The sequence below is a fragment of the Salvia hispanica genome, chromosome 3 (assembly GCF_023119035.1).
Source record: "Salvia hispanica cultivar TCC Black 2014 chromosome 3, UniMelb_Shisp_WGS_1.0, whole genome shotgun sequence".
In the NCBI taxonomy this organism is placed as follows: Eukaryota; Viridiplantae; Streptophyta; class Magnoliopsida; order Lamiales; family Lamiaceae; genus Salvia; species Salvia hispanica.
The window spans coordinates 15,423,191-15,481,604 of NC_062967.1; the positions used below are offsets into that span (position 1 = coordinate 15,423,191).

The window sequence follows — 58,414 nt, forward strand, 5'->3', positions numbered from 1 at the left end:
GCTTATAAGCAGCCGCCTCACCAAGCTCAAACCTCCGATGAACCTTGCAAGAAGAAAGCAGAGACAGCCAAATGCCTCTCTCAGGCGCCATGGCCATCCCTTCCACAAACTCCCAAGCCTCTTCCACGCGCCCACCCCGGCCCAAAAGGTCCACCACGGTGACATAATGTGCCATCTTAGGCTCCACTCCGCTCTCCCTCATCGACCTAAACAGACTCAGCCCTTTATCGACCAGACCACTATGATTGCATGAGGAGATGAGGGACAAGAACGTTACCCCATCAGGTGATTCTCCTGAATCCCTCATCTCCTCCAGCATACCAATGGCCCTATGGCACTCACCATGTGATCCGTAGCCTCCAATCATTGAGTTCCATGCCACGATGTCTCTCTTCTCCATGTTCCTGAACACCCGTTCAGCATAAACTAAGCTTCCACACTTTGCATACATATCAACCAACGTGTTCTCTACTTGATTTTCTTTAAATAGAAGGGATCTTATGATATAACCATGTATCGCCTTTCCCACAAGCAATGCTGCGAGCTCTGCAGCTGCAGCAAGAGCTAGGGTGACCGAAACAGAGTCAGGGCAGAGGCCGTCTTGCAGAACACGAGGCAGGAGGCTGATCGAGATGTTTGGGAAGCCGTTCAATGAGTTACACAAGATGAAAGCATTCCACACCGCCAAATTCTTCACCAACACACTGGAAAAAGCTTCCTCTGCCATCTCAACCTTTTTGAATTTGGAGTAGAACTCAATTAGAGCTCTACCTGTGCAAGAATCCAAATCAAGGCCTTCCTTAATCGACATTCCATGAAGACAACAACCTAGTTTCTCATCACCATATGCTAAACAAGCAACAATCGAGCTTGCAACAACACTAGCATCCGGCTTCACACCTTCGGATATCATCCCCTTGAACAAAACCAAAACCTCCTCGAATTTCCTATTCTCTAAACTCCCTGATATCATAGATCCCCAAGATACAACGTCCCTCCCCCTCATCTCTTTGAAGACCTTACAGGACTCCTTGAAACGCCCAAGCTTTGAGTACATTGTCAGCAGAGCACTCTGCAGAGCAAGACTCTGCTTCACTGGCCTTTTGATTAGCTCTCCATGTGTCCTTTCTCCAAGTTGGTGCGATCCAATCATACCACATGCTATCAGTACATTAGACACGGTGAAGAAATCGGGCTCTACTTGTTCGGAACGCATCTTGGTGTAAACATCCAAAGCATTATTAGCATTGCCACAGTTAACATAAGCTGATACCATGCTATTCCAAATCCCAACAGTTCTGTCTCTGACTAAATTGAAAACACACTCTGCATCTTCAACAACTCCACATTTGGCATAAAAGGTCAGTAGTGAAGTGCTAGCATAGGAATCTTGCTCGAAACCCATCTTGACCAAATCAGAGTGTACCTGACAACCAAAATCCACAGCTTCACCCAGTGAGCAAGCTGTGAGAACACTTGAAAATGTGGTGGAGCCAAGCTCAAGAGCCTCATTTTTCGCCGACGAATATAACTGCAAGCTGTTTCTCCAAACACCATTTTCACAGAAGCCATTGATCATTGCATTCCAAACTGCAATGCTGTGTTTATTCTCCAACATTACGAAAGCATTCCAAGCGTCCATCGGCCTACCATAGCTCGAGTAGATATCAATCATTGCGGTGACTACAAATGCGTCGTGAAGAAACATATTCCTGATTGCATAGCTATGGATTTCTCTCCCAAATGATACACCTAAACAAGCATTGGACTTTCCAAGAAGAATACAGAGAGTATACCCATCTGGCTTGACATTCATCGCAACCATTTGCCGGATCTGTGCTATGCCTTGATCAATAAAATCATTCTTGAAATAGCCATCAATGATAGAATTCCAAAGAGCGACGTCGGAAGTCAAAATTTCGCGTTCAGGCAAAAAGTCGAACACTTGGAGTGCAGTAGCGAGCGAGCCACATTTTACATACATCTGGACGAGCGAGGTGACGATGTAAGGATCGAACAGAAGGCCCAATTTGATGATAGTGGAGTGAAGCGTGCTTCCATAGATGGAATTAGAGAGGGAAGCACAGGATTTGAGTAGAGAAGGGAAAATGAATCTTGAGGTGATGTTATTTGGGAAGTTGAGATGCTCCGAGTAAAACTGTAGTGCTTGTCGATAATTGCCCTGCTGAACTAAGGATTTGATTTCGGAGTTGAAGTGATGATATGAAGAGTGGTGATTTCTGATTATAGTCGAAAAAGTCCGAGAGATGAAGACGCCATTTGCGCGCATATTTCATGCTAGTCTGGAAATTCTTGAAATAACTGTGTTTCATTGTGGAGCTAGTGCACTTCCTTAATTAACTTTATAAATTAAAATAATTATTAATTATTACTCCTTATGATATCAAATACTATATTTATGTCTTCTTTTTGGTTTAATAGTATTTTATATTTGTTTTGTACTTTTTCTTTTTGTTTAATATTCCCTCCGTTCCAACTAAGGTGAGTAGTATTCCATTTTGGGATGTCATAACTAAGTTGAGTCATTTTCTATTTTGACAAAAAACAAAACATTAAATCACTTCTACTTTATTTCATTACCTACTTTAATCTCTCTTTATCTTTCTTACTTTATTCCTCTCTCCTACTTTTCAACAAAATTTCTTAATCCCTGTACCCAAAAGTTGTGACCCAACTTAGTTGAGACGGAGGAGTACTACTTTCTATATTTCCTAAAAATATAATTTCTATTTTTTGGTCCATTTCCTAAAAATAGACTCTCCATTTTAGAAAATAAAATCCACAATCCACTAATTCCACTACCTTTTCTACTCATCGATGTTACTTTATTCAATTTTACTCGCCATCTCTCTTACTATACAAATTTTAAATTAAAACTAGTGCAATTTGCAAAATTCTTATTTTAGGAAATGGATGCAATATTATTTTTAATAACATTTTATTCTTTAAATAGTCGAAGCTAATTATTTTATTTTAAAAATAATCTTTGATATTATTACTACACTGTGTTAGACATTAAAATCTTAAAATTTTACACTGTGTTAACATTTTGTTGATGTTGTGTTGAAAAGTTTAGAATTCATACAATATATGAGTTTGCATTTTATCACTACCATTAATTAGAATACATAAATATTTGAATTTATATATTTGATTAAAAGTTATACTTTATTTTTTAGTGTTTAAATAAAATATAGTACGGTACTGAAAAATATTGTAAACGAGAAAGAAGAGTGTAGCAAATTTGTATAACAAATATTACCTTCGTCTCTGAAAATTTGTCCTATTTTTCTATTTCCATCCGTCTCCCAAAATTTATCGCATTTCACTTTTTACCATTTTTTGTGGTGGACCCCACATTCCACTAATTAATTCCTACTCACATTTTATTATAAAACTAATATATAAAAGTAGAACCTATAATCCATTAATTTTTTAACTCACTTTCTATTACATTTCTTAAAATTCGTGCTGAGTCAAAGTGGAATAAATTTTAAGAGACGAAGGTAGTAGTATAGTTCTATAACAACTTTAAGAAAATAAAAGATTTCACATAGCTAGCCACCAATCTACAACATTATATTACAAACTCCACAAACTTTTTATCAACATAAAAGGCGAAAGTACTCCTCCTACTCCCACCATAAAACAAATTCTTTTACACAGCAGCCCATTTTTGAAAATGACTAATTTAATGTACCGAAAATTTTGAGAGCGCAAAGCATTTCTTCTTTATTTAAAAGGTGTTGGAAATATAGTAGTTTTTATACGGGCAAACTCTTGCTATTATAAAACAATCAAAATTAGAAGGTAAATAAAACAAAGTAAATACAATAAAAGGAACAAGATGTAAACTATTGTCTTCTTCAAGTCGAGTCGAGGTATACCTCTCTCCGCAAGAAGAGATACTCCCCGACTAGTGCTCACGGATTGGCACAACGTCCCCAAAGATGAAACTACTTTCCTCCTATCGAGTTGAAGCACCTCAAACTCGTTGGCTCTGGCGAATTTGAATTGGAAGCGAGAACCGAGCTATGCAATGCTCCTAAGATGCGAACTAGAATACTTGAGAGCTTAGAGAAAAGAGAGAAGATTGTTGGTGTGTTCTCATCTCCTAAAACTCCATTTATTTATAGGATAGGGGAGGCCACCTCAAAGGTCTAAGTATTAAGACAACCCATAATGCATTTGGAGGTTACACAAGATGAAAGGCCAAAGGCTAGACTTTTCAAATCCACACGTGTTCTAACAATCCCCTACATTGGTTAGAGCGCTGCAAGCTCAAATCAACACCAGAAACAAATGCATGTATGCAGACTCTTAGCTCAGTTATCGAGAAACGATATTGTCTTTGGAGAGGTAACTTGTGGTTTTGAACCTTCCATAGTCAACACTATCGGACATACCGGCGGGCTAGTGGACGCGATGCCTTGAACTATTCCTCCCTGGTGTATGCCTAGTCAATAGCATCAACACAATATTGTCTCAACTCCATCAGTTCTCACGTTTGTGTCCGTTTCGGCGTGGAACACCTCTTTGGAATTCACAAGTGACTCACACCCACAAAGCGGCCCCACTTCTCACTTACATAGGTGATTCTTTCATGAGTATCCTGCCATACTGCATCTCGTTGAGATTTCAAGAATCATTAAAAGTCAAAAGACTTAACCTCTTACCACGTGCAGGTTACAACACTCAATGTTTTCTAAAGAATGGGTGAAGATTAAAATCTTCTGAGTGTTACAACTAGATTTGTATAGCTTTGTTTCCTATTGAACCATTCCCATGGGATCTCCAATCGTATGGTTGGGTTACCACTATACTCATGTTTTAAGATGTGTTTTTCAGCCTCATTCCTTTCAGCAATTTATGCATTTGATCACGATTTAAACCTTTTGTTAATGGATCCGCTATGTTATTCATTGATTTAACATAGTCAACTGCGATAACACCACTTGTGATCAACTGCCTTACGGCATTATGTCGTCGACGAATGTGTCGAGACTTACCATTATAGAAGACACTGTGTGCTCTACCTATAGCTGCTTTGCTATCACAGTGTATCACTACTATGGGCATTGGCTTCTTCCAACATGGAATACATTCTAGGAAATTTCTGAGCCACTCGGCTTCTTCCCCTGCTTTATCTAAAGCGATAAACTTAGATTACATGGTGGAGCGAGCAATACACGTCTGTTTCATTGATTTCCACGAAACAACACCACCCCCCCCCAATGAACACATACCCACTCGTCGAAATGAGTCTCTTGAATCAGATATCCAATTTGCGTCACAGTACCCTTCAAGTACTTGGAGATATCTTGTGTAGTGTAGTCCAAAGTCAATAGTATACTTCAAGTATCTCAAAACTCTGCACAGAGCTCTCCAATGTTCCTTGCTTGGATTGCTCGTGAATCGGCTCAACTTGTTCACCGTACAAGCAAGATTTGGTCGAGTAAAGTTCGTGATAAACATCAAACTTCCTATAACCTTTGCATACTCTTCTTGAGCAACAGGCTCACCCATATTCTTGCTTAGATGATCATTGAGCTCCAAAGGAGTCTTTGCTGTCTTACAATCAAACGAATTGAATTTCTTAAGCATTTTCTCAACATAATGAGATTGTGTTAAGATAATTCCCTCATTAGTCCTCAAAATTTTGATTCCGAGAATCACATTAGCTAGACCCATATCTTTCATATCGAAATTTCTTTTCAACATGTTTTTTGTCTCGTTAATAATGGCATTATTGTTTCCCATTATCAACATATTATCAACATAAAGACACACAATAACAAACTCGTTATCTATGTTCTTAATGTAAACACACTTATCACACCCGTTGATAGTGAATCTATTTGTCAACATCACATTGTCAAACTTCAAGTGCCATTGCAATGACACTTGCTTTAATCCATAAAGAGACTTTACCAATTTGCATACCTTGCGCTCTTTCCCGGGCACAACGAACCTTCAGGCTGCTCCATGTATATCTCTTCTTCCAAATCACCATTTAGAAACACAGTTTTCACATCCATTCGGTGAATCTCAAGATTTTGCAACGTAACAATCGCAAGAAGCACCCAGATGGAAGCTATTCTCGTAACAGGTAAGTTAGTATCAAAGAAGTCATGCCCTTTTTTTTCTGTTTAAAGCCTTGGACTACTAGGCGGGCTTTGTACTTATCTACAGTACCATCGGGTTTATATTTCTTTTTCAGAATCCACTTGCATCCTAAGGCCTTACAGCCTTCCGGCAAGTCTACTAACACCCATGTGTTATTTAGCATGATGGATTCCATTTCACTGTTGATAGCTTCTAGCCACCATACCGCGTCTGGGCCAGACAGTGCTTCTGATAGTTACTTTGGTTCACCATCCAACATAAAAGTTATGAAGTCTGGACCAAAAATCTTAGCAAATCTAACTCTTTTACCACGTCTTGGTTCTACATCCTCAGGACTTGGCCTCGTCACTTTTGGATAATTAGAACTAGTGGTTTCATCCACCATTCTTTCACTAGAACGATCATCTTGCTTCTTGCAAGGAAATACATTATCAAAGAATCAACATTCCTTGACTCAATTATTGTTCCTTCAACTACATTGGGAATAGCTGACTTATGAACTAAGAAGCGACATGCGCTGCTGTTCAATGCATATCCAATAAAGATACAATCGACTGTTTTAGGGTCAATTGCAACTTGTTTTGGAGGCGGCACTTGTACCTTTGCTAAACACCCCCACACTTTGAGGTATGTATATGAATGTTTCTTTCCCTTCCACAATGCATAAGGAGTCACATCCATATTTTTTAGTGGAATCTTGTTCAAGATGTAATTTGCTGTTACCAAAGCTTCCCTCCACATGTTCTTGGGTAATTTTGAATTAATCAACAGAGCATTCATCATCTCTTTCAGTGTTCGCCTTTTGCGTTCAACAACACCATTCTACTGAGGAGAATATGGAGCCATGGTTTGGTGAATTATACCACTTGCATGACATAATTTCTGCAAACGGCGCCACATATTCACCACCTCTATCACTTTGAACACTCTTAATTCGAAAATTAAGTTGATTTTCGGCTTCATTTTTAAAGTCTTTAAACGCTTCAATTGTCTCTTCTTTACTTCTTAATTAAGTTAATGTAACAATACCTTATGCAATCATCAATGAATGTGATGAAATACGTTTTACCACCTCTAGTTTGCACAAATTTTAAATCACATATATCTGTATGGATCAACTCTAGAGGTTTGGTGCTCCGTTCTACCAAGCGGAACGACAGCTTGGTCATTTTTGCTTCAACACATACTTCACATTTCTTTTGTGAATTAAACGCATCAACATAGCATTTAGATTTACATGTCCCAATCTATTATGCCATAAATCAGAGCTCTCAAGCAAATAAGTGGATGTGTCATCTTCCTTATTGCTTATTCCTTTTCCACGGTGAAAAACCGTAACATTCAGCTCATAAAGGCCATTCACTAGGTGACCTTCACCTATGAACTTTCAATACTTGGTCAATATAACCTTTTCACACTCAAATTCTAGTGAAAATCCATGATTTACTAGAAGTGAGCCTGACACCAAATTATTTCGGATGTCTGGGACATGCAGCACATCCTAAAGGGTAAGAATCTTTCCAAATCCTAATTTTAGGAACACGTTACCCACACCAACCATCTCAAAAGAGGCTTGGTTTCCCATGCGTACTTTTCTACCTCCAACAGATTTGTAAGTAAAAAACCGCTTCTCTCGGAGCACACATGACATGTGGCACCCGTATCAACAAACCATTCATTTAGATTATTACCATGGTTCACGTCGGAGACCATTGCGACCACTGTGTGATGTTTGTTGTTTATAACAACATGTTCAAATAATTTGCACAATATTGGCTCCAACAATAAGTACACAATTATATTGAACCATATGTGCATTTGTATCAACAACCCATGCATCCCAATTACTACTACCAAGTCTAAATTGGTCTTGTTTGTCAAATAAAAAACGATAAACACTATTCTTAAGAGAATAGATCTCAAGGAATTAATCATTCCGTAGCCCATGAACATTGCAACTGTTCGTTTCTTCATTCCAGCTTCGGTTGACATGATGATGGTAAGAGTACAGTATCTCGTCTTGCGATTGTTGGAAATAGTGTAACCTTTACACGGGCAAACTCTTGCTATTACAAAAGAACCAAAACTAGAAGGTAAATAAAACAAAGTATATACAATAAAAGGAACAAGATGCAAACTATTGTCTTCTTCAAGTCGAGTTGAGGTATCCCTCTCTTTGCAAGACGAGATACGCCCCGGCTAGTGCTCACGAATTGGCGCAACGCCCCCAAAGATGAAACGACTTTCCTCCTATCGAGTTGAAGCACCTCAAACTCGTAGGCTCCGGCAAACTTGAATTGGAGGCGAGAACCGAGCTATGCAATGCTCCTAAGATGCGAACTAGAATGCTTGATAGCTTAGAGAAAAGAGAAAGATTGTTGGTGTGTTCTCATCTCCCAAAACTCCATCTATTTATAGGATATGGGAGGACACCTCAAAGGTCTAAGCATTAAGACAACTCATAATGCATTTGGAGGTTACACAAGATGAAAGACCAAAGGCCTAGCCTTTTCAAATCCACATGTGTTCTAACAAAAGGTTACTATATAGTACTACAAAATAGCAACAAAATTCTAGTATCTCACAAGTGCAATCATAATGCCATGTTTATGCACTATTTGATTTTGAGGAGCGTGAGGCAAAATCACCATAGATAAAAGCACAGTTCATTTTATGCACCATTATAATGTTTCATATTCTTGCATGTATATATCATTGATCCTACATTTCTTGATTAGATCATATTCCCTCCGTCCCGCTTAAGATGACACGTTTTCCTTTTTAGTTTGTTCCAACTAAGATGACACATTTCCTTTTTTGGAAACTTTCTCTCTCCAATTAATACACCCAACCACTTTTTTCCACCCCTATTAAAATATTCATCTTTCTTTCTTTCTCTATTTTAATACTTCCACCCACTTTTTCTCTCTCCAATTAAACACATTAACCAATTACTCCTAAAATCCCGTGCCGGCTAAGGAATGTGTCATCTTAGCCGGGACGGAGGAAGTAGTTCTATTAAAATGATATGTCATGACCAATTGAATTAAGTACACTTAATTAAATTGAACAAATCCCCCCTTATTTTAATGTATAAAAAATTCAAATTAGTTAACTTGATTAGCAGTCCCTACTCATACAAGAACTACATAACTCATTAAATATAGTTTGCATAATTGAATACAAATATAAATATGCAAGCTAAAATAGCTAGCTAGGTTAGAATGTAGGGATAAACTCAGTTATTTCTCTATATGAAGATAGAGTAGCGAAGAATGTATGAAACACAACACAACAATGAGTTTGAAAGTTGCATATTTGTGGATTCTGATGACGGTTGCTTCGTTGGCATTGGAAGCAAATGGTGGTGCTACAAAATACACAGCAATGTACGTATTTGGAGAGTCAATGTCGGATGTAGGAAACAACAAGTATTTCATCGACACTTTAGCAAAAGCCGATTACCTTCCTTTTGGTATAGATTTTAGTGGAGGGCCCACTGGTAGACTCTGCAATGGCAAAATCCTCGTTGACATCATTGGTAAAGAAATATCAGTCCAATTCTTTCTTTACAACGATGTCTGATTCAGATATATAAATAAGTCAATAACTAACAAACATCGCATGTATACATGCAGCGGAGATGGTGGGACTTCCTCTTCTTCCATCATATGCTGATGTTATTGTCAAAGGAGACAACACTCTATTTGGAGTAAATTATGCCTCAGCAGGTGCAGGAATTCTTCGCGACACGGGATATCTATTAGTACTTTACCTTCATCACTACATGCTTATATTTTTATTGCCTAAACACTTGGATAACGTATAAGGTCTTGAGGCATTGCTGTAAGGTCTATACTTCAGCCAAGATTACAAGTAATACAACCAAGAAACTGATCTAGCTGTTAAACTACTAGATCTATAGTCTTCAACTCCTTCTATTGTACCTGAAACACTTAACACATGGATCAAAAACGTTCACCTCAACAATAGACAATAGAAGAACTAAGAAACAACCAAAGAAGATAAACTAGATCAAGAACAATTTATAGGCTCAAGTTGCACCAGGTACAACTGCACAGGTCTACAAATCCGACCCTCAATTCCTTAGTCACGAATTGATTTGCCCCTCAATGGAGAAACCCTAGCAGATAACCAATCTACTCCACCGTATCCACTGAAACCCTAGATCCAGCAATCACCTCGTTGCAGAGACAATCGAAGGTAAAGCCACAGCCAAACACCAGTCACCCAATCCTCTGGAACCATAAGAAACCGCTTCACACACAGACAGATTTGTCTGACCAGAGAAACCAGAGGTTTCCCCAACACTCAACTTACTCACTCACCAGTGTATACACACATAGAGGAGGAAGAAGAGAGATCACACTCTCAAGCCTACAGCATAGAGAGAACACCGGAGGAGAAGGGAACAGAAAACCCTAGTTTTTCCACACTCACAACCGAGAGAGAAAAGAGAGAGGCAGAGTCAAAAGTGAGGCGGAAGAGAGAAGGTTCTAGTGTATAAAAGACACAGCCCCAACTCACCACCACATTCTGCCACATGTAGGGCATCACTGGAGATTGGGCTCAAACCCAACAAAGTATGGGCCGGTTACTGGTGGAGCAGATTGGGCCTATAAGGGCCATACTATTACAATTGCATTTTGTAAGTTCTTGAAATATCGTAGTATAAGTTATCTGAAGTAGTAACATGACGAACAGGGAACGTCATCCCTTTAAGAACAGATTAACAACCTGAGGAAAACGGTGGGTCAGCTGAGAGGGCAACTGCATGGGAATGAAGTTAGCGAGTATTTGGCAAATGCATTGGTGTTTGTGGATATTGAGCAAATGACTACCTCAACAACTACTTCCGACGTAAATATTACCCAAGTAGCCACATCTACAATCTTGAGCAATTCAATGATCTCCTTATAAACCTCTATAGAAAGCATATATTGGTAACCAGATTTGAATATGTTTAACGATTTGTCTTACTAATTAGTTATGGATACCAATTGGAAATTGTTAGTGAATGCAGGAAATCCACGGATTAGGGCTAAAGAAGTTCTTGATATTAGAGGCACCACCTATAGGTTGTGGCCCTATAAGAGTTCGCAACATGAAGTGTAACGCCACATTAAATCACGCGGTAGTAATGTTCAATACGCGGTTAAAATCTGTTGTGCATGACCTCGGGTCGAACTACCCTGGATCTGCATTCACTTATGCCCCATCGTCTCAACTGTTTCAAAGCTTGTTCGACACTGCTGAGGCCTACGGTAATTCTAGATTGATGGCTTGGTTTAATTTTTTTTTTTTATTGTGGCATTAATTAACATATGATGCAGGATTCAAGGTGAAGGACAAAGCTTGTTGTGGGGTCGGTGATGGTTGAAAAGAACAAAGTCTTATGTGTTTTAGAAATACAATACCATGTCCGTATAGAAATGAGTATTTGTACTGGGATGGTGCTTATCCTACTGAGGCTGCCACTCGAATTCTTGCTGCCTACATTCACAACGCTACCTACTTCTAATAATAGAGTGGTCGATCGAAATAAAATGTTACCAAGTTGGTTAATTGGTTTAGTTATGTTTTTGTTACCAAGTTGGAGTGTTATTGGGAGTGAATGCGTTGGGTCCATCGCACGTGTCTATGTTGACGTAGTGCATAATAATTAAGTGAGTATTCCATAAGATGAAAAATGTGAATTATCAACTCTGATGTTGTTTTACTTTGATTAATATATTTCTGTAACTTATTTGAATATGATTGTCATGACATTATTTATATTAATTAGATCATATCCTATATAAGAACTAGGGACTTTTATACATTATAACTTGTTAGTAATTAAAATTTGTTATTGGTATTTACACAATATAACATGGTAATTTATTCGGTTTATTGTGGTCAATTTTGTCAAACTATCAGTTAATCTTAATTACAAACTATTTTATCAAACAAATACTAACTTAACAAGTTTTTTTTATCTCTCACACAAAAAATGTAGCTATGATATTCATTGGGGCTAACCAAGAAACCAGAATAAATAAACCAAATTACTACGTAACATGGTATTTTTTCAACAAGGCTAAGCATACTTCTAAAGTTTTACGAGTACTACTATTTACTTTTAGTTGCTAGACTCTCTCTGCTCATATGAAATAGGAGAATCATTGTCAGCCATGGATGATTCAACCTCAGCCAAAATCAGACCACAACCTGATCTCAAATATCCCGATCTTTCTACTATATCTTGGCTTGAAGCAACCACTGTAATTAATACAAACGTGACACATAAATGATTGAATGATAAAGAACAATGCATATAGATTTTAATACAATAATCGAGAGATAAGTAGTTTTATTGGATAGAAGTAATTTTAAATTAAAAATATGCATTCAAATTTAGAAGAATTAATATTTTATTAGAAATTCATAAATAAGTGATCACGGATATGGAGAAACACTCCTTTAAATTAAAAACTATTTCTATTTTATTATGTCCCTTAAAATTATGAAATTTCTGTTTTTAAAAACTTTTTTTAATATCTAATGATGTTGTAGTGTGACATATTCTCCACTAAACAAAGCTTCAATCATTTTTTCTTTCTCTCTTCTTTTATTAATTGTGCAACAAAACTCGTACCCATTTAAAAAAATTATGTTTAAGAGACGAAGAGAGTAAAATATTAAGTTAAATGATGTATTAGAATAAAAAACTAATTGAGGATTAGATCGATGGAGATTATGTGCAAACTAATTACAATGTTGTACTTAGAAATTTTATCCTAAAGGTGAGGAGATTGAAATTATAGTGGGTGCAAACTTTATACTCTTACAAAAATTAAAATTTGGACAATTTGGTGACAATTAAGCGTTCCGCCATTGATTGAAAAATGGAAAGCAAAAAAGGTAAATTAAAAGAAGAATGCAAAATTGATGAAAAAGAATTTCACATCGGTTGCCTGGCATGTGGGGTTTAGTTTTTTAAACTTGACTTATTTTAGTATCATAAAGAATTAGATAAAATTCTTATTATAATATACAAAAAGAGTAGAATTAGATAAGAGTAGCAGACCCTACTCATAACTACCAAGCGGCGTACGAGGCAGCGAACTACAATGCATTTAACACAGTTTGAATAATTGAATACAACTACAATTATGCAAACTTTACGCTGTATATTCTCATTTTATAGTAGCTATATTATTCTAGGTTAAAAAGTCGAGGAAAAGTTAGTTAACACTTAACACTATATAAAGACACACTTGCTAGGAATGGATGAAACACACACAACAATGATGATGAGAATTGCATTTTTGTGGATTTTGATCATTGCTGCTTCTTTGGCATTGGAAGCAAATGGTGATGCTACAAAAAAGTATACGGCAATGTACGTATTTGGAGATTCACTAACGGACGCAGGAAACAACAAGTATTTCATCGACAGTAAAGCAAAAGCCGACTACCTTCCTTATGGTATAGATTTTAGTGGAGGGCCTACTGGAAGATTCTCCAATGGCAAAATCCTTGTAGACTTCATTGGTATGGACACATCAATCTAGTACTATGATTTATTTCTCATTTTCATATATACATAATTGTATGGTATTGTAATGCAAGTATGCATGCATGCAGCGGAGATGGTGGGACTTCCTCTTCTTCCATCATATGCAGATGTTGTTGCAAAAGGAGACAGCATTCTATTTGGAGTAAATTATGCCTCAGCTGGTTCAGGAATTCTTCGCGACACAGGATATCTATTTGTACTTTCTTTTCATCACTATGTGCTTATAATTACGCTCTTGAGGCGTTGCATTTTTTAAGCTCTTGAAATATCGAATAAGTTATCTAAGGTAGTAACATGACGAACAGGTCCGCGTCATCCCTTTCGAAGAACAGATTAACAATCTGAGGAAAACGGTGGGTCAGCTGAGAGTGCAACTGCATGGAAATGAAGTGAGCAGGTATTTGGCAAATGCATTGGTTTTTGTGGATATGGGAGCGAATGACTACCTCAACAACTACTTCCGAGCTAAATATTACTTAAGCAGCCACATCTACAATCTTGAGCAATTCGCTGATCTCCTGGCAAATCTCTATAGAAAGCATATATTGGTAACCGCATTTGATATGTTGAATGGTTTATATTACTAATTAGTTCCAGTTACCAATTGCAAACTTTTTGGTAAATGCAGGAAATCCAAAGATTAGGGCTGAGGAAGTTCTTGATATTAGAGGCTTCACCTATTGGTTGCAATCCTATAAGAGTTCACAACATGAAGTGTAACGCCACCTTGAATCACGCGATAGCAATGTTCAATACGCGGCTGAAATCTGTTGTGCATGACCTCAGGTCAAACCACCCTGGATCTGCATTCACTTACGTCCCAACGTCTCAACTATTTCAAAGCTTGTTTGACAATGCTGAGGCCTACGGTAATTCAAGATTAATGGTTTGGTTTAAATAATTTTTTTTTTTATTGTGGGAATTAATTAACTCATGATGGATGGTGCAGGGTTCAAGGTGAAGGACTCAGGCTGTTGTGGGGGGCGAGAGGGTTCAAATGGAACAAAGCCTATGTGTTTTAAAAATACAGTACCATGTCGGAATAGAAATGAGTACTTGTTCTGGGATGGTGCTCATCCTACTGAGGCTGGCAACCGAATTCTTGCTGCCCTCATTCACAACACTACCTCCTTCTATTTATAAATGTCTGCATAATATTTACATTCATCGTTGCTCATCTCTCACACTTCGACAATAAGAAATTGTGTAGCCCATTGAATGAAATGTAACAATTTAATTTGGGTTCAAATGAATAAGCTTTTCCTACCTAATGTGTTGGATACTGTCACTGTTTGGTTGACTTCGAGTCGATCCCATAACTTATAAAAATAGTTAATCAAATCACAACTTTTAATTGCAAATTGTAGTTTTATTGGGTTTGTTATTTTCTAACAATCTCTATTACTTTCGAAGATATAATTTGCTATTATCATAAATATTAGGGTTATTGGCACATAATATCACGAAACTTTCAAAAAGTTGGATTTTGCCCATAAACTTTGAAATTGACAAATAATATCACGAACATTAACCGGACTTTGTTATTTCACATCAAGAAAAACTATTCTTAATGATTGAAAAACTTGAAGCTCTTGAAGTTGTTGTCGAGAAATTACGAAAAATAATTCGTATCATGATATTATATTCCGGAATTTTTTCATTGGTGGGAAATAACAAACTCAGGGTAAAATTCTGATATTATTTGTTAATTTCAAAGTTCGTTGGAAAAATCCAACTTTTTGAAGATTTCATGATATTAGAAGTCACTATCCCTAGATATTATTGCAAACTAAATAGAAAGAAATGGTTTCAAAACTGATTATGTTCACTATGAAATTTTCTCTGCAAAAATCCATTTAAAAAAAAATTGAAATCCGTCTTTATATTTGAATTTTACAAATTTTAGAAACCATGTGTAGAAACTCAATTGGTAAGAAAAATTAGTTGCAAAAACCCATTGATAATGAGCGAAATTATTAATTCTGCAAGAATAGTAAGAATAGTTAGGCATTCATTAAATTGTGGGAAGTGGTAATCTTATGGTGGTAAAATTCATTGATTAGGTTAATATTAGGACTGGGGAAAAATATTAAAAAAATGATATATCGCTCGCATCGTATTGAAAAATATTAAAAAATTATCGAATTTTCAATATATCGTAATTTTCGATACGATACGATACCATATCGTAAGTTTTCGATACGATAACGATATGAATTTCCTTATATCGTGATATATCGTTTTATATCGAATATACGATATATATATCGATATTTTCGATATATCGTTTTACATCAAATACACGATATATTGTATATATCGAAACATATTGAAGTTTAAAATTAAAATATATAAAAATCCATTTAATTTTTGTGTTATTTTTCAATTTTGAAATTATATTTTTTGATATACAGGTATTCGATACGGTAACGATATTTCGATATACCGTTGTTAACGATATATCGAAATATCGATACGATAATGATATCGATATTATCCATATCGAAAGTTCGATATATCAAAATTTTTGATACGATAACGATATGAAATTCTTTCATATCGATATTTTCGATACGATACACGATACAAAGTTTTCGATACGATATATCGTATCGACCCACCCCTAGTTAATATATTCACTGAGGAGGAAAAATTTTACAGGTGAGAGAAATTAAAGGTTTGGTGCAAATAACCAGCCGCGGGAATTTGATAATGAAAGAAATAAAAATAAAATCGACAATATGATATGGGTGGATTGAGATGTAGGTTGAAAAAACTAAAAATGGAGAGAGAAAAATTACAAAAGGAAAAAGAAAAAAAATAATTGTAAGATTGCCACATCAACATATTCGCTCACAAATCGCTCATATAAAGTCCCGCGACATATCATCTCTCTGAACATGAATATAATTTACATTTGTACTAACTTTTTAAGTTAAAAAAAAAAAAATTCTCTGTATGTGTCAAAGTTCATGCTACTACTGCTACTCCTACTAATTTAATAACACAAAACTTGTGTCAGTAGCTGGTAGTGAAAAAATGAAAATATATTTAAATAAAATATATCGGCTTATATTAAGCGATCAACTTTCTATTTTGAGTTGTTCCACTTAAGTGATTGACTGATTTAAATTTTTTAGCAAAAATAAAACTTCACTCTCTCTTATTTTATTCTCTCTCGTATTTTATTCTAATTTCTAACCATTTAACTCAATAAGTATCATTTTCTAAAATCTCATGGCGAAAAGAAGTTGACCACTTCAGCAGGAACGAGAGAAGTAACATTTTTTTGTGATCAAACCTAGCAGTTGCAAAGATGGTAATTGTTCTTAATAAAAGAAATTATATTAATGTACTCTCTCCGTCTATAAAAAAATTTCATTTGTGGACTATAGAGGTTTTAATGAGAAATTGATAAATAAAGTGAGAAGATGAGATAAAGTAGGTAAAGTAAGAGAGATAGTAGAAAAAGTGAGAAAACTATGAAAGAAAAACTTTTCATTTTAAGAAATGAGACTATTTTTTGTGGACATCCCAAAATGGCAAAATGAGACTATTTTTCATGGACGGAGGAAGTTATCATATTATTAGGTGTACCTTGTTTTTCATGGATGGTTTTCGATACTCCCTTTGTCCCAGAGAAGATGACCCTTCCTTGGACGGCAGGGGATTTTATGCAACTTTATTTGCTGTAATAAGTGGAGAAAGTAAAGTAAGAGAGAGAATAAAGTATAGATAAAAGATGTTTCCATATTTAGAAATAATTTATCTTGATTAGGACAAACTAAAAGGAATGTGAGTCATCTTCAATGGGACGGAGGGAGTACGTCTTATACGATGTCTTCATCATCTCCTTCGTCAATGTTGTTGTAGTCCTGTGATGCATGTTGAACTCTCCAAATGTTGCATCACCAGTTTTCCCTTTGACATTCTAAAATTAAGCAATCGTCTTATAAAGTGTAACTTGTTTGTCATGAATGGTTTCTATACATCTCTTCTAATGTCTTCATGATCTCCTTTGTCGATGTTGTTGTAGTCGTGTGATACACCATATTCTTGGATAACTCATGATCTCCTTTGTTGACGTTGTTGTAGTCGTGTGATACACTATATATATCCTTGGATAGCAACAATCGAATTATGCTAATCATTGTTTTCTGTCCAACAACGGTCACTTCTCTTATTCTATCTTTTCAGATTTGAAATTTAGGGGATGATAAAGATCTTTATCGTACAAGTAATCCTCGATTTACATTTTCCAAATCCCAAAATCAGATTCGTCGAACTTTTCTTGCAATAATCGTGGTGCCGAACCCTATCGTAATTTCTCTTCCCAAACTCTATGCTCTTGAGTCTTGATATCAGTTGTTGGGGAAAGATTCACATGTACAAAATTGACATCCACGTCCACTATTTTTTCACCCATTTTCTTTTATAATTAAAACTAGTATCAAATTCAATCGTAAATCTTAATTACTGACGGGAAGAAAATATTAGAATGAAATAAACCAATAATATAATAGAAATTATATCAACCCTTGTTTACTCCTGTGTACTTAATTAATTTTAACTTATAATCAAATTCCTAGAATCTATCTCCTCCTCTAATTATTTTTATAGCAGACCCTACTCATAACTACCAAGCGGCGTACTACAATGCATTAAACACAGTTTGAATAATTGAATACAAATACACTTATGCAAACTTTATACTCCTATATTATTCTAGGTTTAAAAGTCGAGGAAAAAGTTAGTTAGCACTTAACACTATATAAAGACACAAAAGCTAAGAATAATGTATGAAGTAACACACAAAAATGATGATGAAAGTTGCATATTTGTGGATTTCGATCATTGTTGCTTCTTTGGCATTGGAAGCAAATGGTGATATTGCTACAAAATATACAGCAATGTACGTATTTGGAGATTCACTAACGGATGCTGGAAACAACAAGTATTTCATTGACAGTACAGCGAAAGCCGACTTCCTGCCTTATGGTATGGATTTTAGTGGAGGGCCCACTGGTAGAGTCTGCAATGGCAAAATCCTCGTAGACTTCATTGGTACGGACATATTAATCTAGTACTATGATTTATTTCTCATTTTCATATACCTATATATAAGAGAACAACACATTTTACTGTATTGTTGTATTGTATTATAATGTATGTATGCATGCATGCAGCGGAGATGGTGGGACTTCCTCTTCTTCCATCATATGCAGATGTTGTAGCAAAAGGAGAGAGCATTCTATTTGGAGTAAATTATGCATCGGCTGGTGCAGGAATTCTTCGCGAAACAGGATATCGATTTGTACTTTCTCTTCATCACTATGTGCTTAAAAGCTCTTAACGGCATTGCATTTTTTTAAGCTCTTGAAATATGGTATAGTTATCTAAAGTAGTAACATGATGAACAGGGCCGCGTCATCCCTTTCGAAGAACAGATTAACAATTTGAGGAAAACGGTGGCTCAGCTGAAAGGGCAACTGCATGGGAAAGACGTGAGCGAGTATTTGGCAAATGCATTGGTTTTTGTGGATATGGGAGCAAATGACTACCTCAACAACTACTTCCAAGCTGAATATTACCCAAGCAGCCACATCTACAATCTTGAGCAATTCGCTGATCTCCTTACAAATCTCTACAGAAAGCACATATTGGTAACCGCATTTGATATGTTGAATGGTTAATCTTACTAATTAGTTCCAATTACCAATTGGAAACTTTTTGGTAAATGCAGGAAATCCAAAGATTAGGGCTGAGGAAGTTCTTGATAGTAGACGCTTCACCTATTGGTTGCGGCCCTATAAGAAGTCAAAACATGAAGTGTAACACCACATTAAATCACATGGTAGCAATGTTTAACACACGGCTGAAATCTGTTGTGCACGACCTCAAGTCGAACTACCCTGGATCTGCATTCAGTTATGCACCGTTGTTTCAAGTCTTTATAAGCTTGTTCGACAATGCTGAGGCCTACGGTAATTGAAGATTAATGGTTCGGTTTAAATAAAAACCTTTTTTTTTATTGGGGGAATGAATTAACTCATGATGGATGGTGCAGGGTTCAAGGTGAAGGACTCAGCTTGTTGCGGGGGCCGAGATGGTTCAAATGGAACAAAGCCGAGGTGTTTCAAAAATACAGTACCATGTCGGAATAGAAACGAGTACTTGTTCTGGGATGGTGCTCATCCTACTGAGGCTGGAAACCGAATTCTTGCTGCCCTCATTAACAACACTACATCCTTCTATTTATAAATGTCTGCATAATAATCACATTCATTCTTGCTCATCTCTCACATTTCACCAATAAGAAATTGTGTGGCCGATTGAATTAAAATGTAGTAACAATTTAATTTGGGTTCGAATGAATAAGCTTTTCCTAGCTAATGTGTTGGATACTGTCAATGTTTGGCTAACTTATGAGTCAATTCCATAACTTATAAAAATCGTTAATTAAATCACAACTTTGGTACATTTCTTATTATCTCATGCAATCAAATTTTTGACAAAATCTGTTGTAGCTTTTGTAGTTTTCATCATTATATCTTCATCAATTAATTAATAATATATCATCTAAAACCGACCATCATAACATAGAACAATGCTAAATTTATCCAAAAAATAAACAAAAATTATGATTTAAATAACAAATTTCTTCAAAATTTCAATTGTACGAGACAATTAAGAAAGGTGCAAAAGTTTTGATTTAGTTAGCTATTACTATAAGCTACGGGATTGACCAAATCTCAATCAAATTTGTGATTTAAATGACAATTTGTTGTTATAAATAACTGTTGTACTTATTTATGTTGATCGATTATTTAACCAACGTGGCCAGAAGCTGGATTGTCAATACCAATTTCTGTTTTTTTTTTTAATAATGGTTTCTACTTTCTAGCTTGAAATTTACACAAACTGTAATTTACGTTAACTTTAGGTGGCCTGAAAATTTGATGCCCGTTATTGATTGAGTCATTGAATATGAATATTATTTGCATTTGTACTAACTTTTTTAAGTTAAAAAAAAAGTCACTATGTCTGTATATGTGTCAAAGTTCATACTACTGCTACTATTCCTACTCCTACTCCTACTCCTACTCCTAATTTAATATTCTCTCTGTTCCCCTAATTTTGACACAATTTGACCGGATACGGGTTTTAAGAAATGTAATGGAAAATGAGTTGAAAAAGTTGGTAGGATATGGATCCTACATTTAAAGTATTAGTTTTATTATAAAATGTGAGTGAGTATAAGTTAGTGTAATGTGTGGTTCACTACCAAAAATGGTGAAATGTGACAAAATTTGTGGAACGGACGGAAATGGAAAAATGTGACAAAACTCCAGGGACAGAGAGAGTAACACAAAACTTGTTTCAGTAGCTGGTAGCGAAAAAATGAAAATATAAATAAAATAATCGTCTTATATTAAGCGATCAACTTTCTATTTTGAGTTGTTCCACTTAAGTGATTGACTTATTTAAATTTTCTTAGCAAAAAATAAAACTTTACTCTCTCTTGCTTTATTCTTTCTTATACTCCCTCCGTCCCTTTCAAACCATTTAACTCAATAAATATCATTTTTTAAAATCTCATGCCAAACAAAAGTTGATCACTTCAGCAGGGACGAGAGAAGTAACATTTTTTGTGATCAAACCTAGCAGTTGCAAAGATGATAATTGTTCTTAATAAAGAAATTATATTAATGTATTCACTCTATCCCTATGTAGTTGGGTCGTATTCCATTACGGATTGTCTAACTGTAGTTAAACAATTTCGTTCAAAGTCCTGAATATTCATTATAATTTATGGGTATAATTTACAATGAGAACAACTCTATATATTGGCAATATAGAGAATCATAATTCCGGTCAATTTCTAAAGAAAATTTCGGTCCATTTGCAATTAGAAGTCTCTGACATTCTATAATTAAATGCTCTCCCATGCACAAAAAATTTCTCATTCGTGGACGGCGAGGGTTTAATGAGAAATTGGTAAAGTAGGTGAGAAGATGAGATAAAGTAGGTAAAGCAAGAGAGATAGGAAGAAAAAAGTAAGTAAAGTATGAGAGAGAGTGAAAAAAATGAGAAAAGTATGAAAGATAAACTTTCCATTTTAAGAAACGAGACTATTTTTGTGAACATCCCAAAAATGACAAAATGAGACTATTTTTCGTGGACGAAAGGAGTAATCATATTATTAGGTGTAATCAGTAATGCCCGCAGGGCATAGCGCAGTTGGCAACGGAGGGGCAGATCTTGCTGCAATGAGCCTGGGTTCAAATCTCACTGTTGTCGTGTAGTTGCTTCCATCTCTGGCACAAGTGTGAGGCCTTGGGAGATGGGCTTCTGACAGTCAGTGGGATAAGGCCTCCCCCTTAACGGGCTACTGCGGATTTAACCCCCCTCACATGATGTCGGGCCGGAGTGTGGGGGCTGCCAAGGCGACGGAATCGTCTTTTTTGCTGCAATATTATTAGGTGTACCTTGTTTTCATGGATGGTTTTTGATACTCCTTCCATCCCAAGTAAGATGACCCTTCCTTGGCCGGCATGAGATTTTATGTAGCTTTATTTGTTGTGATAAGTGGAGAGAGTAAAGTAAGAGAGAGAGAGAATAAAGTATAGATAAAAGGTGTTTCCATTTTTAGTAATGGGACATCTTTATTAAGACAAACTAAAAATGAAAGTGGGTTATCTCCAATGGGACGGATGGAGTACGTCTTATGCGATGTCTTCATCATCTCCTTCGTCAATGTTGTTGTAGTCATGTGATGCATGTTGAACTCTCCATATGTTGCATCACCAGTTTTCCCTCCGACATTCTAAAACTAAGCGATCGTCTTATTAAGTGTAACTTGTTTGTCATGAATGATTTCTATACATCTCTTCTAATGTCTTCATGATCTGTTGATGTTGTTGTAGTCGTGTGATACACCATATTCTTGGATAACTTATGATCTCCTTTGCTGACGCTGTTGTAGTCGTGTGATACACTATATATATATCCTTGGATAGCAACAATCGAATTATGCTAATCATTGTTTTCTGTCCAACAACGGTCACTTCTCTTGTTCTATCTTTTTTTATTTGAAATTTAGGGGTTGATAAAGATCGTTATGGTTTAAGTAATCCTCAATTTACATTTTCCGAATCCCGAAATCAGATTCGTTTACAACAATCTTGGTGTCGAACACTATCGTAATTTCTCTTCCTAAACTCTAAGCTCATGATATTCGGTTATTGGGAAAATATTCATATGTGTAAAAGAGACGAACACAATAATTATTTACCCAGTTGTTGGAAAAATATTCATGTGTAAAAGAGATGAACACAATAATTATTTAACCAGTTGTTGGGAAATATTCACATATATAAAAATGACATCCATATCCACTATTTTTTTCACCAATTTTCTTTTGTAATTAAAACGTGTATCAAATTCAATAGTAACTCTTGATTATAGAGAAAGAGTAGACTATAAAGAAATAAATCAATAATATAGTAGAAATTATATCAACCCTTGGTGTACTCAAACTGTGTAACTGAACGTAATTAATTTAACTTATAATCAAATTCCTAGAATCTATCTCCTCCTCTTATTTTTATATACAAAATGAGAGTTCTTATTATTCTATACAAAAAGAAGTAGAATTAGATAAGAGTAGCAGACCCTACTCATAACTACCAAGCGGCGTACTACAATGTATTAAACACAGTTTAAATAATTGAATACAAATACACTTATGCAAACTTTACGCTGCATATTGTCATTTTATAGTTGCTATATTATTCTAGGTTAAAAAGTCGAGGAAAGTGTTTGTTAACACTTAACAATATATAAAGACACTTGCTAAGAATGGATGAAACACACACAACAATGATGATGAAAGTTGCATTTTTGTGGATTTTGATCATTGCTGCTTCTTTGGCATTGGAAGCAAATGGTGATGCTACAAAATATACAGCAATGTACGTATTTGGAGATTCACTAACGGATGCTGGAAACAACAAGTATTTCATTGACAGTATAGCAAAAGCCGACCACCTTCCTTATGGTATAGATTTTAGTGGAGGGCCTACCGGAAGATTCTCCAATGGAAAAATCCTTGTAGACTTCATTGGTATGGACACATCAATCTAGTACTATGATTTATTTCTCATTTTCATATACCTATATATAAGTGAACAACACATTTTATTGTATTGTTGTATTGTATTGTAATGTTATGTATGTATATATGCATGCATGCAGCGGAGATGGTGGGACTTCCTCTTCTTCCATCATATGCAGATGTTGTTGCCAAAGGAGATAGCATTCTATTTGGAGTAAATTATGCCTCAGCTGCTGCAGGAATTCTTCGCGACACAGGATATCAATTTGTATTTTCTCTTCATCACTACATGCTTATAATTAAGCTTTTGAGGCGTTGCATTTTTTAAGCTCTTGAAATATCGTACTATAAGTTATCTAAAGTAGTAACATGACGAACAGGGCCGCGTCATCCCTTTCGAAGAACAAATTAACAACCTGAGGAAAACGCTGGGTCAGCTGAGAGGGCAACTGCATGAGAATGAAGTGAGCAAGTATTTGGCAAATGCATTGGTTTTTGTGGATATTGGAGCGAATGACTACTTCAACAACTACTTGCAAGCTGAATACTACCCAAGCAGCCATATCTACAATCTTGAGCAATTTGCTGATCTCCTTATGACCCTATATAGAAAGCATATATTGGTAACACTAGTTGATTATGTTTAACATATTATCCTATTGGTCACTTCTAGACACCAATTGGAAGTTTTTTGTCGACGCAGGAAATTCAAGGTTTAGGGCTGAGGAAGTTCTTGATATTAGAGGCCTCACCTATAGGTTGCGCCCCTATAACAATTCACAACATGAAGTGTAACGCCACATTAAATCACATAGTGGCAATGTTTAATACACGGCTGAAATCTGTTGTGCACGACCTCAAGTCGAACCACCCTGGATCTACATTCAGTTATGCACCATCGTTTCAAATCTTTACAAGCTTGTTCGACAATGCTGAGGCCTACGGTAATTGAAGATTAATGGTTTGGTTTAAATAGAAGCTTTTTTTTATTGTGGAAATGAATTAACTCATGATGGATGGTGCAGGGTTCAAGGTGAAGGACTCAGCTTGTTGTGGGGGGAGAGATGGCTCAAATGGAACAAAGCCGAGGTGTTCCAAAGATACAGTAATATGTCCGAATAGAAATGAGTACTTGTTTTGGGATGCTGCTCATGCTACCGAGGCTGGCAACCGAATCCTTGCTGCCCTCCTTCGCAACACTACCTCCTTCTAATGATGAATATCTGCATAATAATTTCTTTCATTGTTGCTCATCTCTCACACTTCACCAATAAGAAATTGCGTGGCCACTTAAATTAAAATGTAACTATTTGATAAATATCTGAATAATAATAGTTTTATTCTTGTTACTACATTGTTGTTGGATATACTTACTGTCCATCAAACGCTTTATCGGTATATAAATCAGATATGCACATGAACACATAACTATAACACTGAACTGCAGTTAGGCCTCTTAATTAAATCAACAGCAGCACACTGTCAATAGGTATACTTTTCGAATGAAAACCAAGATTCAATAGAATAGTTCAAAAATAACGAAACATCTGCCCCAAAGATTGTGCACGAAACGCCTTCAACACAGAAACAATAGTTGCAGTTGTATATCGAAAACTGAAAAATGTTCAAGATCAACGGTAACGGCGAAGGGAAAGGGTCTGGTTTCTCTTCCATGTGGCCCTTCTTGAAGGACGTGCTTTGTGGTGCAAGTGGCCCCTGCCTCTGAGACCCCTGTACTTCTTTCCAGCTGATGTAAGTCCTCGGAGCTCTCTGTGTTTGTGGACCGGGTTGCAAATCCAGTTGATCCGTGGATCATTGCGGATAGTAGTATGCGCTGGATCAATCAATATTACTTCAAAGTACTTGTAAGTAGAGTCCTGCAATAATCAAATTAAGTTCCATGTAACCAGATAAGAATATGTAGGTTCATAAAATACTGCAAATACATAAGAGTACCAAAAGGTATAACAATTCAATTTGTAAAAATGCACTTGATCATGCATGCTGAACAGCAGTAATTGTTTATTGAAGCCAACAAGACAATCAAATCATATTTTGGTGTTTTGACATAATCATTGGAAGAGAACACAAATAATGCAGTCGTTAAATATATGAGCAAGTCTAAATACAAACCTCATTTATCCAGTAAGAACTCATTAAATATATGAGCAAGTCTAAATACAAACCTCATTTATCCAGTAAGAACTCATTAAATATATGAGCAAGTCTAAATACAAACCTCATTTATCCAGTAAGAACTCAGAACCCTTAGGCCGCCCAATTTACGGCCAGCACGTTCCTCAGCAACAGACCTTTTGCTGCGTTGGAATTTCAACTGAGTAACTCCCTGATTTGTGGGCTTACCATACACAATACCCTTGGAGACAGGCCTCTTTCGTCCACCACGTCTAATACGAACTCGGTAAATAACATACCCCTGCAACAGGTAACCAAAAAATGATTGAGAAAAAAGGATAATGGTTTTACAAATTCAAATAGAAAAAACAAAACAAAAATCTATTGCATGATCTCATATAACTTGAGCTAAATTTCAAACCTAAACTGATAACCACACTTCACATTCTTTACAACACCAACTGACATTTACACAAAACAGCAACTCACTGAAACATCTCCTGAAATATAAATTTTGAGAATATACATTAGTCACTAAGATTCTAATTCACGAATCTAACACCTATTGGCAGCACCATTTCTTACTCTTAAGCATCTAGCAACACAGTACTACATTATGATGGAGGCATAGTTAGATTATTCAAGCTAAGTTAATATCAAATGCAATTCTCAAGCTAGATACACAATCTAGGGACAAGGGGGAAAATGTAGTAATTCATTACCCTAAAAATAATTACATTATTTAAACCTACATAAATTCAATTAGATATATAGCAAATGAATAACAGAGAACACATAAATCAAAAAATTAACATTGAAGAAATGCCACTATGTCTAATAAGAAGGTACTAAATTACCTGCTTAGCCTTGTATCCAAGGCGTCGGGCCTTATCGGGGCGGGTGGGGCGGGTGACGCGCACAACAGCAGGAAGCTGCCGGTACTCCCAGCAGCGAACCCTAAGCAGAAACCGCATCACATCGGACTGCTTCTTCTTCCATAGCTCCGATAAATAAGTGTAGGCGCCTGAAAATCCGAAGAAAAATCAGTCAGAATCCGAACGACGAAGGAATACACGGCGGAGGGATGGGGATAGTGTGGCACTCACCCATGGCTGTGTCGTCGCCGCTGCGATCTGCGAAGTTATTTGGCGGAGTGAGATTATATGTCAGTGAGCAGCTAGGGTTTTAGATTTAGGGATTTTTGAAATCACAGATTTGGGCTGACGCTATCAGCTTGCATCTTATTTCTTTGGGCCGAACTTACAAATGAATTGGCCTAAAATTCTTTATTATGCAATCTCGCTAGTAATTACGAAATTTATAAGCCAAATTACTTTTTCATATTTTTCAATTATTTTGCAATTATTTTTTTTTTTTGTAAAAGTGCGTAATTCATGTTCATGTAAAATCTATTCATATATTCTCCTTCCGTTCTTTAAAAATGATCTCACATATAAATAATACAGATATTAATGTAGAATAATAAAATTACAAAAAAAAAATCATAAATAATTAGGGGATGAATTTTAGTGTAACGATAACAAAAAATAAAATTATTATTTTTATAGACGGGAAAAAATATAAAAATAAAATCTAGCGATCCACTATTGGTAATGTCGTTCATTATCTCTCGTTGTTAAATCAAATAATACTACCACATCAACAACATCATCACTAGGAATGTCACTAGTTAAATAAATAATTTAATAATAGAACATGACTGAAATACAAAAAGTTGTGAAACACCTGAACCGGTAATTTAAATATATCAAGCTATCAACATTAAATGAACCTTAAAAAGTTCATGATAACAATATTTTAAATTGAAAGATGACAAACTTGACGATTGTGAATAATTTACTCCAATATATGAATGGATTGAAGTCAAACATGACGCTCTTAGTCAATTTTCTGAAATGCAGATAGTGGAAGATAACCTAATACTTCACGTACTTGTTTGTTATTGGTCCTGCAAAGATAAATCATGTAAACTTTTCTAACTATAATGTGAACCGTTATGTTTACAATTAATTATGATAGTTGAAAAAAAAAGCATAATCCAATATATCCAAACAAGACAAATTTAGTTGTTCTTGTAGGAACAAGAGAAATACAAGCATCATAAAGACCATTAAATTAATCATTGGTCAATTTACTCTCGCTAATTTAACATTTCTTTGACTATTGTACTCACAACACAATATTTTGTTTTATCTTTATAGTTACAAGTATTCACATTTTTTCCATTAAATAACCAAATTTTGTGATTTCGGAGTGAGTATTGATGAGTTATAATCGTAAATAATCAAAAAAAATATATAGTTGTAAAATTTTAGTAAAAACAATTGAATTTAGATTTTTAAAACATTTGTTGCTTTTGGCGTCACATGAGTGACGTACGTCCTTAAAGAAGACCAAACAGAAAAGTGATCAAAGGTTTTCACACTTGAAATTCCAAGACCATCAAATGTAGAGTAAGAAAAAAGTCTAAAAGGAAAATTGATTAAGGTTTTCTTTTCACACTACAAGATGACTAATAAAGAATAAGACACACACTTCAAACCTTATTCTCCTTATTTCGTCAATACATCATTGTATTGTAATACAACTAGCCTTTACCTTTTCGTCATTGCCACGACGCTTCTATCTACTTTTCAAAAAGGCCATTATCTTCTCTATAAATAGTTAGAATCCAATTAGACCCTAAACCCTAAATCCAATAACTTCAATTCAAACCTAATTTACACCCATATTACTCGCCATGGATGAAGCGTTCGACCTCGACTTAGCTTTAACGATGCCTGAATTAGAAGATTCAACAACAGAGCGGAATAAGAGTGACCTTGATGAAGCTCAATCAAGGGCGGCCGCTGCCCGGCTCACGGTGGAGAAGATGCCTACGACGGGTGGAGGCGGTGGAGAATGCGCGGTCTGCGTAGAGGGCTTTGGGTCAGGCGGCGGCAAGCAAGTGCATTGCGGACATGTTTTCCATGAAAACTGCATTTTAGAGTGGCTGTCCATTCATAACTCGTGCCCCTTGTGTCGCTGCAATGTGCCCCACGCCTCTTGAAAACGTACTCATAATTTTATGTATATGCTTGTCTTAATTCTCAGTCTTAATGAAGATTTTTGTCCAAACAAATTTTTACTCCATCTAGTACTATAACCAATTTAAATTGGTGATAGCTATGAACACCTCCGCCATCGATTCTTCAACTAATGAATTATATTACGAAATTTAATAAATTAATAGTTCAACTAATATTAATAATTAAATTGCATAATAAGGAAACTCTAAAAATTAAAAAAAATACTTAAAAAAATAAAAAAACAAATAACTAAAAGGAAAGACACTTGATTTTAAGTGTACTTAATACGAGATGACATGATAAGAAATGAAAATATCAATCTCATTTGTGGAAAATATATACAAATTTTGAGTTTTGAATTTTAGCTAGTATGTATGTCTACGTTGTGGTATGATATCAATTAGAAATGTTACGCTGGGCGATTGATTTGAGCGCTACATGAGCGTCTTCCATTCCACGTCAGATAATTATTTACTTCTTTTTTTTCAAATATTAAATTATCTCACATCTTTGCTTCGTCAACACCGCTCCACTTCGTTTTGTTTTTTCAATTGAGAAAGAAACTCATCTTCATAATCTCTCTCCACCATTCTTTTACATAACCGAGAACTCTACATAATTTTATCCTTCCATTGTATTGACTATATTTTCAAGAATTTTTGCATAAAAGTCCAGTAGAGATAGGTGTACAAAAAAGTTCACCAAATTTCAAAGTCTCAGGCTTCTATTTCAATTGAAATTTTATCTCAGAAGGTAAAAAAAGTGGCAAATTGACAAACTTTGGTTGAATTTAACTTCCGCTAAATGAGATGCAAAAATCTCTCTTCATTCTTGCGGAATTCCAACCTTTCTTATCAATTCTTAAACCATGATTCATCCATCATTCCTTCTAAAAAGTCACAAACTACTAAGAAATTTTCCTTCCCTAAACACAATAATCATCACCAACCACTACTCTTATTTCTTCACAAATCACAAGAGTCAACGATGCTTCTACATTCCAACTCTCCCAAATTTTGAATTCCACCGCCGACCACTAAACTTATCCCCAAATATCTGAATCTTCGAATTTCGAATCTATGAACATAGGAACTATGATGTTAAAAAAAATTTAAGAGAAAGGAAAGAGGTAGAAGTTTGTCGTCAAAACAAAAAAAGATCAGAATGTGGGGAGATGGAGGAATGGTACTAAAGGGTTAAAGTAGAAAAGCTTAAAATTTGCAGAGAGCATCCACAATGATGAAGAAAATTAAAACATTATTAGAGAGTGAAAAATGGGTGGTCGAACAATTGCTTGAAAGAGATCTAAAATAAAGCTATATTGAAATTAATTGAGATGATAAAATTTTTCAATGAAATTATTAAATTGGGGTAGCAAATATCGAGAAGTTGGAGAAGGAATAGATACATTATTGAAGGAAAGGAATACAGGTGTTGGGAATTCATATTTCACAGTGAAGAAAACAAGTGTCAATTGCCAAGTTATATATGTGAAAATAGTGTAGAGAAAAGGACGAAGAACGAGATCTGGAGCTTCATTTTGTAAAAAAAGAAATGGTGGAGAGAGATTAAGAATTTCAGTTTATCTTTACTAATCTAAAATGACAGTTTATTGAAAAGACGATTTTGCCCTTTTTGGAGGGAAAATGTAGAGCTATTTTATTTATCCTTTTAGTCATTTTAAGGAATGATAACCATTGGACCGATGAGGCCGGCAGCTCCTATTGAACAATAGTGGTTTCTCAAATAAGATTAAACAATTATAGATTAAACAGTTATATATAACCACACCATTAATTGAATCTATATTTTAGTGGACTAATTATCTGATTTTTTGATTGCAGTTGGCGACAGCTCCAAGCCTCCACCGATGGATGACGAGGGCAGCAGGCTGAGGTTGTTGGGCGGTGACGGTCCGATCCGACATCGTTTGTTGTGGTGAATCGCCGACGGGAGGGAGGTGACGACGGCTCTTATTGCCGGAGAATTGAAAGGGAGAGATAAATATGAGTTAGACAGTGTGATGTTCAGTCTTCAGAGTTTTATTTGGAAAGAAAGAAAGGTAGTGGCACCGATTGCCGCGGAGTAGATAGAGAAGGCAGACGGACAGGGGAAGAAGCTGAACCGTCGAGCTCAACTACGAACAGAGAGAGATGGAAGGTGGTGAATCAAGTGCACAAAAGACAGAGGCTGACGACGAGGCTGAACCACAACAACCATACGCCGGCGACGACCAGCAATCAGCGCATTTCGGCATGAGGCGACGACGGCTGGCCGGGGTAGGTGGGCGTGAAGTATGGGGGCTGGCAGGAGGGCGTAATGTATGGCGAAAGAACTGACGATGGCACGAGGCGGGGCGGTGGAGCGGCGAGTGGGGCGGGAGGAACGGCGGCGAGGCAGAAGGGGCGGTGGGGGAAATGGCGGCGTCGATTAGGAGAGAGAGATTGTGGTGCCAATATGGTGTAGGCCTGTAGGGTTTGACCGTTTGAAAATAACAGGGTTTCAAAGCAGTAATTAATTTATGTGTAATATTTGGCCTTTTGTTTGTGCATTTAATATATTTTCTATTTTAAAAACATTGAATAATAGAACTCCGTATACTCCTCTTTTCCAAATAAATAGTGTTTAATTTGAGTATTTGGCTTGAACTTTGTTTGTACAATAGCATCTTCTCCGTCCCTCAAAAGATGGCATATTTGTGAGACGGCATCAGATTTTATGAAGTTTTATTTTATATGTTAAATAAATAGAGAGAGAAAATATAATTTTTATATTTATGTAAGAGAGAATTTTTTTCAAAAAATGGAAATATGATATTTTTGGTAGAACTAAAAAAATGACATTTATTGTAGGACGGAGAGAGTAATATATAATACTTCTAAAATTAAATTCTTTAAATAAATTTATAGTAATTGAACAATTAGTGCGATTAAAATCTGATAAGCATAGAATTTGACTAATTTATGTACTCTATTATTATATTCATGCTAAGTTTTAATTTGAAATTTTAATTTATTGGACTTTATATTTTTTGAATTATTTTTTTGAATTAAGTAATTATATTTAAGTGTTGTATAGATTGAATTGTTTTTTATTTACTCATATTTCTATTCTTTTTACTTCTCAAAATTTTAAAATATGTTTATATTGAATTCAAATGTGGCTAAATCAAGTAATTATAAAACACCAATAAATAATGATATAAAGTGAAACTAAATTAATACCATTATCAAACAAAGAACAATATTGCATAACATTAATTATTGTTGTGTATAGTAATAATATACAATTTATAGTATGTAATATATTAGTTTAATTAAATATGTTGAAATTACTTATGAATATATATTTATATTCAAGATATATAATTTATAAATATATTTATATTTAAATTACTAAAAGTACACATAATTATATTCAAATAGTTTGCTTTTTTTTATTCTTTAGTAAATATAGTATTACATTTTTCTTTATTTGTATGTCTTATTCTATTTTATCCACACATCTCCACTTTTGTTATTTCTTTAATTTTATACTACACTCATATCAAATATTAAAATAGTATACAATCTCTGCTAAAATATAAAATGTTTCATTGAGAGTGGATTGAGAGAAGTACAATTGTACAAATATTTTTTTTTATTGTTTATAATATTATAAATACTTATTTTTAATTAGTTCCTTATCTGTAAATACATTTTTATACTTATTTAGTCTATATTCTTTATTTTAAGTTAATATACCTTCATTATTTAAAAATCTTTGGTGGAGAGAGATTAAGAATTTCAGTTTATCAATTGTAAAAAGCAAGTGGAGCGGTGTGCAAGGAGGGAGGGAGAGAGGTTGATGAGAGAGCAATTCGTAGATAAAAAAAAAAAAAGAATCTTCGCACGTGGAATGGAAGCCCTCATCTGTCGCCCAAATTGAATCGCGCCGCATATCATTTCTCTGATATCAATACCTTCAAATGTATTTTAATTTTAATTTAAACGTTACCATAGTACTACTACTTTTAATGTATTTGAACTTTTAAGTTGTGTAACAGTAGAATATATTGGTACAATTAAAAAAGTAGTAAGTGAAATCACAATTAATTAATGTGACATTTTTAAACATAAAATGGGATTTTGTAACTACCCGATTCTCATATTGACGGATGTCTCCACAAATCAACACAAGTCTTTTCAGCGAAATTTGTCTTCATACACACGCTTCATGAGAATCTTACCAGGGGTCACCCATCCTAGAATTGCCACAAGCTAACCACGCTTAATTATGGAGTTCTTATGAGATAGACACTAGAAAAGATGTGACATCTTGTTGGTATGACTAGCCCATATCAAATTTGTTAAGCTCTCATTGAATATGTAGTCTCATATCTATGTATTCTTGGAATTTTTATCTTTCTGGTATGTTTCGGTTCAATCATGCTCCCTCCATTTTAGACGTTGGGGTAGCTCATTGTGTGTACTTTGGCATTGACATTCAACCTATTCTCTCTTGGGCATTACATATTTGGTGTAACTAGTTAGATATATATATGCACCAAAATTCCTCACCATCAAATAATAATAAGTATGAAATGATTGAATTTATATCAAATTTATCGGTATACCAACAATCTTTGCGTTGTACAGTATGGAGTATAAATTATAAATACTAAACTATTTCAGATCTAGAAAATATTAAATATCAAATGCGAATTTACATGATAAATTCCGCCGCCGGGACCAGTGGCCATTTCCAACTGACTTCGAAATGGCTTAAACTAAATGGTAGAGAAACATGAAATATGATTTAGATGGAGATATGAAGTTTCTGAAACGGTCGAGTGCCGAGTGGGGCAACTATACTTTTGCACGAAAGAACCCATTAATTTTCCTTCTTCATATCTTTAAAAATCAAATAAAATTAATGGGCCACATTCAATGCTACTACTATAATTTGTCTATGTAAAATGATACTATCTATAATTCACTCTGCTTTTCCAAATTACCAAAACAAACTAGAATACAATTAACCTCAAATTATCAATACAGACCATTTTATTAATTTATTAATTTACGCTAGTGGGTACCGACTTCCGGAAAGTAAATCCAAAATAAAAAATACTAAGCTTGTGACATCTATAATTTCCCCAAGTGGCATAAAACTTGCTGTACATAAATAAACATTACTTTTTCAAAAAAATATAATTTCTTGAACTTTTGGCTCTTGCGTGGACGTTTCTATGTTTACACTGTTACAGATTGCCATCAACAACTCTATAAATAGGGAGAAACCATAATCTAGAGGGAACTCTCACCACTGTTTAATCATTTTTGCCTCTTTCATCATATATCTATATATATATACTATACACGCATATATAAATATTAATTGGAATTAATGGATGAAATGTTCGACCTCGACTTTGCTTTAACAGTGGCCGAAGAAGATTCAGCGGTGGAATGGAACAAGTACAACCTTGAAGCTGAATTCAGGATGGCCGCTGCCCGGCTCGCGGTGGAGGAGATGGCGACGACTGCTGCAGGCGGCCGCGAATGCGCAGTCTGCATAGAGGGCTTCGGGTCATGCGGCGCCAAGCAAGTGCGTTGCGGCCATGTCTTCCATGAGAGCTGCATTTTTGAGTGGCTTTCCATCAATAACTCGTGCCCCTTGTGCCGCTGCAATGTGTCCGATGACACCACTTGAAAATGTAGATATTAATTGTTTTTTCATTTGTTGTAATGTTGAGCACGAGGTTAAGAAATTGATGTTTAAAAATGAATTGCAGTGAGATAAAGTATAAGACAGACGGAAGTATGTGAGAGAAGAGAGAATAAAAAAAATCATTAAAAAAAGAAATGAATAATATAACTTGGGACAACCTCCAATAAAATATAACTCAAGTAACTTAGAACAGATACGTAAGTTCTTATTGTTAACAAACCAATTATCGATCAAGTTAAAGATGACAAGGTGAGTGAGTGCATGAAGGTCCATGGGGGCCGGGGCTTTCGGCATGCAAATTGGTCATGGTGTGCGACCTCAGCAAGTCAGCAGAACCACTCAACCACAAATGTAGTTGGAAAAAAGTGTTTTGGAATGGATAAGAAAAGGTTTTATCTATGTGGGTTTGTTCATTGTTGCACAATGTGTTTAGTGTTATTGTTATAAGATTTTGTCTTGTAGACTAGTTAGTGGATTAAACTATCAAGACTAAGATGCATTATTATATGGCCTAAACTATCATGAACTACTATGCCTTTTCGGGATGGCATGAGACAATATATGTAAAATAACAAGTGCACTACAATGCATAGACAATTTTACTTATATAGTTGAAAATTTCCAAGTACTAATTAATATGCTGATTTGAAAAATTAAACAACTTTATAGACTTAAAACGAGTATTAATTAATTGAAATGAATACTAATAGGCCAATTTGGATTAACTAGTTAATTAGAATATACTCCTGACCAATCTGTCCCATGTCAGCACTTAGAAAAGAAAAGAAAGAGAGCTCAATAAAAATATACTACTCCTAGTATTTATTTCGCGTGCTTGTTTCTCTGATGTGGATCTATTGATAATCACGCTAATTTTTCAGCTTAACAAAAACCGTAGTTTTTGCTCTCTCGGCTTATTCTCCATACAGGATAGTTTTTCAACTAAATTCTCTTAGTTAATTATTCGTATGGCCATGGATTGATTAAATTTTAATGATGAACTCCGATCAGCGGTAGTGGCAATTTTGGACGACCCCGGAATGGCTAAAAAAGTAAATATAGTGACGAGATGTAGTAGAGATAAAATAGAAAGAACAAGACTCACGTGTACCTGCACACTAATTTATATTCACTTGAAAGTGCGTCTTATGGAGTACTACTATAAAAGTTTAACATGCGTTCGAAAAACCATAGGCACAGTTTTTTTATCTGCTAAAATTTCATCTGCTCAATTCGCTCTTTCTATCAATTATTTCTCGGATTGAGATTCCATAACATTTTTTTTTCCAAAATCAGATTCCACTACACATCTCATATTATAATTTCTCATGTCTAATATATCAATAATCTCATATTTGCATATAAATGTAAATCACACACAGAGATTGAAATTTCCCAATGTTTTTCTTTCCAAACACAAATCTTGGAATATCAAATTCAGATTTGGGAATTTCAAAAATGAAGATTCAAAATTTGAGAACAAACCTGACAGCCATGGGCATTCTAAGTAGTCTGTAATTGGCAATTGAAAGTAGCATCACTGAAAGAAAATAAGAATTGAGCAAAAAAATTTAGGCACAAAATTGGAAGAGGGAATTGCATAAAGAGAGAAAAAAAAAAGATAGAGAATCGATTAAATTGTAGAAGAAAAAAAACGAGGGGAGGCGTAGATAATTGAAGAGGGGAGGCATAGAAAATTATAGAAAGAAAAAAAGAAGAAGGGTAACGTAGAGAATTGAATAGAGAAAGTGAGAATTGACTAAATTATGGAGTACAATAGAATGAAAAAAAAAAAAGAAAAAAAAAAGAGAGAATTGTAGCATGTTGGTGCTCTGAGCGCTCAGCATATCATTCCTCGTCAAACTATTATACTTTGATTTGCAAAAAATCCTGATTAAATTAGTTTATAGTAATCCACCCTTTTAATTAAACTTGTACTAACATTCATGTACTGAAATATTTTAACGGTCGAGTGGGGAGACAATGAGAAACTTTTGTACAAGTGCATCCATTTTCCTTACACTGAGTTTTCGATGTCGTCAATAGTTTTGTATGTTTAGTTGACTCATCACGTCAAACTTGACGATCTTTCTTTTTTATGAATTTCCAATAGTGGAGGATGATGTTGTTGAGAATTTATTATACTATAGCTCCTTCTCCATATCTTTAAAAACCAAATAAAATTATAAATTGGAATGTTAATGGACCACATCCAATGGCAAATTAAAGTTTTCTATATAAAAATTACTATATCTATAATTCATTCGGCATCGACCTCAGTTTTCCAACTTACAAAAACAAACTAAAGTATAATTAATCATTTGAATTTTACTCCCTCAGTCCCCCATAATTTGTCACCATTCGACACGGATTTTAAGAAATGTAATAGAAAGTGGGTTGAAAAAGTTAGTGACATTTGAGTCCTACTTTTATATATTAGTTTTTATAATAAAATGTGAGTGAGAATGAGTTAGTTGAATATGAAATCCACTATAAAAAATGATAAAAGTGAAATGTGACAAATTTTTAGGGACGGACGAAAAAGGAAATAGGTGACAAATTTTAAGGGACGGAGGAAGTAATATTTAACGGAATAAGTAGCGTAACGCAAATATAACCTGAGTTTGCTGTCTGGTAGAAACACGAGATATAAATGTAAATTGACGTTGGAATAAAACCGGAATTATATTACAGGAGTATTAATTAACTTAGTAATTTAAACATTCTGTGTGGCTTGACGCTAGTGAGCAGTGACTTCCGGAAAGCAAATCCAAATATAGAAAACACATTTAATTAAGACACACCTAAAACATTCAAATAAAATAAAATAAACAAAACATCACTAGTTTTAGCTTTTGGCTATTACCTGGACGCTTCTATGTTTATACCACTACAAATGGGAATCAACTATCAACTACTTTAGTCTCTATAAACAGGGGAAACCATATGCTACAGGGAAAATAGTATACTCACCACTGTTTAATTAATTTTGCGTATATATTAGTAATTAATTGGCATGGATGAAATGATCGACTTCGAATTAGCTTTTACGCAGCCCGAAGAAGATTCAACGGTAGAGTGGAGTAAGTACAACCTTGAAGCTCAATTCAGGGTCGCCACCGCCCGGTTCGCGGTGGAGGAGATGCCGACGATTGATGCAGGCGGCCGCGAATGCGCAGTCTGCATGGAGGGCTTTGGATCAGGCGGCGGCAAGAAAGTGCACTGCGGCCATGTTTTCCATGAAAACTGCATTTTCCGGTGGCTGTCCGTCCACAACTCTTGCCCCTTGTGCCGTTGCAATGCGTCCGACACTAGTTGAAATTTCAAAACGTTTACTTAAATATCACTGTCTCATTCGTTTGTTTTTTCATTTGTTGTGATGAGAAATGTGTCGATCATAGTAGCTATTTTTCGTGCTCGGTTATTTATCAATCTCAACTCAATATCATGAGAAATTCATATTTACGATTCAAATCAATAATAAGATTCGTTTTTATTGTACATATAAGTGTACAAATCTTTTTGACATCTGTTTGTTTGACTTCTTGAGGATGCTATTGATAAGATAAATAAAATTGCATCAGTAGCAATATGCAGCTTTCAGCCTAGTTGTATACTTACTCAATTAGCATAAGGCTTTTAAAGAAATGTCTCAAAAATAAAATAGGGAAGGTTTAGCCTAAAATGGTAAATATCATTCTAATTTATTTTATCAAACTCATTTGTACATCCTAAACCATGATAATATATTTGTTTATAAAAAACCTAAAAAATAATCCCAAACATATAAACTCTGTTGTTTAAATTTTCAAAACTAAAATAATTTCTTTGTCCTTTATTGTAGAAAGCGCTGCATTTTATATTCAGCCAACCGCTACAAAAAATTGTAGAACTGCAGAGAAAACAAATCAAAGAAATGAATACTCTGATTCCAGAGTCTGCGAATGTCTCACTCCTGAATTGCATTGACCTTTCCAGTTCAGATGTTCAGCTATCCGTCTCCCTCCTTAAACAGGCAACTCCCTCTCTATCTCGCGCTCGATTTCTGCTGTTTAAGCATCCTATTTATGCTTCTATACCTCTCAACACAAACCGATAACTGCGAATTCAGTTTTCAATTGTGAGACTCTGCTTTGTTTATCGAAATAATTAGTTTTACCGAATGGTTTATTGCTGTGCCGGATTTTCTCGATGAAATAGTATGTTAATTTTCATGTGTATTCATAAACGCATAATCATGGTTATTTGGATTTAGGCGTTCATTTCAATCAGGAATTATAAAATTATTATAAAAATAAAATTACAGTTTCACAGCTCTGCTAGTTTGATGAAATAGTTAATTTGCTGATTCGGAGAGAACAGATTGCCCAAATCTGTTTATTTCTTTGTTGAAATAAGGAGACTTATGTTGAACGGATATTTTAATTCTCATCTGATTCACCAACTTATTCTGTGAAATATAGGCATGCTTGGATTCTGGATTCTTCTATGTGATCAATCATGGAATCGATAAGGAATTCATGGATGAGGTCTTCTCTCAAAGCAAAAGATTTTTCAATTTGCCCGAGCAGGAGAAAATGAAGCTTCTAAAGAATGAGAAAAGTCGGGGCTATACTCCGTTGTTTGATGAAAACTTGAACCCTGCCAATCAAATTCATGGTTTGATCACTTTTTGATGAAAACATGGTTCAATTTAAATGTTCCTGCTGAGTTAAGAGATTATCTGTATGGCACATTTCAGGGGACTATAAGGAGGGATATTACATAGGCATTGAGGTGTCTGAAGATGAGTCTGATGCACAGAAACCATTTTACGGCCCAAACAAGTGGCCATCGGAAGGTAACTTCTAGAAAGATTAGATCTCATGAAGAGTATCAGTTTGTTACAGTATTTGCATGCCAAATGCTTGTCGTCCTTGTGTCTAATTCCAAGGGATGCTTATGGGACTCGGTTGGCATCGCAAGTCAAAATCCAATTTGATTATTGTGAATATCCTCTAACTTAGTGAACTTTTTCTGTCAGATATTTTGCCCAGGTGGAGGAAAACCATGGAGGAATATCACCAAGAGGCACTGTAAGTTTCATCTTCTCATTTATGTAATTACCATCATTTAGACACAAATGTGTCCATGAAATTCAGTACTGAGCATGTTTTCCTTTGTCAGTGGAGGCCAAAACATAGTTTTTCTCTTTGATCTTAGAATAATTCTTTTTTTACTAATTTCGTTATATATGTAGTACAATAGCATAAAACATTACTAGTGTAACTAATAATATGAGAAACAGTAAAAACATTTTATATATTATTGGAAGAAGTATTTAGTGATGTTTATGAGAGTTTGTCACATATTAGTCTGCTAATACTGTTATACATGAAGAGTCACTGGATATTATTTACACCATTAACTATATGCTATTCATCATCCATGTCCCACTTAGTTAGTTAGCTTGTGGTTTTCATTCTAAAACTTCTTATGCTAGCAGATCGTATGACAACCCTCCGCTTATTTTAGGTGACTGTCATTTTTAGTTTTAAGAACAGATCACTTGCAATCACCATCACTCTTTCAACTGATACAGTTAGATATTATTGTTGCAGGTCATACTGCTACTTACTTATCTGCCATTTGAACTGATAGCTTAGGGGCTACGTAAATCACCGCTCTGGGCTAGATAATTGGTGATATGTCTCATCACTTTGACATAATAAACCAATATTCTTGTCCAGTTAATGACATGTTAGGGACGCAGTTTATACACAAAGGGTGCACGTGCAGCTGCACAGGCTTATTTATGTCCCTTGGATGAAATAATTTCCTTACTTAAACTAATTCACTATTGTTGTATTGCTTGCTCGGAAACTCCTGCATTTCCCTATATTAATAAACTAAGTCTTTTTACTGTTTGTGGAGGACCTGTCTAATATTTTCACTATCTCCGAAATTGGCGTTGTTCGCTTGGAACATGTGATGTGTTCTTTTAGTTTGATCATTCAATCCAATTAGGGAGTTTATAAGTTCTTATCTCTTTTCTATCACTGGTATGAGTATCTACTACCTACCTAGTAGTATGAATATTACAGTTTCGATTTTTGGATTTTAATAGAGAGGTATCGAGATCCGTTTCCCGGCTGATAGCCCTTGCACTAGGGCTAGATATCAACTTTTTTGATCAACCTGAAATGCTCGGAAACCCTATTGCAACTTTGAGGCTGCTACATTACGAAGGTAAGGATTATTGCGATTCAAGTAGCATGTCATAACTGATCATAGTAGACAGTAACAGTGCTTCATTATAACTTAGGTCGAACTTCTGAACCTGCCAATGGAATTTTCGGAGCTGGTGCACATACTGATTATGGTTTAATTACCCTTTTGGCAACAGATGATAACTATGGTCTTCAGGTATGTGCAACATATATATTTATGCCTTGTTCGTTCACCATTTTCTCAGTTGATCTGGAAGTTAGCAATAACTGCAGATATGTAAAGACAAAGATGCTAAGCCTCAGACCTGGGAGTATGTACCACCATTAAAAGGGTGAGGCTATATTTTTGTCTTTCCTGGCAGAATTTATGGCCACTCATCTAAAACTGTTTTCTGCCTCTGCTTGTTAGTACTTTGCATTGTATGATCAGGACATTATTTTTTATATTATAATGAAGCCTAATACCAGTTTGTACCAATTTATTACTGTAACCATATAGAACATTAATACTACTACTTCAAGTCAATAATCTACTTTTTTGTTTGATTTTTACTTATAACTGTGTACTTATATTTCTGTAGTATTTGGCATTATGTAAAAAACAGAATTGAGGAAATTAAATCCACATTTTTTTTGTATCCAATTTAAGCCTTGTAACTGTGCATTTTTTTTATATGTAGGGCATTTATAGTTAATCTAGGTGATATGCTGGAGCGATGGAGCAATTGCCTTTTCAGGTAATCATGCGATGACATACAAGTATGATAACTTGTTTATTTTAATACCTTAAGGAGGCGTTTTCTTTTCATGATTGATAAGAATCATAAGATAGATGATTGAGCACTTTTATCCTTATTATTATATTTCCAATCTTACCCCCATTCATTGGGATATGAATCAAGCAAAATTAGCTCAAATGATAGAAATTATGAAAAGCATTGGCATATCCCAAAGTTCTAATCCATCTAAATGACATGGATCAACGTTGAATATTTTATCTAACTAGGCTAATCCTTAAAGGTAACTGCACGACAGCACAATGGTTGATGGGCATCCAACGAATTTTCTAGAAATATGAAGCGAATACCATTATCATGGAGTTTTCCTCACTTTTTAATGTTCTCTCTCTTTTTATAGAATGTTGCACCATTTCATCTGGTTTTGTGTCCATCTACAACAGCATTATACTGAGATTTTTTAACACTAGTTGTCAAATAATGTGTATATACATATGTAATGTGTAATTGATCTCTGTGCAGATCCACGCTGCATCGAGTATTGGGCAATGGCCAAGAAAGATACTCAGTAAGACTTTTTAATTATTGTGATGTCCTTTCAGGGATTTTCTTCTTGTCTTGCACTATACATTTGTTTAATCTAGTTTCGGTTTTCATTTCATTCATTGTATGAGCATTCATCCTGTAAAAGGAGAAAATTAGTTTTGTTTAGCTGAAACAGTGTTGGGTTTATTAGTGTTAATTGTCAAAGAAATAGGTCGGAGCGTCTAATTTCAAAGTATATATAGAAACAAACAAAAGCGCAGTTATTATTAATCTGCATCCTATTGCTCATAGGGATCAGACAGCAAAAAAAAGTTTGACACAAAACAAACCATGGGCACAGCTTTTTTATTTGTCTTCTTACCTCTTCAATAATGAAATATAGGACTTGGACCAAAGAAACTTCTTTTTATGGAATGGTGGAAGTAGTCTCTCTATTTAAGCCAAGGATTGTTTTTTAGGAAAAAAAGGATCATTCTTCTAATATTCTGATGGTGATATAATCTGTGTCTCTTATCTGTATGCATGTTGATCTATGACCATGGGAAGGCTGACTCTTGTTTTTCCATTGGCAGATAGCATTTTTTGTCGAGCCTAGTCATGAATGCATTGTTGAATGTTTGCCAACATGCCAATCAGAGAAGAATCCTCCAAAGTAAGTTTAATTGATAATCGCCTGCACTTAATACTCTCTATAGCTTATGAGCTTTTTGGTATGTTAATGAGAATTTGGTGCAACACTATATATCATGTGGGACTGATAGAGTGAAGGTGATTGCAAGTGAGAGACTAATGATACCTCAATAGAACTCTCCTTAAATGAGACCCTACAGCAGAACGCGGTCCACAAAACAATATTCCTTGACGAGACACATTAACATGGGTGATCTTTTTAACTCTAGGCTCATGCAGGAACACAGCCCATGCAATACTAGCATGGGCACTTAACAAAAGGGATATTAAGCGTTAAAACATCAACTTTGGCCGAATTCTTGTTTGTCACCGTGAACATATAAATTTGAATGACAATACTTGAGCTTTCAATTTGTCTGATTTTTCTCATGAGATCAAACTGCCCCCAAATCAAAGATGATTTAACAAAATTGAAAATGACATTGCAATAAAAATCATGTCCTTTTATATTATTTTGATCAAAACAATGTCATTTGTTGCCACGTATAAAAACTTGACGCTGCCATCAGGGATAAGACTGCTTACGGTCAAGCATTATGTTATTACTTGCATAGACTTATAATATAGTAAACTATTTACTAATTACTATAATTTTTGTAGTTCTTATTGATTACACTGTTATGCTCTCTCAGATTCCCTCCAGTTAAATGTGAAGATTACCTCTCGCAGAAGTATAAAGATACCCATGCCGACCTCAGTTTCTATGCATGATATTATGCATACAAAACCACCGATGTTGAAGGCAGTTCTATCCAAGCGAGATTCTATGAACATGACTTTTAGTTATCGATGCTTTGATTACTTTGTACATGAAATTTAGTGTCACTCCGTGTTGATGTAATTTAGTTCTACACACAGTAATTATACATTCTTGAAGACATTCTAGTTATACAAATCTATACTAAGATTGTGGTGGATGTATGTGTAAATATATAGGGAGATTTATATGCCCGTCGACTAGACCTGCTAGGATGAAGTACAACCAATCTTTTTGCATACTAGTCGGTTTGTCTACCACAATGTTGTTGAGTCGTAGTTCTTTTTATATGGTTCCATTGTAGTTGCTTGTCTACATATTAGTATCCGAACCTCCTATCAGATTGCTATCACATTTTTGTGAGCTCGTTTTGGTACGATTTATTTCTTATGTCATATGAAACTTAAAATGAGTTTTGTCTGTCACTCGAAGAAGGGCAACGTAACGGAGGCTTTAAATCGTTTCCTCGATTGGTCAAATTGGCTTGCATGGGTGAAATTGTGCTACAATATGAGTGTTCACTCATCCGTCGGATCAACCATTTGAAGTTGTATTTGGATGTCCACTGCATACTTGAAAGAAACACAACACGATGAAGAAGAAAGTTAACATAGACAATACTCGAAATAAGTAACTGGTGGTCACTATTTCATTGATTGATTCGAAAATAAGAAACATTACAAACTTCTAGCATTGGAAGCATCTAGAAGTTCCTCCTAATTTATGTACAACCTCTTCTTTTTATTGAAAAAAAGGGCTTCACCGACTTCAAGAAGAGTCCAGAGAAATGGATTAATTAAATTAACAAAAGAAAGGCATATCTAGAGAGTTCCACCAGTACGAAGTTTTCCTCCTAATTTATGTACAACCTCTTCTTTTTATTGAAAAAAAGGGCTTCACCGACTTCAAGAAGAGTCCAGAGAAATGGATTAATTAAATTAACAAAAGAAAGGCATATCTAGAGAGTTCCACCAGTACGTTGAGTGTTATATTATTAACTTAATACTTAATTATTAATTATAACTAAATATCTTTAGATATTCAAATCAAGAGCCTAGATCATAAGTCTCAAAACGTCAACACTATAAAAAAAACATTAATAAGGGTATTAAGGTCAATTTACAACAATTTAGTTGTAACTAACTTTTGAAAAATATCACATAACTTTAAAACGCATATAATTTTCTCGATTAAATTATTTTTTCACACAACATATATCAAATTAAAGATAATTTCATAAGGATTCTAACGAGATCTCACTTGCATATGTTCCGATGTCAAAATTTGAAAAAAAATTCAAAAATTTTCAATTTTTTTTTCAAATTTCAACATATTATATAAAATATGTAAATATAACACATGTAGAATGTCAATCTTAAAGCAATGTGTTAACATTTTCAAAGCATTGTATTGATATTTTCAAAACACTATATTGACATTTTCATCCAAAACTTTAATTTGGTAGTAGTTTTTTTATCTTTTTCGATTTAATTAATAAAAATGAAAATTACACATGACACATTTTAGACCACTAGATTTCTAAAATCCTATGATCTTAAATTAGTTGTAGTTAGCAACTAGAGAGTGAGTTAGCAATTGATTACTCCCTTCCACCGATATGAAATATAGATTAGATCTTTTGTATTATTATATTAAGTAGAATTAGTTAACTAGATTTCTCTAGATTAGTAATGTCGGTTCTTGACTGACTTGGTTTCCTATAAATAGGCATTTAGTGTTGTTAAGTGTGCACAATTAGAAAGCTAAGTGTGCGTGGAGTGTGTACGGGGGAGTTAAGTGTGAGAGGCGTGTCCTCGGGTTCTTGTGAGGTATAGTGTTGTGTATTGGTGTTTCGTACACCGTTGTCGAGTATAATAAAATACAATTTGCGTAATAGAATCTTGGAGTATCACTGATAACCAACACTTTGGTGGTCCTACAATATAGTTGTTGTTTTCGTAACAATCATCTCATTTAATTCAGCTTGTGTGCATCCGGCCTTGGGCAAATTTTGTGCACCACACTTTTCCACGTGACCTTAGCCACGTCAGTTTCATACAACTTCAAATTACATGCAAGGTTCTCCATCTTGGCCGGGTTCGACACCGCAAGGTGATTGCAGCCAGGGCAACTTGGTTGGTGTTGCACAAGTCTAAGAATCATAAGTTAAAACCCCATTGTTTTGGCCCATTCAAAATTCTAGAACATATTGGTCTGGTGACTTATCCATCTCAAGTTGTCAGCCGACGCCTGCCTGCACCTAGTGTTCCACGTCTCACCCCTTCAAAAGGCTACCCATGTTAGTGTTGCTGAACTAATCCTTCCTACCTGTTGCCTGTCGACCCGCCATATCTCGGTCAGTGATTCGGTAGAAGTCTTGTTTATTTAATTCCAATATTGAGATTTCAAAATTCAAAAACACGATGCAAAATAATTAAAGTCTAACATAGCTAAACTGATTCACTTTATTCACTCCTTCTGGAAAGTAATAGGTTGTGCTAAAAAATGAAAAATAGGTAATGATTCCTGATTTCAAAATGTCTTCCATGAACTCCATTGAAATGAGAGAAATTCGTAGCCAAGATTCTGTCCTAGGTTCAGCCATCGTCGTTAATGGAGTTCAAGGCTGAAATTTCTCGTATAACTTGAGATTTATCATAATTAAATTTCTCATCATCTGCAGCTGCAGCAGGCGACATGATCAGTTAGAGTTTCCTTTTGAAATAAAATCTCAAAATTGATCTCTATGAGACTTCACTATTACCTTTGTCATTGTTAATATCAGCGATAAGTCGAAGAAGCTTGGTTCGATTCGCCACAAGGATATTGATGATATCAGTGGGTTTGTTCTGATTGGCTGCAAATAACTACCAATATGATGTTGAATGAGAACCATGAAAACATGTGAACTCACCTGATTTCCCATGAGCTTAGATCAACTTTAGAATTGGTACCTTAAAAACATGAAATGTTTCAATCTGAATGCTCTTGCTAGACTCCTGTCAAAAGAAAAAATGAAGAGCGAGTGCATGAGTTTAAATTAACATCGCGATATCAGAATATTCTATATATCCATTTATATTTTTTAAAATTTTGGAAGGGAGCTAGAGTTTTACAATTTTTTCTAGGCAAAAGCTAGATTTCATGCAGATGAAGCAAGTTGTAGTATAACCCATGAATTTAAGTTGTGCTTTCCACATTTATATGAATAAAATGCATTTGTGATTATAATTGTTTGTTCCTTGTACTCTTTTTCTTTTAAATGAAGGAGGCTAATGCATTAGCAGACAATCATACTCTTAGAAGATTCATATGGATCCTTAGGTTGTCCATCGAGCTAACGTATCGAATCATCACTGCCGAATTTGAACGTTCAAGCAAGATATCACTCAAGAGCTGAAAGAAGTACATAACAAAATCAGAATTGAGCAGGAATGGGATGCAATAGACATAATTGAAAGTTTTCACTTACAATATACAGAGTAAACAGAATGCAACAATACTCCAATAGAACAGATAACGGAGAGAGAATGATCATTACCTTGAGAGCTTGCCTTCTAGTGATATAATTAGTAGATACAAGCAATTTCGAGTTGTAATCCGCAAAGAACTAGCAAGAAAATGATTTAATATATCAGAAAGTCACGATGTGTTAAGGTGTTCTAAATCAGCATCATTTCATTCTGTGAAATTTAAATGATTAAATTGTTAATTTAAACTGAAATGATAATATGATGAAGTTGTTTCAGTTATTATTACTTGCACAAACTAAGCTTCATAAAAAGACATGGCAGCAGAACTCGTACATGGATGATAGACAAATATAACGGTCATGATGCTAAACCTTTTTTTACATTACATAAAACATTAGTGAAAGAAGAAACAAATCTACTAACCCAGTCATCATTCTTAGATAGAAAATCAGCTACAGTTGACTTATGTCTGGTCAATAGTTCCTAAAACAAGAGATACCATAAGTGAATGTCAGACATAATCAGTACAATGAGGGAAAGGCACAATACATCACCTATATGGGGAGTGATCAATTGCCAACTCAACCTTTATTTGCTACTACAACTAATTTAAAACCATAAGTATGTAAAGATCTAGTGGTCTATAAATTGCCATGTGTAATTTTATTTTATTATTATTTAAATTTAAAAAGATTAGAAAACTTCCAAAATTAGGATTTTTGATCAAAATATCAATATAGTATATAAAATATATCAATGTGATTCATTGAACATGTCAACACAATTTTGCATTGACATTGTATACATAGTATATTGACATATTTTTATACCAATATTTACATTAAGCTGATACGAAAAAAATACGAAAATTAAAAAAAAAATCAATTTTTGACATTGGAACATATGCAAGTGAGTTCTCGTTAGAATCCTTATAAAATTATCTTTAATTTGATATATGTTGTGTAAAAAAATAATTTAAATTGAGATAGTTATACTCATTTAAAGTTTTGGGATATTTTTAAAAAGTTAGTTATAACTAACTTTTTGTTAATTGACATTAATACCCCTGATTAATATTTTTATAATACTATATTAATATCCGTGGCTAAATGATCTTGTGCCTTGATCTAATGATCTAATGCATATTATTTAGTTGTAGTTAGCAATTTAAGAATTAGTTAGCAATATAACACACCACCTCACTTATATAAGGTCATTTTACCAAATTTTGCTCATCTATCACAACTCATAAGTATCTAACAGAAATTATATGGTTAATATATCTTCACAGTTCAATGCCATTCTATATGACATGATTATAGAAGCATGTGAGAATGAGAAACAGCAACTAATATTTCTAGTGATACCATCCCAATACTTATAATATAATACAAGGAACTTATTCTTAGAGGTATTCCTCCCTTTGCAAGGGTGAGAGACCAGGGTACGAATCCCATCCCCGAACAAATATTTGAGGCTCCAGAAGAAAGAATAAAAAACCGAAATAGCTTGCAGATGAACCAGCAATTTTTCTAATGGAACTAATAAAGTACAGTGTACGATTTCACTAATTAGTTTAAATGCATAACCTTGAATGTGCCAGCAGCATCGGAAGCAACGTCAAAATTTGGGAGTTGTATATACTCAAAGAATTTCTTCATATGCTGTGAATCCAAAATGTACCTTTAAAGCAGAATCTAGAATTAGTAAGCCAGATTTAAACATACAAAGCAACTAATAACAAAATGCAAAGGCTAAAGGTAAACATGGAGCTAATACTAATATGCCGGCTGCTTAATAAAGGAGACATAAGTGCTCATCTGCAGGTGCAGAAACTTTTGGTTCATTAAATCAGTGGGTAACAGCCCAAACGGTTTGCTAAACTACAAAATTCCAGATTCCAGTAAGGAACACAAGAATCATTCAACAAGTTAGCCCTTCCACATATGTGGTAATAGAGCGACCTTGTATAAAGGAAAAATTCGGAGATGAGGGAAGGTCTAGGGGTGCGAGGAGACTACAATTTGGCTTCCTTGCTTACCCTGTAAACTAACTTAATCTTGGTTTATGCATAGAGAAAAAATCATCTATCACGGAATGAATTCACTATTACACTTCATTAAAATGGAGTTAAAGACAAAAGATAATCCTCAAAAGGGCAAAGATAATTTAGAAGACTATTAAACAAGGGATTCTTAATTAAAGATAACTGACAAACTAAAGATAAGGATAAACAACTTGGTGATATCTTTAAGCACTATCCATAAGCTGGACTCCTCACTGCCCACACCCAGGCTGATCAATATCACTTACTTACAAGATCAATTATCCATGTTAATGTTATGATACTGGAAATTGATCCCATTCTGCAAATCAGTTTAATATAATCAACAAGGAAAATGAATAATCAACTTACTTTGCAACACTTTGGTGGCGTATGCACTCCCTCAACATTGCACCATAATGTAATGCCAGATCGTTATTCTCATAACTGATGACCACCAGAAAAGATATAAATAAGTTAGTGTGGTTAAAAAATATACTTTTTTAACAATTAAAAGAAGATCATGCGCACTATCAAACGCAAATGACACTTTCCGAGCATGAAACAAAATCAAGTGCATTATCTTGGTCGAGTTTGAAGGGTTTAAACCTTCTAGTATTAAGATGTCATGTGTTGTCAAGTTTCGATGTTAGAAATGAAAACTATTAGAGTTTCTTATATTGTAGCATAATGTCCACGAGAGCTAAGTTCCTTTCTAACTCACCAAGTTCCAAAAACATCTCCCAAGTGTAGATTCAGTTCAAAATACCAGTCAAAAGCCCAAACAAAATCATCCACATAGTCTTACCCAGCTATCAAAATGTCCACGAGAGCTAAGTTCCTTTCCATGTATTCACAAGCTATCAACCTTGACTGTAGTTTTTGCCCCTGCAGGTTCGTGACAATCTGTGTAGCTTGTTTGCGAGTCTGCAAGAGATTATCTAGTGACTCGTAACAATCATCCATTGAAATATCCAGTAAAAAATCTTGGCGCGGTAGATTCAAACATTTCAAAATCAAGAGAAATAGTTTCCTTTTCAACACCACCATTTTAACCTTGAAAGTAAAAATACTCTGCATTTACCTCAAAGTTCAACTTGGGAAGACATGTAATAAGCAAACGAAAATTGTCTTCCCTAAAGAACTCTATTGCCAATTGTGCACAAGTTTCTACTACAGGTTTGGAATCACTGTCTCCATAAAGAATGTTTTTCAGTTCCCCGATAACTTTGTTCAGATCCTTCATCTACACAAATTAAAATAAAAAGTAAAAACAACGCAAAATATACACTCCAACAATCACCTGATTCAATAAATATGAAAATACAGAATAGATTGATAAAACATGAGAATGAGTATATGAAGGAAAGCATAGTAAAGTAAGTTCAAAATAAATAAATCCATCAATGTAAATGGTAGGTAGATTAACTCGAATATTTTTGTTATCACTTAGAAGGATTAAGCTGGATAGACTAATCCTCTGTTTTCTAAAATGAATTGAAAGTGTGGAACATCCCAACCCAAAGCCCCAGATAATATCCATCATTTGAGCTAATTTGGTTAAATTCAATACCCTGGGGCCTGGAATTAAGATAAAAATCATAATGAAAGAAATATCCGTTCAATTTCACACCTCTGACATAAATTGGGGAAATTAAATGCAGAATGAAATTGAGATCAACATAGGAATATGATTAGGACGTGAAATAAGAATAATGGCGAAAAAGGGGGACCTTTTGGTCGCGTTTGGCGTCCTTGATGTGGGGGGCGGCGGCGCGGTCGGCGAAGAGAAGCAGATCGCGAGCTTGGCGGACCAATTCGGCGGGGGTCTTGGATTTGGGCTTGAAAAAAGCCTTCATGGTGATCTCCGGCTAGTTGTGATGACATTTCATTTCTTAGGTAAATTCTTTCGCGGGAATCATCATCGAATCACGTCGATCAGATGATACACCATTACATATATTTGCATGTCTGTTTTGCGTTTTTTTCGTCTTTATTGTTTTGGATAATCAATTCGGACTTCATCAATTCAGCTTTTATTTATTACTACTATCTCCATACTCCTCTAAATAAATAATAGGTCTCATCTCATATGCAAAAAATAATTCTTAGATAAAAGTTTTTTATTTTTAGAAAATAAATCAAAATAAAAAAAGTTTCTGTTTTTATGAAACAGATGGATTATTACCGAAATACTCCCTCCGTCCACGATTAAGAGTCTCATTTCTAAATGGCGCGGGTTTTAAGAAATGTTAAGAAAAGTGGGTGGAAGAAAGTTAGTGGAATAGGGGTCCCACTTGTATATATTAGTTTTAAATGATATGTGAGTAGAATGAGTTAGTGGAATGTGGGGTCTCTTTACCATTTATGGTAATTATGAACCGGAACTCTTATTCGTGGACGAACCAAAATGGAAAAATGGGACTCTTATTCGTGGACGGAGGGAGTAGAATTTTTGTTTTTCTATAGATTAACAAGTTGAAATTTGACATTATTATAATTTTATAATTTATTCTTTTTGAATGAGTACTTCTAGTTTCCTTCTTTTTAAAACTGTAGTACTCCATTATAAACAATTTTTGTTTTCCTTTTTCTTTTATTTTGTAGTGAGGCAAGGAAACAAAGTAAAACAGAATTTTCTTAGGATTTTGTTCGGCTCCTTTTCTTTTTCAGCAGCCTATAGCCAACGATGAAGAAGACCAGAAATACAGCTGCTTCTGCAATACGTCTGGTTGGTAGAAGACGAATTGCAGCTAAAGATAAGCCCTTTCCACCTAAGCTGCGTAGTAGTATAGATTTTAGTTGTGTTCATCAATTGAATGATGCTGTTAAATTGTTTCACGAAATGGTTAGAATGCGTCCGAAGCCTTCCGTTTACGATTACAACAAATTGATGAGTGCCACTGCCAAGTTGAAGCAGTACAATTTTGCCCTCCATGTGTTCGACGAAATGCGCCAAATGGGTGTCGCAATGAATGATTGCTCGATGAACATTGCGATCAATTGCTATTGCCTTCTGAAACGCGTAGGGTTCGGTTTTGCTATAATGGGCACACTCATCAAGATCGGCTACCAACCGGATGTCATGACATTCGGCACTCTCATCAAAGGTCTGTTTTTGGATAAAAAGGTTGTCGATGCCATGAATTTGTTCAAGAAGGTGTTGGATTGGGAACTATGTGAGCCTAGTAATATTATGATTTTGACAGTGATAGATGGGCTTTGCAAAGGCGGACATATCTTTGAAGCTCATGATTTGTTTCGTAGATTAGAAAAAACCGGGCGGAGACTTGATGCTTGGGCTTATAGTGCATTGATCGACGGCTTGTGCAAAACCGGAAGGGTGGATGATGCTTTTCGGCTTCTGTCCAAGATGGTTGATAAGGGGCTTTCGCCTAATGTTATCACGTATAATTCATTGATCCAAGGGATGTGTGATGTTGGTAGACTTGCAGATGTTAAGGATTTGGTGAATGAAATGGTTGATTCTAATGTGCCTTTGAATGTGATCACTTTCAATATTTTAGTTGATGCATATTGCAAGGAGGGTATGGCGGAAGAGGCCGAGGATTTGTTAAAAGTTATGATGCAACATAATGTTTGTCCTGATATTATCACTTATAATACGTTGATTGATGGGTTTTGTATGAGAGGTAAAATGGGTAGGGGAGAACTAGTGCTTAATTCCATGGCGGAAAGTGGTCTTAAGCCTGATATTGTCAGCTATGCCAGCTTAATCAATGGATATTGCAAGCATGGAAGATTGAATGAAGCTTGGCGGATTTTTTGCAACGTTCCTTCTAAAGGTTTGATGCATAATGCATACACTTACACTACTATGTTACATGGCTTATTTGGCAAAGGTAGATTTACTGATGGTTGGAAGCTTTTCAACGAAATGGAAGCTCGACGAGTAAGTCCTAACTTGTATACTTACAATACATTGTTGGATGGATTGTGTAGGGATGGGAAGATTGATGAAGCTCTTTCATTTTTACACACATTTGAAGCGAAAGGAGTTATTCCCGATATAGTCACGTATAGTGTTCTTATTAATGGATTATGCAGAAACGGAAGGCATGATGTTGCAATAGATGTTTTCAATCAACTTCCTTCTAAAGGTTTGCAACCTTCTCGTAGAATATACACAATTATCATTGGTCTGCTCGGTCAAGAAGGTGATGTGGAGAACGCTAAGCGTTTGCTTAAAGAGATGGAGAACCGTGGTTGTCCTCCCGATAGTGTGACATACAACGTTTTAGTACAGAATTTGTTGAAGAAAAATGAACTTAACAAGGCAATACCAATCCTCGAAGATATGCATCAAAAAGAATTCTCCGCAGATTCTGGTACCTTTTCAATGCTAATAGATCAAGCTGAAGGACAAACCGAAGATGATTTTCTTCTCAAATTGATGAAGAGAGTTATGCCCAAGGGAATTGTGGTTTAAGACAGAGTTTTGGTAATGACGTATTCTTAGGTATGTATGTCGTTGGCTTTTCCTACTACAGAGTTGTAGAGCAGCTGACTACTCTTTTTTCTTATCTGATTTTGGTGTTTTTCATTGGTTTTTGCCACAGAGGTTTCAATCAGCCCGGTCGTAGAGTGAATCAACTTGGTGACTATTCTTTATTTTGAAGATCTTAACATAATTGTAACCGTTTCTTTTGAGTTTTCTGTGACTATTTACATATTAATATTCTTGAGTAGATGGAACTACTACACTGGTTTGGCTGCTGCCATCTGCTATTTGCTGCACTACCAAGGTAAGTTGGATCAAGTTTATGATGTAATATTAATTTAAGTTGTGATGTAAAAAACGTTGTTGCAATGATGAAACATATGCTGAATTATATAATACTGAACGAATGACAAGTTACTGCAAGATCAACAGGTGTAAATTGGGTTGTTAAGAATCCTTGCCTATGTTTATTTCTAACTCTTGATCTCTTAGATTGGTGAATGAGCAATGTAAATATAGTTCATTAGTTTAAAATTGATGAAGCAACACATGCAACTAATTTTAATACTTGTTTGTTTGCGTTGTTGTTCGTATGAAAATTTGCCTAAACTGTTGCACCAGAATCATTGGAGCTGGGATTTTGAGGCCGAACGTGTTATGGCTATTGATTTTATCTCAACATGTTGCACATAATCACTGGAGCTGGGATTTTGAGGCCCAGCTGCACACTCCGATTCGAGGATTACCAGTTTTAGTTTTACAGCGAGTTTATGATTGAACTGCCGCAGCAACCATTCACAAGTTTAGGTCATTTTATGCTTTGCTTCAACTGTCAAATAAGTATCAGCAATTGAAATTGCTATTTGTAGGAAAGGCTGCTTCTGTATTTGTATAGTAGCTAGTTTTCATTGCCGCCAAATTAGATATTTCTTGTATTTGCTTTGTGAATTTTTTATCCGGATAAGCTAAGCAAAGTGATACTTTCTCCGCCCTCCATTAATTGACACCATCTGACTTGACTCGTGTTTTAAAAAATATAGTGGAATGTCAGTCCTACTTTTATGCATTAGTTTTATAATCTCTCCGTCCATAAAAAAATAGTCTCATTTTTTCATTTGGGGTGTTAGATGCAAAAGTCAGACATAACACGAGTGTGCGTTTTTATCCTGGAGCTGCTTGCAAATACGCATGTTTCTGTGTGTATGCACATCCCAATTCCTATATCTATATCTATATTGGATTAATAATTTTTGGGAACTCGTCTAATTTCATCTTCCTCAATACATACATTGGGATAAGGTAATTTCATACCGAAAAAAGCTAGGAACCCTCAATGGATATTTTAGGACACATATATTAAGATAAGGTAATTTCGTTTCCAATTAGTAATAATAGGATTGAGTTTCTCTATCGATTAGTTTCGTTTCACTCACATGTTCGGTCATTTTCGAGAGCGATTCAACAATAAGTACGCATCATGACTACTCATATCAGGCCTTGTGAATCTATATGCTACTGTAATATTAAATGTGTCATTTCCTTACATGCAAAACGTAAACAAAACAAACATGCTTAGAGCAATATACTTGAAAAAAAAAAAACTTATTGAAATATAAATGTGAATATTTGGGGCGAAGTTTGCCAATTAACATAAACCGAAACAAAATGAAGTAAGGAATGGAGGCAAATCTGAGAGTTAGGAAAAAAAAAAATCAAAACTAAAAGAAAGTAGTACCAAAAATAAAATTAAGAATATAAATACGCATACTTCCCCCGTTCCTTAAATTTTGTCAGAATTTGATTGGACATGAGTTTTAAGAAATGTAATAGAAAGTTGATCAAAAAATTAGTGGAATAGTTTTATAGTAATAAAATGTGAGTGAGAGTTAGTGAAATAGTTAGTAGAATATGAGATTCACTACCAAAAATGGTAAAAAGTGAAATATGACAAATTTTGTGGACGGACGAAAATGGAATTATGTGACTAATTTTGTTGGACGAAGGGAGTATTAATTATTAACGAATTATTCGAATCCAACCTAAACCTAATCCGAAATCAACCTGTCCTTATTGATTAACCGGATAAGGAATTAGCTCATTACTTCATCCGCTAAAGTCGAAGATTTCGTTCGCGATGATGTGCATAAGTTTTCGAGTTATCTACCTAGATAAAATTCGAGTTTATGTGTTTCCTTTCCAATTTCAGAATTTAATTGTTCTTCTTAATGTTTGTCTGAGGCTATTAAAGTAAGACAGCCAAATCCTTTGATTGTATGTTTCTCTTGCGCTGCTCTTTCCGTTTCTTATATATCTCCTTGTAAATGTTAAGAAACTCCGTGAGAGAAATTTTTATTTACTTAGACAACTTTTTTGGTGTGTATTTTGTTTAGTTAGTGGTTTTGGATTGTTCGCTTGCCATGCTTATGCGTGAGTAAATGTCATATCCAATTTTATCTCTTGTTCAATTGTTTTTTTCTCAAAAAATCAGCCTTTGACAATATATCTTGGTCTGTTTCCATGATATCAAGATTAAAATGTATCTTATGATTATCCATGTCACTTCCACACATTTGACTAATTTAATCTTAGACAAATTTCATTTTACCTTATCTAATGGAGCATTGTCTTACCATTATTTTAATTAATGAATCAGACGGCACCTTTGAGTATAAAATAAAATAAAAATTCACCTATTTTTGTAGGTTAGGCTATGTTCGTCAATTCACACATTATTACTAGAAGTACTCTCTCCGTTCGATAGTAGATGTCACACTTTCCTTTTTAGTTTGTCCTATAAAAAAAGTTACATTTCCTTTCTAGAAAAAGTTACATCTCACAACAATTATAAAATTATATTTTCTTTTTTTGGTATAAAATTATATTTTCTCTCACCACTTAACACACAAAATAACATCTCCCAAAATCCCGTGTCATTTCCCAAGTGTGACATCTACTATGGGACGGAGGGAGTACTATTTTAAAAGATAAAATATCAGTAAAATTCCCAATTATTTTCGCACTATGATTATATCTTGAACTAATTTTATTTTATAAATCATGAACTAATATGTATTACTCCCTCCGTCCCCGACTTAGAGTCACACTTTTCCATCTCTATCTATTCTTAATTAAGAGTTACACTTCATTTTTACCATAAATAATAAGTAGGTCTCACATTCCACTAACTCAATTCACTCACATTTTATTATAAAATCAATACCAAAAAATGGATCATACATTCCACTAACTTTTTCAAACCAACTTTTTTTTACATTACTTAAAACTCGTATTCGGTCAAAGTGTGACTTTTAATCGGGGACGGGGGGAAGTAATATGTATTGTAACATGAACCAAATGCGAAGTGAAATAACCAATTAAATGAAACAAGAGGAACAAAACTATCTTTTTTTGTGCCATGAGAAAAAAGAATTAAAAGTCTAGTTTTAAATAGTATACCATGATATTAGGCAAACCTTTTTAATTTTTTTAAAAATATTAGTAAACAATTATTTAAATATTTTGATGGAAAATTAAATAGGTAATAATGACCATAAGATAAAAAACGTGTTTGGAAACATTGAGGAAAAAATTATCTAAATATTTTAATGAAAAATTGAACTAGCTAATATTGTCCATTAGATAAAAACATATGTTTAAATCTTGACTATTGGTTTGAAACATTTGCAACTATAAAATCAAACAGTTGTTAGTGACAGAGCCAAATCAAACAGTTAGCAAAAATAAATGTACCTAGAATATATAAATCAAACAATTAGCCAAATGAAACAGTTAGCAACTATAAAATCAAACCGTTGTTAAAATAAATGTAGCAAAAATATATAAATCCTATTGAATAAACATAATTGTACCTAGAAAAAATTAATTTACTTGTCTCAATTGACCAGTTTAATGGAAAAGTCCTCTATTATTGTTAAAACTGTTATCATCAAAAGTAAAATTATACTCCAATAAAGAAGTAGAAAATTTTAGGTAAAAATAATTATATTTTTTAGATGAATAATAAAAGATTTTTTTGCTTCCATGATGGTATACTGTAATAATGCTTACCATATGTCTTTAGGTTTGTTGTTTAATTCAGTAAGGCAATTCATCTATTTGAATTGAATGGTATGTATGGATGAAGCTCCATTGATTTTTTTCTACAACAGGATAGATATGCTCTCTCAAAAAGTTGGAGAATCTATCAATTTAATCTATATCAATTTGCACTTGCTAATGTGAAATGTAGATTTGGTGATTTGTCCTACGTTAGAGTCTTTTCTTGTTCATGAATAAAAAAAAAGTCATCAATGCTAATTGTTTTTTATTTGAGGAGTTGATTACCATGATAATATTGCGAATTCAGATCACATGTTTCAGTGTTAATTTGATTGTTCACATTACCATCAACGACCATAACCGTTGCTTGTATCCGTTGACGTATTCGAGAGATGGTGCTAGGCTTCTTTTGTGGTGTGATTATAAGAGTTGTTTTTGGCATGATTTGGCTAGCAGCAAAGCTAGGGAGATTGAGTAGATTGATTTTAAGGTTTGTATAATTGGTATTTGATCATGTTGATGTTTGAGCCGAGAGCTTGGCCAAAGTTGGTGATGGTGTGGATAAAGTGGGTGAAGAAAAAGTTTTGAATAGTCATAAAGAAATTTAATGTAAGCTAAAGTATGTGGAGTATGGACAGTATGATTTATAGCAGT

The 58,414-nt window shown here is 34.7% G+C and overlaps 10 protein-coding genes across 15 annotated transcripts in view; 7 read left to right on the plus strand and 3 right to left on the minus strand.

The window, feature by feature from the left end:
- LOC125211306 (pentatricopeptide repeat-containing protein At2g40720) overlaps positions 1-2,303 on the minus strand; it is a 3,429-nt gene extending 1,126 nt beyond the window's left edge. The window contains exon 1 of the mRNA XM_048111037.1: positions 1-2,303. This exon is cut by the window's left edge and continues 412 nt beyond it. Within this exon, the coding sequence (XP_047966994.1) occupies positions 1-2,290 (2,290 nt within the window). The 5' untranslated portion in view covers positions 2,291-2,303.
- A 7,141-nt stretch (positions 2,304-9,444) lies between these two features.
- LOC125209390 (GDSL esterase/lipase 7-like) lies at positions 9,445-11,548 on the plus strand. Its single transcript, XM_048108984.1, has 4 exons — positions 9,445-9,688; positions 9,786-9,913; positions 11,192-11,432; positions 11,502-11,548. Exons 1-4 carry the CDS (start codon positions 9,445-9,447, stop codon positions 11,546-11,548), a joined length of 660 nt encoding a protein of 219 aa, XP_047964941.1.
- A 1,909-nt stretch (positions 11,549-13,457) lies between these two features.
- On the plus strand, positions 13,458-14,921 carry LOC125209391 (GDSL esterase/lipase At5g08460-like). The gene is made up of 5 exons (XM_048108986.1): positions 13,458-13,704; positions 13,798-13,925; positions 14,035-14,277; positions 14,358-14,598; positions 14,679-14,921. The coding sequence occupies exons 1-5, from the start codon at positions 13,458-13,460 to the stop codon at positions 14,870-14,872; spliced, it is 1,053 nt and encodes a 350-aa protein (XP_047964943.1). The 3' UTR covers positions 14,873-14,921.
- A 3,625-nt stretch (positions 14,922-18,546) lies between these two features.
- LOC125209392 (GDSL esterase/lipase At1g71691-like) lies at positions 18,547-20,068 on the plus strand. Its single transcript, XM_048108987.1, has 5 exons — positions 18,547-18,793; positions 18,916-19,043; positions 19,150-19,392; positions 19,473-19,713; positions 19,797-20,068. The coding sequence occupies exons 1-5, from the start codon at positions 18,547-18,549 to the stop codon at positions 19,988-19,990; spliced, it is 1,053 nt and encodes a 350-aa protein (XP_047964944.1). The 3' UTR covers positions 19,991-20,068.
- A 3,543-nt stretch (positions 20,069-23,611) lies between these two features.
- On the plus strand, positions 23,612-25,059 carry LOC125209394 (GDSL esterase/lipase At5g08460-like). The gene is made up of 5 exons (XM_048108998.1): positions 23,612-23,855; positions 23,987-24,114; positions 24,227-24,469; positions 24,550-24,790; positions 24,872-25,059. The coding sequence occupies exons 1-5, from the start codon at positions 23,612-23,614 to the stop codon at positions 25,057-25,059; spliced, it is 1,044 nt and encodes a 347-aa protein (XP_047964955.1).
- Positions 25,060-25,277: 218 nt separating this feature from the next.
- Positions 25,278-27,241, minus strand: LOC125210868 (60S ribosomal protein L15-like). Its single transcript, XM_048110479.1, has 4 exons — positions 27,089-27,241; positions 26,840-27,006; positions 26,086-26,283; positions 25,278-25,723 (listed from the first exon to the last, which is right to left on the minus strand). The coding sequence occupies exons 1-4, from the start codon at positions 27,090-27,092 to the stop codon at positions 25,478-25,480; spliced, it is 615 nt and encodes a 204-aa protein (XP_047966436.1). The 5' UTR covers positions 27,093-27,241; the 3' UTR covers positions 25,278-25,477.
- A 1,502-nt stretch (positions 27,242-28,743) lies between these two features.
- On the plus strand, positions 28,744-29,052 carry LOC125209397 (E3 ubiquitin-protein ligase MPSR1-like). Its single transcript, XM_048109003.1, has one exon. It carries the CDS (start codon positions 28,744-28,746, stop codon positions 29,050-29,052), a length of 309 nt encoding a protein of 102 aa, XP_047964960.1.
- Positions 29,053-38,645: 9,593 nt separating this feature from the next.
- Positions 38,646-43,882, plus strand: LOC125216918 (2-oxoglutarate-Fe(II) type oxidoreductase hxnY-like). The gene is made up of 11 exons (XM_048118705.1): positions 38,646-38,798; positions 39,247-39,442; positions 39,525-39,623; positions 39,807-39,858; positions 40,890-41,011; positions 41,088-41,188; positions 41,266-41,324; positions 41,673-41,729; positions 42,252-42,297; positions 42,848-42,927; positions 43,598-43,882. The coding sequence occupies exons 1-11, from the start codon at positions 38,700-38,702 to the stop codon at positions 43,674-43,676; spliced, it is 990 nt and encodes a 329-aa protein (XP_047974662.1). The 5' UTR covers positions 38,646-38,699; the 3' UTR covers positions 43,677-43,882.
- Positions 43,883-46,156: 2,274 nt separating this feature from the next.
- LOC125216388 (putative MO25-like protein At5g47540) lies at positions 46,157-51,218 on the minus strand. Of its 3 annotated transcripts, none has more exons than XM_048118081.1 (11): positions 50,973-51,218; positions 50,324-50,485; positions 50,048-50,166; positions 49,612-49,686; positions 48,785-48,878; positions 47,619-47,678; positions 47,264-47,332; positions 47,020-47,118; positions 46,677-46,721; positions 46,487-46,589; positions 46,157-46,399 (listed from the first exon to the last, which is right to left on the minus strand). In XM_048118081.1, the coding sequence occupies exons 1-11, from the start codon at positions 51,096-51,098 to the stop codon at positions 46,320-46,322; spliced, it is 1,032 nt and encodes a 343-aa protein (XP_047974038.1). In that variant the 5' UTR covers positions 51,099-51,218; the 3' UTR covers positions 46,157-46,319. The 3 variants fall into 3 exon arrangements, with proteins under 3 accessions (XP_047974038.1, XP_047974037.1, XP_047974040.1); XM_048118080.1 differs by having other exon boundaries at positions 46,157-46,405; XM_048118083.1 differs by lacking the exon at positions 50,324-50,485 and having other exon boundaries at positions 46,157-46,405.
- A 602-nt stretch (positions 51,219-51,820) lies between these two features.
- Positions 51,821-54,701, plus strand: LOC125214128 (putative pentatricopeptide repeat-containing protein At1g12700, mitochondrial). Of its 4 annotated transcripts, none has more exons than XM_048115025.1 (5): positions 51,821-53,277; positions 53,380-53,719; positions 53,820-53,857; positions 53,950-54,005; positions 54,323-54,701. In XM_048115025.1, the coding sequence occupies exons 1-2, from the start codon at positions 51,929-51,931 to the stop codon at positions 53,687-53,689; spliced, it is 1,659 nt and encodes a 552-aa protein (XP_047970982.1). In that variant the 5' UTR covers positions 51,821-51,928; the 3' UTR covers positions 53,690-53,719; positions 53,820-53,857; positions 53,950-54,005; positions 54,323-54,701. The 4 variants fall into 4 exon arrangements, with proteins under 4 accessions (XP_047970982.1, XP_047970981.1, XP_047970984.1 ...); XM_048115024.1 differs by having other exon boundaries at positions 51,821-52,349; positions 52,449-53,719; XM_048115027.1 differs by having other exon boundaries at positions 51,821-52,349; positions 52,512-53,719.
- The last annotated feature ends 3,713 nt before the right edge of the window (positions 54,702-58,414 follow it).

Excerpts from the sequence above, each read along its gene's own strand:
- LOC125216918 (XM_048118705.1), top strand. The coding sequence starts at position 38,700 with ATGAATACTCTGATTCCAGAGTCTGCGAATGTCTCACTCCTGAATTGC. Across the intron at positions 38,799-39,246 it reads CCGTCTCCCTCCTTAAACAG|GCATGCTTGGATTCTGGATT; the intron begins GCAACTCCCTCT and ends TGTGAAATATAG. Across the intron at positions 41,189-41,265 it reads ATGATAACTATGGTCTTCAG|ATATGTAAAGACAAAGATGC; the intron begins GTATGTGCAACA and ends CAATAACTGCAG.
- LOC125210868 (XM_048110479.1), bottom strand. Across the intron at positions 26,284-26,839 it reads TTGGATACAAGGCTAAGCAG|GGGTATGTTATTTACCGAGT; the intron begins GTAATTTAGTAC and ends TACCTGTTGCAG. Across the intron at positions 25,724-26,085 it reads GTTCTTACTGGATAAATGAG|GACTCTACTTACAAGTACTT; the intron begins GTTTGTATTTAG and ends TGATTATTGCAG.
- LOC125209390 (XM_048108984.1), top strand. The coding sequence starts at position 9,445 with ATGAGTTTGAAAGTTGCATATTTGTGGATTCTGATGACGGTTGCTTCG. Across the intron at positions 9,689-9,785 it reads AATCCTCGTTGACATCATTG|CGGAGATGGTGGGACTTCCT; the intron begins GTAAAGAAATAT and ends GTATACATGCAG. Across the intron at positions 9,914-11,191 it reads GCGACACGGGATATCTATTA|GAAATCCACGGATTAGGGCT; the intron begins GTACTTTACCTT and ends TAGTGAATGCAG.
- LOC125209392 (XM_048108987.1), top strand. The coding sequence starts at position 18,547 with ATGATGATGAAAGTTGCATATTTGTGGATTTCGATCATTGTTGCTTCT. Across the intron at positions 18,794-18,915 it reads AATCCTCGTAGACTTCATTG|CGGAGATGGTGGGACTTCCT; the intron begins GTACGGACATAT and ends GCATGCATGCAG. Across the intron at positions 19,714-19,796 it reads CGACAATGCTGAGGCCTACG|GGTTCAAGGTGAAGGACTCA; the intron begins GTAATTGAAGAT and ends TGGATGGTGCAG.
- LOC125209397 (XM_048109003.1), top strand. The coding sequence starts at position 28,744 with ATGGATGAAGCGTTCGACCTCGACTTAGCTTTAACGATGCCTGAATTA.
- LOC125209391 (XM_048108986.1), top strand. The coding sequence starts at position 13,458 with ATGATGATGAGAATTGCATTTTTGTGGATTTTGATCATTGCTGCTTCT. Across the intron at positions 13,705-13,797 it reads AATCCTTGTAGACTTCATTG|CGGAGATGGTGGGACTTCCT; the intron begins GTATGGACACAT and ends GCATGCATGCAG. Across the intron at positions 13,926-14,034 it reads GCGACACAGGATATCTATTT|GTCCGCGTCATCCCTTTCGA; the intron begins GTACTTTCTTTT and ends CATGACGAACAG.
- LOC125216388 (XM_048118080.1), bottom strand. The coding sequence starts at position 51,098 with ATGAAGGCTTTTTTCAAGCCCAAATCCAAGACCCCCGCCGAATTGGTC. Across the intron at positions 48,879-49,611 it reads CGCCACCAAAGTGTTGCAAA|GTACATTTTGGATTCACAGC; the intron begins GTAAGTTGATTA and ends TCTGCTTTAAAG. Across the intron at positions 46,590-46,676 it reads AAACATTTCATGTTTTTAAG|TTATTTGCAGCCAATCAGAA; the intron begins GTACCAATTCTA and ends TCATATTGGTAG.
- LOC125214128 (XM_048115024.1), top strand. The coding sequence starts at position 51,929 with ATGAAGAAGACCAGAAATACAGCTGCTTCTGCAATACGTCTGGTTGGT. Across the intron at positions 52,350-52,448 it reads ATTCGGCACTCTCATCAAAG|TGATAGATGGGCTTTGCAAA; the intron begins GTCTGTTTTTGG and ends TGATTTTGACAG.
- LOC125209394 (XM_048108998.1), top strand. The coding sequence starts at position 23,612 with ATGATGATGAAAGTTGCATTTTTGTGGATTTTGATCATTGCTGCTTCT. Across the intron at positions 24,115-24,226 it reads GCGACACAGGATATCAATTT|GGCCGCGTCATCCCTTTCGA; the intron begins GTATTTTCTCTT and ends CATGACGAACAG. Across the intron at positions 24,791-24,871 it reads CGACAATGCTGAGGCCTACG|GGTTCAAGGTGAAGGACTCA; the intron begins GTAATTGAAGAT and ends TGGATGGTGCAG.